This window comes from Argiope bruennichi, chromosome 3 (genome assembly GCF_947563725.1).
Source record: "Argiope bruennichi chromosome 3, qqArgBrue1.1, whole genome shotgun sequence".
NCBI classification, from domain to species: Eukaryota; Metazoa; Arthropoda; class Arachnida; order Araneae; family Araneidae; genus Argiope; species Argiope bruennichi.
In genome coordinates this window covers 93808850-93880938 of record NC_079153.1, presented here as the reverse complement: position 1 = coordinate 93880938, position 72089 = coordinate 93808850, and the positions used below count along the sequence as shown (strand labels likewise).

The window sequence follows — 72089 nt, the reverse complement described above, 5'->3', positions numbered from 1 at the left end:
TGGGATTTCACAAATGCAACTCTATCACTAACAGAAAGTTTTTGAAATTCCTGACATTTAAATATTGAGTGGTTGTTCTGGCACATAACGCATTTAGAATTAGTATTCGATAAGAACACTTTAGAAACATTTCTATTACGATTCTCAAAATTTCCTTTACCGAAATTCCTTTGCTCATTTCTATTCGTAACGAATGCGCGGGAAAACGAACCGCACTCAGTTTTGGTTTTGGTTTTAGAAGCCACGAATAAATCACATTCTCTACTTAATTCCTGCACATTAAAAACAGATTCTCCTTGTTTAATACTGATATGACTTTTTAAATCTTGAGGAAGAGTGCTAAAAATCTGATCAGAAACCATTAACTCACACAATTTAGAAAAATCATTCACATTACGAAGTTGAATGTAATACTCAAAAACAGATCTAACTCTTGAAGCAAATTGCACATAATTTTCTGTTGGCAATTTTACTGCACTTTTAAATTGTTTTAGACATTCTTGATAAGTTGGTTGAAATTGTTTTAAGACAATAGATTTAATTTTTTCATAGTCACTCAACTCTTCTTCTTTGATATAAACCATTAAATTGCCAATTCTATCCCCTAAAAGATTTAATAGAATTTCCGCTTTAAATTTATCACTAACTGCTTTTGTTTTGAAAGCTTTTTCGAGCGAATTGAAAAAGAGATTAAAACATTCAGCATTTTTGGGAACAGGAATCGTCAAAACTTTGATACTCTTAATTAAATTCTCTAAACTAAAACTCTGTTCATTATCGCTAAGCTCACACGATGAGGATTTGAGCTTTAAAAGCTCTATTTCTTTCTCTACACGCAAAAGCGAAAGCCTTTCAATCTCCAATTTTTGTTCTAATGAACGCCTTTCGTTTTCGGCTTGATCCGAATTTTTACTTCTTTCGTCTGAAATCTCTTTAATTAAATTTTTCACAACCTCAATTTTTTGCTTATAAATGTCACTATTCTCAATTATACTTATCAAATCTACAACTTTAGCGGAAGATGCAAATTCAATATTTAATTCCGTACACAAACTCTTTAATTCGTCTTTCTTCATACTAGACAAAGACATAATGAAAATTTAAGTAATTGAACACTTACCCACAATAATTATCCTTGAGAACTGGGACGAGAGAATACGCGAAAACACAGAGAACAGAAACAAAAAACACCACTCAAGCACAAGTTTCGTTTCCTAAGCCTACGCTAATCCACTTCGCATATTTTCACACACAAAAAAAAACGTAATCCATTGCTGAACGCTATTTCCACTCCTCCGAGACGGACCATATGATTACACAAGCACTAAATTTACGTCGATAGCTCTCGCATTATTAAAAAATCACAACACAAGAATAAATTTGGACTCTTTTTCCTTTATTCTGGCCATCATTGCGTAGCAGGCGCAGCCTTGCTACCGCACACACACTTGCTCACGCTACACAATACACTGAAGTGTTTTCCCTTTTGCCGCAAGAGGGCAGCACAGTGACAGGTCGGAACAGTAAAATTTGGCTCTCAGTTCCGTACTGTGCCTCTGGATAATATATTCGAAAAATAGAATTGAGCATCATTTAGCACATAGTTCAAAAGAATAAATTATCTCTGCATTAGGAAATGAAGTCCTTAACAAAATTAAAGATGATATCAAAACAGCCATGTACTATAGTATTCAAAGGGATTGTACTCCTGATATTTCCCATAAGGAACAAACTTCAATCATTATTAGGTATGTAAAATTTGAAGAGAAAAGGTTAACTATAAACGAGTCATTTATAGGGTTTATTGAAGTAACTGATGTGATTGGAGATGGACTAACAAAAACTCTATTAAAAAGATTTACTGAGCTTGATTTAGATATGAATTGTAGAGGGCAAGCATATGACAACGGTAGTAACATGAAAGGGAAATATAATGGAGTGCAATCTAGAATGCAATTTGTTTCTTGTCTATCACATTCCTTTAATTTATTAATTTGTGATGCCACTTCCAGTAGTATATATAGTAAAAAAAACTTTTTGGGATATTACACGTTTATATTGATTATTTTCTGCAATGGGAAAAAGATAGAAAATTCTGCAAAGCATTTAAACATTACTCTAAAACCATTATATGACACTCGTTGGGAAGCCAAAATAGATTAGGTGAAAGCAGTGTATACACAGTTTGAAGGAACTTGTAGAATCCTAGAAGAATTTATTGATGTTTAAATGATGTAACGATAATACAGCGGTATCCGAAGCTACTAAGTGCAAGAAATGCCATTTATTTTATGTTTAATAGTATTGTTTGCAATATTTCCCAAAATTAACACTATCAATAAACTATTTCAAGTAGAAACAATTGTTCTTGACTCGACTTTCAATTTAGTCAATAAAATTAAAACTGAAATCCAAAATTTAAGAACAAACTTTAATACATTTTTCGACGAAGCAAAAGTGCTAGCACATAATTTGAACACTTTCCTGAAAAACGCAGGGCCGCCGCGTGGGGATGGCAAAATTGTTCACCGCACAAGGGCGCCTGGACCAGGGGGCGCCAAAATTTATAGTACTTATAGTTTTTTTTTTTTTTTTAATTTAATGTTACTTAAACAAAAGTTGTTAATTATACGCTTGCAATTTTGCATGTTTTATATTTTCTAAGCAATGAAATGAGATTTTATTTTATTTTAATTTTGTTTCCGTTTCTACGGGTTGTTATCATTTGTGTCAAACAAAATTTGATTGCCGATACGAACAATAAAAACACGTTCTGCGTGGAGTTCGCGCTACCACACGGAGCGAGTTAAAAATCTAAGAATTTATAACATGTAGCAACAGGAAATGGGAATGTTTTGTATCTGCATATATTTATTCTTTATGAGCTGTAACGGTTCAACGTCGTCGTTTAGTTTGATTTTTTTTTTTTTTTTTTTTTGGAATGATGGTTACGGCGCCACCGTGCTTGTGTGCCCTTGAATTAACAGGGAAATACCCTTATTTTTAATCATATACGTACTAATCGCTGCTCATAAAGTGACGTACATTCTGTGAATTGCTCCGCAAGCAAACTACTGTGATTAAATGTTTTCAAATCGTTTTTTTTGTTTATAATTGCTCCAAAAAATAGGATTATTATTTAGAGGTAAGTGAACAATTTAAATATATTATTAGTATTATTTTCATAGCAGTAAATATTCATAAAAAAAACAATTCCTTATGAAAAATTTTTATTTTTCAAATTAACAAAATAATTCAAAAAACAACTTTTTATTTATCTCTATAGAACTTAGATAAATCTTACCCTTAATTGGGCAGAATTTGATTTGTCTATTTCTGATATACAATTACAATTTCCAAATAATCTAAAAAAAATTACTAATTATTATAGCCCTTCTTCATTAAAAGTTTATAATTATTATGTATCTGAGATGTTTTCAATATTTCAATTGCTTATAACAAATGCTTTTTAGTAATTTGTATTAATGTTGGTTTAATTTACTTAAAAATTTTAATCAGCAGAAAGAAAAAAAAATTCACACTGAATTTTCAGAAATAAATTTTCCGAAAAAAAAAATTGTTTCTAAATTTTCATTTAAATTAGTTTCTTTATCTGAATCTTTATTTAGTAGCAAATGACATAAATGGACTTTCGATTTTCAAATAGTTTATTGAGAGAAAATCATATGATGCATTCTTTATCTGAATCTTTATTTAATAGAAAATGACATAAATGGACTTTCGATTTTCAAATAGTTTATTGAGAGAAAATCATATGATGCATTCTTTATCTGAATCTTTATTTAATAGAAAATGACATAAATGGACTTTCGATTTTCAAATAGTTTATTGAGAGAAAATCATATGATGCATTTTGTATATGGAATGATTTTTTTTTTTTTTTTTTTTTTTATTTAGCGCAATAAATATTTTTTTTAGAAACATGTTCTCAAAAAAAGAAAAAAAGTCTGGAGCACAAAATAGAAAAAGGAAATTGCAACGAGGGGAAGCTAATCAGAAACTGGCGGGATCTCTAAATAAATATCTCAGAAACACAATAGGGTTAGACGGACAAGCAAATGAACCATGACCATCAACATCAACATCTGGTTTGAAATCTCATAATGAAAATTTATAATGTAAATTCATCAGAACATGATCAAGAAGAAACCACGATTGTACCAATAGAAAACTTAGATGTTGACGTAGAAAATTCGCCTGTAATAACGTAATATCTCAAAACGAAGATTTTGACTTTGAATTAACCGATCCAGCTACCTGGCCTGATACAATTTCTATAAAAATTAGAGATTATTTAATTGAAAATGGCCCTCACCGCTTGATAACCAAACATTTTCCGAGAGATAATTCTGGCAGAAAGTTTTCAGAATCGTTCTATTATAGAACATTACCAAATGGAGAAAAAGTATTTAGAAATTATTTAGTATATTCAAATTCTCGAAAAGCAGTTTTTTGCTTCCCATGTAAACTATTCAGTGAGAAGCATTCACAGCTTATTAAGGATGGATGTAATGATTGGGCACATTTAACCCACATTTTGAAAACACATGAAAGCAGTGCATCTCACCTCAAACATAGTTCAAAATGCAGTGAAACTCAAAATGTCTTTGCGTAATTTATGTACCATGGATGCAGCTCAACAAAGACTTTATGATGCAGAAAAGATTTATTGGCAATCGGTTATTGAACGTCTTATTTATTTTATTCAATATTTAGCCCGGCAATGCCTTGCATTTAGAGGTTCTTCGAAAGAGTTGTATCAGAGTGATAATGGAAATTTTTTGAAGTTGGTTGAAACCATAGCAAAATTTGATCCAATAATCGCTGAACATCTCCACAAAATTCAAACATCTCAAAAGAGGAACATTGCTCATTACTTAGGTGATCAAATTCAGAATGAAATTATAAGCATTATTTCAGAAGGATTTAAAAAGCATTTATTACATATGATTAAATCGTCAAAATATTACTCACTAATTCTGGATACTGCACCTGATGTCAGTCATACCGAACAGTTGACTGTGGTAATTCGATTTGTTTATAAGAATGAGGAAATCAATAAAGCCCAAATTGAAGAACATTTTTTAGGATTTCAATCTGTCGACGACACTTAACTTAACTTAACACTTAACACCTCTCCATGCCCCTGCGACTATAATCTTAACGATTATTTAAACAGTTGGGTGGACATGGAGAGTGAGAGTTGCAGATGGCTAAGCTAATGATGTGGAGGTAATGGTGATTGGGCTGATGATGTGAAGCTGATGTTGGCAGAGTTGTAGTTGGCTGGGTTAAAGATTTTTAAGCTGCAGTGGGTTACATTGGAGTAGGTGAGCTGAATTCGGTTAGACTGGTGAGGAGCTGACTTGGCTGGGTTAGAGCAGGAATGGTTGGTTTTAGGTTGGGTTGGAGCAGGGATGTCATGGGCTATGCAGGACTGAATGGAGTTGTCTGAGCTTGAGGATGCGCTGCGTTGGTTGTTGGAGTTTCCGGGCCTGGTGGAAGTCTTGTCGTGCAGGTGGTGAGATGGGTTTTCCGATGTTATAGGAGTGGTGGTCAGTATCTGAACAGCTGTGACTCTTCATGCAGGAATTGAACCATTTTTCTGATCTTGGCCCTGCTGAGAGAGTTATCTGCTACCCCCTGGAGAACCAGACCTGTTGAAGGTTAGCTGATGGTTTCGTTAGGTGATAAGATGTAGTTAAAATGCATTCTGTTGCGTAGTGGAGTGGTGACCCCACTTCGCCGCAGGTGCAGTAAGGTTCGTCTGCTAAATTGAACCTTTTTAAGTAGGTGGGAAATGGGCCATGGCCTGTGAAGAAGAGAATTTCTTCCCTTCTCCAGGGCGTAAGTTGTTGAGTGGCTTTTGGAAGAAGCTGGTAGATGAGTCTTCCAGTTTCGCCATTGTCCCATTCCGTTTGCCACTTTTCCAACATGTTTCGCCTTAGACTGGACTTTATGAATGAAATTGGGTATGGTTCGGGCTGAATAGGGCTGTCTGAATCAGCAGCTTGTTTGGCAAGTCTATCCGCTTTCTCATTACCTGCATATCCGGCGTGGGCTTTAATCCAGGATATCTTTATGTTTGCATTTGTAGAAAGTATTGCAAAGATTTTCCTGGCACATTTGTTATTGGATTTTGGATTTTTTGCTGCTAAGATGCTGGCCCTATTGTCGACGTAGATGGTAGATGTTGCTGATGTGGACTTCAGGAATTCTGCGGCCTTGTATAGGGTGTCGACGACACTACTGGTCAAGGTCTGTTTGAATTCATAAATGGACATTTAAAATCAGTAGAACTAAATTTATCAGATTTACGAGGCCAATCTTACGACAATGGTGCTAATATGAGAGGAAAGCACAAAGGATTGCAAAAAAAATTATTGAAAATAATTCGAGGGCACTATATATCCCCTGCTCTGCTCATTCTCTAAATTTAGTTGTAAATGATGCAGCTAAAATTTCCTTCGAAACAGTTAATTTCTTCGGAGTAGTGCAGGAACTTTACAACTACTTTTCTTCATCCGTTAAACGTTGGTCTATTTTGCATCAGTATGTTGAAAATCTAACTTTAAAACCACTCTCCAATACCAGATGGGAAAGTAGAATTCAAGCTTTAAGACCGTTGAAAAACTATTTGAAGGGAATTTTGAGAGAGTTAATAAATATTCAAGAAGATCAAGCAAGAGACATGGAATCAAGAACTGAAGCAAAAAATTTGATTCAGAAGGTTTCCTCGTTTAAATTCATTTGTTCCATTAACATTTGGCACGATATTTTAAATTTAGTAAATGTGGTAAATAAAATAATGCAAAATTCTAAATGTGATATACAAATCGTGATTGACAATTTACAAAATCTTATATCAAAACTAAATAATCGTAGATCAGATGAAGCGTATGAACATGCAATTGCCAATGCAAGTATCGTTGCTGATGATTTGGGGGTGGATACTGATTTTCCACAAAGTCGAAACAGGTTTAAAAAGAAACTATTTCAAGAGGAACAAACTGACGAACCAATCAACAATCCAAGACAAAAATTTACAATATATTATTAAACATATTGTAAATTTGTTTCACAATATGTCTACAATATAATATTAGACACTGCTATTTCTTCAATTACTGAAAGATTCAATCAATTAAAAGAACATTACAATTACTTCAAGGTAGTACACTATATACCTAATTTAAAAAACTGGAGCGACAAGGAAATTTTAAGACAATGTAAAGAATTAGAATAAAAATTAACGGATACTAAAAATGTTAATGAAAAGGACATTGATGGATTAAATTTGTTCGAAGAAATAAAATCGTTGCGATGTTTTACCAAAGAGGATATGTCACCTATTGATGTTTTAAATTATATTTATGAAAACAATCTTACCGATACATTTCCAAATATTGCAATAGCTTTAAGGATTTCTTTAACCCTGTCAGTTTCGGTGGCAACTGGAGAACGAAGTTTTTCAAAACTTAAAATTATAAAAAACTATATGCGATCTACCATGGCACAGGAGAGATTATCGGACTTGTCAATTATATCCATAGAGAGCGAAATTTTGGATAAATTAAATATAAAGGAATTGATACGAGCATTTGTAGCTGCTAAAGCTAGGAGAATCAATATTTGAATATATTTTCTAATTTTTATATTTTACTTAAAAAATGTTTTATAATTGTTTTGTTCTTAAAATTTATGAAATAATAAAAAACAATAAGACAAATCTGTTTTAATATTATAATTTTAAAGCTTTTCAGTTCGAAAGTCAAATTTTGAATACTATAAAAGAGTATTTCACATATAATTTGTAGCACTTTAAAAGAGTACAACAGAACCCCATAAAGGGGCGCCAAATTTCAATTTGAACAAGGGCGCCTAATACCGACGCGGCGACCCTGGGAAAACGAATTCGAAAAAGAAAAAGATTATGTTTCGAAGTTATTAAAAAAAAAAAAAAAAAAAAAAAAACGGTATTGGAATTTAGATGTTATTTTTTTAACACTGTAATTGGTTCTGTTATTGTACAAATAGAAGATGGGTTTAAAAATATACCAAATAGTATTTCTGCTTTCAAATTAATCGCTAATATAACAACTTTAGAAAAATATGAATTAGTGTAATGTTCCCAAAATTTTGTAAAGCTCTATAACACAGATGTAGATGTAAACCAAATCCAAGAAATTTGTTTGTTACGGGATTTGATTTTGAATGAAAGAGATGTAAGTAATGCAAAAACATATTTCAATGTATACTTAATAATAATTATCATGAGTTATTTCTAAATGTATTAACTGCGTTAAAACTTTTCTTTACATTGCCAGTTACTACAGCAAGTGCTGGGCGCTCTTTCAACGAATTGTTGTTGTTGTTTCTTATGGCACTTGTCATGGACAAGGCCGCTGTTATGAAGACGGTGATTTTAAGCCGGGGGAGGGGGGCGTTTCTTATTTTTTAGGCCCAAGAGTACGACTTTGCTACTCACGCATCACTCATTCGCTTGCACAACCCCTTTTTACAGGAGGGCACATTCACACATCACACAGATAGAACAACCATGCCCAAACCGGGACTCGAACCCAGGACGCCCAGATCACGGGGAAGACACGCTACCCCTATGCCAGGACGCTAACCTTGCCGTGAATTAAAATTAATAAAGAATTATCTTCGGTCAGGCATGTGTTCAGAACACTTAAATGTACTTGCTCTTATTAAGCATAGAAAAAGAAATTGCAAAAAAATTATATTTTTTCTAAAGTAATTGATGTAGTAGCAAAAAAAAATAAAAAAAATATGCATTAATAATATATGTTCATTTTTTTTTTTTTTTACAAATAATTAGAGCCCGCAATGACTTCTTGCACCCAGGCCCTTTGAAGAGAAGGCCAACCCTGACCATAACGCCTTTAATCTACTTTTTCATAACCGGCTATAAATATATGGCGACGAATTATGTTATGAATTTGTAAATTTTTGTCACTATAATTTTTCAAATTCAAGTCATTATAAGATTCCTCTATCAGATTTATGATTGTCAACGCTACTTATTTTCTGCATGTGTGAATTCTACAACAATTTTTTTGTCAAATACATATTTTAAATTTTAAAAATATATATATAATTCTTACGTATATCTAAAAAACATTGCAGTTGTTGCTACCATAAATACACGTTCTGCATGTTCTGAATTTGATGCTTGTAATGAAATTTTGGGGCATTAAAACGCAAAATCAAAAATTAGGTGTGTAGTTTTGTTAAACTAAATAAAAAGTTTATTTGTTTCATATTTGAGTAGCCTCTTAGCCGATGCAATTCCAAAGAACTGCACCTTTGTCCAGGAAACACCACGTGGAGGTGGGCTACTTTTGTTCCCCGCCCACCCACCCTCCATCGCTGCATCCGAAGACAGTTCTGATCTGAAAACTGCATCGGGCAGCCGACGACAGTATCGATGTTAAACTGCGTCCTTCTGCGATCGGTATCTCACTGGAATGTCCAAGGCTAAGCAGAACTGGTAGATCACAAAGGATTCTACAATTGCCACTCCGACAGGAGCCATACGTGCAGGCAAACCCAGAGCAGAACACAGCTTGTAGACCGTATAGGATTCTACAACAGGGATATCAGACTTCTGGATTGCAGATGGAGCTAGTTTCGCTGGAAGTTCTAAAGCCTGGCAAATCCTAAATATCATGTAGGAGCGAACCACTGGGACGGATTCTACTCTAGTCGCAGGTGGATCAGATGGTGTATCAACATCTTGATCCAAATCGGGATCGAAAAACAGATCTCCGATTGAGGGTAAGTGAGGGAACATGTAATATTTCAACAGTTCCAATATCGTCCATAGGACGATCCATCCAACGAGGGCTGTAGCCTCATTGAAATGTTCACAAAACGCACTAAGCATAGCTCAGCAAAAAAAAAGTCACACAACGATCAGTTGAAAAAAGATAAATGATTCTTAACAGAGCAGCAGAAGGTGGATTCATTGTTTCATCTATTATATTGTTTGTATTTTATGCGTTTGTTTAACATTAAACAGTAATATTTCTGCTAACAACAATAATAAGAGTTATTGTTGAAACCTTCTGCATCCATAAAACATCTGAAATAGAACCACTGATTATTACTAAGTTAACAATGGAATAAGTCTAATAATCAAACATAGAATACTAGAGGAGGGGGCAAAGAGGGGATTTAATATTTAATTAAATTATGTGGGTTTTAATTTATATATATTTTCAAATATTAACTAGATTTTTCATGAGGGATTTAAAACAAATACTATCGATTGAAATTGATTAAAATTTGTAAAAAATGTGTTGAGTAAAATTTGAGAACAAATTTCCTTTTTACTTAATATGTTAAGAAATAAGTTTCTACCCTGTGCTGTATTTGAGGTAAATTGCCATCTCATATTAGTATAGTAAAAGAAAAAGAGGTGAAATGCGCAAAAATATGCTGAAAAGATAAAATTCACGCGAAATTAATGCAGAAAAAACATTAATTCATGAAACACCAATTTTCAAAATTCCTTACATGAGCGTTTAGTGCTTCGTAGAATAATAAAGAATAGCGAATATGCATTTGAACGCTCATTTGTCAACCAAATGTCCTCGAATTTCCAAACCAAACTATTTTAATGATAAGATCAATTATCAAATTAAGTAGCTGTTACTCCGTTTACACGCGACAGTGTTTGTGAATGAACAGATCGACAGACGGTCAATCCAAATTTGAAATACTTTAGTTGTTAAATCGCCGACATCCTGGCCTAGGAGTAGCGCGTCTTCCCCGTGATCTGTGCGTCCCGAGTTCGAGCAGGCTTGCTCTTCCCCTTGTGTTCTATCTGTGAGGTGTGTGAAACAGTCCTCCTGTAAAAAAGGATTGTGCAAGCGAGTGTGTGAATACCATCTTCATATGAGCTGAAAGTCAGACTTTTGTCCTCGGATGTTCAGGGGTTTTTACCCTCAGAAGTTACTGGATCCCTCTTTCCGTTGTAACGCGGACATGACATCATCAGATGTTAAATCTGTACATCAAATATTACTCATTTAGCGTTCTTCGTTTTGTTGCTATCTGTTAAATTACTTTTGGACCACCGAATTGACGAATTTCCTCTGAACGCACTTCGTTCAAAATTTGATAGAAATTTAAAAATCTGAAGTAGAGATCATATACAAAATTTCATCCATCAAGCTGAAAACGCTTTTGAATAACTGTGTTCATTCATAGGCGTGATTTTATTTAAAGAAATAAGTTTCTCAGATTCTGGGAGATCTAAAACGTGCTGATTTATTTTTAAAAAATTTATTTTTTTTTTTCGAATTTTTAAAAAAATTATTATAAATGCAAACTATAAAACTATACTTGAACTATTATATATAAACTATAAATTATATTTTTTAACTATTATAAGTCCTGGCTAGGCACATCGTCAACCCATTCTTATTTGATTGACTGTTGACAAGTTTTCAGAAAGTTGGCACGATTATGCAATGTTTTGCAAATAACTGGACATTAATCTTAAGTCTTACCGAACCTTTAATTACTGTGTCTTATTATAAAAAGTATCCAGAAGTTGGAACCTTAAGTGACACAAATAATGCTCAAAACCTGGAAAGTGAAATGCAATAATTCATTTTGTTAAAATTTAAAAATATGGAATGTGTTAAATATAATTAGTATTTTGTAGCTTTTTTCATTTTCTGGTAAACTCAACTTTAATTAGAAATCTGTTTTATACATCAAAAAACTTAATATTTTGAAAAATGATATCTTAAAATTTTAAATAAAACAACATTTTGATATATACCTTCTTCCTACATTTATTCTTCAAGCTTTATACATGATTTCAGTCTTAAACCCTTAGAAACTACAAAGACGCCAAAAAAATTGAAATTTATTCTAAGTGAGAGATTAAGAACTGAAGGTGTTTGAGTAGCTGTCATCAGGTTTTGTCACAAGACACAAAATATGAATTAGAGAAATGTTTCAAAAACTTTGTAAAAGTTTATAACACAGATGTAGATGAAAACCTAATCCAAGAAATTTATTTTTTACGAGATTTGATTTTGAATGAAAGAGATGGGAATAACGCCAAGACATATTGCAATGCATACTCATAATAATTATAATGAGTTATTTCTAAATGTATTAACTGTGTTAAAATTTTTCTTTACATTGCCAGTTACTACAGAAAGTGCTGAACGCTCTTTCAGCAAATTAAAATTAATAAAGAATTATCTTCGGTCAGGCATGTGTTCAGAACGCTTAAATGCACTTGCTGTATTAAGCATTAAAAAATTGTAATTTTTCTGAAGTAATTGATGTATTAGCAAAAAAAAAAAAAAAAAAAAAATCATGCATTCATAATCTATGTTCAGATTTGTATCTTTTTTTTCTTTGTTTTACAAAAAATAATTAGGGCCCGAAATGACTTCTTGCACCTACGCCCCTTTGAAGAAAAGGCCGGCTCTGCTATTAATTAACCAAAGGAAGTGGTTCTCCCAAAACTTTCTCGCATACTCTGTTAAACATGTCATGCCAGAGAATATCGTGCATGGCACTGGCGTACAATAATTACGAAATATTAACTTTTGGCGAGATGTTAGCATTTTTGCTGAATCTGTCGTTGTGATCTTTGGCGATTAATCTCTGTTATGCGGTTTATAGTATCCGAAAATCAAAGTTATGCTTTCGACACATTTTTCTCAGCTGACTGAAACAGGAACAAAAACTGCACATTTATTCACAAATTCCGATACCTAATTTCATATATTTAAGTCATTGCGTTTTTGGATTACCGCGCATACATGTTTCGGAAAGTACAGAATGACATACAGTCAATCCTTTGTTGATTGCCTCACAATTTTACAGGTTTCTACATATAGATGTTAAATCTGTGTACTGAATCTAATCTATCTAGCTCTTTTCATTTTGTAGTTTCCGTGTTAACTTATATTCGAACAGCCGGACATCCTCTGAACAGATTTTACTCGAAATTTGACAGAAATCTTCAAATTTGATGTAAAGACCTTGTACCAAATTTCAACTATCTAGCTGAAATTGTTCGTCTTTGACAAAGATAACTCAAAAACATTTTCCAAAAATGTGTTTTCCAAACTCAGGAAGGTCTAAAATGTGGAGATTCGGCAAAATGTCGAGTTCGAATTTTTTGACGATTACTATACTTTTTCTATACTACGCATTACGAAAAAGTAAGAATACATATAAAACACGGTTTCTGCTTAAACCTGACTTAAGCTTGGTTTTATTGAAGATAAAATTTGGCCGTTCGAAATTAGTTATATTCTTATTCACTTTTATTACAATATTTAGTACTACAGTACTCGGTTATCCCTAGGAGAATTACTGTACAAACCCTGTTCGCTTAGCCCTCTACAATGAAGAGAGTGTGTGTTCTAGCACAATTATTGTAAAATAATCAAATAATAAATAACCGAGCCTAACTGATTTGCTTTTGATGTTTTCACTTGAACTCAATGCGGAACAAAATTTATTAGAATTGGAAAAGCTATTTTTTTTTTAATTTTATTTTGTAAGCATTTAGAAGACAAATTCAAAATTCAAATTAAACTAAGAAAGAAAATTCGCAAAAATGTAAAAAATAATTGATAAAAATAAACTGAGGAGGTACAAAAAGAATCCTATTAATAAATATTACATTTTCTTTTTAATTTCAATGAAATGATCTACATAAATACATGCACGTGGAATATCTTTAAATAATAATTTTTCCTTCTTCCTTCATGTCTTTAGAACTTTTTCATTTGATTCATTTTCACGTTGAATCCATTTATTTCCATTGCTACGATTACATTTTAAAGCACGCGTGATATTCATGTTTAATTCTTTGTAAAGAAGGCTCAAACCCAATTGCACGCTTTTGTTAAGTTTGGAAAATGAATTTAAATGATCATCAAATTGTTATAGGCATTGCAAATCCAATAGATAAATAATTTTAGGTGTGTGGGGGGGGGCACCTCAAAAAGATAATATTTTTTACATATAGTTGCATTTTATTATAATGTTAAAGTTTTATTTGTGAACTGAATAATTAAAAATACTTTATTCTTTTATTGTAAACATTCCATCCAAGATGCATTTATTCTGAAATTGGAAATGGTTTTTATAAATATACAAATATAAATTTTTTTTAAAATTCTTAAAGAGATTGAGAACTTTTGCCAGTATACTTTAATCCTTAATATCTTTCCCACAAAAAAAAAAAAAAAAAGTAGATTGCGGTGATGAAACATTATTTGTATTCTAAATATAGTATCTAAGAAGCTAAATAATTATCGCTTCCTTTTTTATTTGTTTTGTCTCATTTTTAAGGTCAAAATAGTGGCTTTAGCAATTATCGATGAATTTGTTTGGTGGGGTATGCCTATATAAATAAACATTAATGTAGGGCAGATTTAAAATTAAAATTATATCTGGAACATTGCACATTGTTGAAAAATGGCGCTTCAATCTAACATAACATATGATTTATTTACAAAATAAGTTGCACAAAACCTAAAAACCAAGTAAAATATTAAATAACATGAACAAATTTTACAGTCCATCCATACTTGGAAGACAGATAATACAAATCTCTTTACAAATGGAAATACACGTTCAAAGACATATGGATACAAATGCTGCACGTTTCCTCAAGAAACATGGCTTTGTACAAGAAGTTGACAGGAAAAAAAATCTGCATATTCATTTCTTGTCTGACAAATTAGAGTGATTTTGAGCAATATTGTTCAATTTTCTTTTCCTCTTTATGGTTAAAAGAGAAACGCATTACAATGTAGATAGCAAATAGGAGTACTGCCGAATACACTGATAATGCCGTCGATATTTGTACCGGATTATCGAATTCTTTTCCACACACAGTGTATTGGTTCACTCTGTTCTTGATGCCAAATTGTAGAGCCACAGGATCCACACAGTGGAAGTCGAAATTGTGATTTCCATCTTCCGGACAAATGTACTGACGCCTCTTTATGTCCTGTAAGAAAGAAAAAAAAGTTTTTAGTAAGAAAGAATTTTAATAAAAAATTTTAGAAAACGTAGAAAAAAAATCAAATCTTTGTCTACCCTAATTATATCATTAATAATCAAAAAGAATCACTGTTAAACATCCAGAGGTAGATTAAGATCTGTTCTCTTAGAGAAAAGAAGATATGGGTCCTCTCTTTCCCTACCTCAACCTCTAAAATCTCTTATCTTTATTAATTTTAATTATCATGTGAGAACATGATGTTTTGGTTAGGGGGTTTTGAAGCTCGAAATCAGGTAGGCAATGAATAAAGCATAAATGGCAATTTTCATCATCATCTTTTAATCACATATATTTTTTTTACCTGCTTTCACCAGTAATGCATTATTGTACGCTTCTCTGAAAGCGGATGCGTCTTTGAAAAATTGACCTGCTTTTACCAGTATTGTTTTATTATTACGTATGCTTCTTTGACAGTAGATGCATTTTTAAAAAGTTGACCCCTGCTTTTACCAGTGTAATGATTCAGCTTCTTCTCTGCTTGACTATGGCGACGTTTCTTTTCCCACGCTCCATAATTAGCATCCAGGCAGCAGTATCAGCAATGGCGACGCCCTACCGCAGTGTAAATGCTTCCAGAAGTGCCAGGTGGTCAGCCCCTTTAAAGTAAGGACATCTGGGCAATTAGTGCGAGTCCAGATAAGGGACCCCACCTGCATTGTATTTGAAACAGATGTAAACCTGCAATCTTTATATTGTGGAGGGTGGCTCCCCAACGGATTCCCACGGTCGACGGTAGACCGGTGAAGTTGTTGCTGAACGACTATTGGATAACCGGGGAAATGGTCCGATGTGAATGAGGGAACAGGATAAAAGTGCGACGAGACTGGAAGAGAAGAAGAATTGTGGACACTGAGGCAGAAGCGGAGTGTCCGACGAGAATTCCACCCGAGAAGATTCCGTGGATCCCTGGAGCTACGGCCTGTTTGCGAGAACGCTAAAGAGTCGGCTAGCTGTTCCTAGAGAGGTTTCTCCGAAAGAATTCGAGGAACTATCCTTGTTGCGTCGAATAAGAATCATTTAACCTAGAACTCATTTAACCTAGATGATGAACTGTAAATTTATGTAATAAAGCTGTAAATAAAGAATTTGATCATAACGCTACCTTTTATTGGATCGAGACTTTACACCAGTATTGCTTTATTATTACGTATGTTTCTTTGACAGTAGATGCGTTTTTAAACGGTTGGTGTAGAACTATGACATCATAGCTGTTATTTCTTCTCAAAATCGGTCGAGCTCCAAAACTTTATTTGCCAGTTCGAAAAATTGAAAATGAAAGTTAAAAAAAATTATTAAATATATAGAGAGAGGGAGGGGGGATAGAGACCAATAGAGAAGTCTCGTGATTGTTTCAAACTGGTTTAAACTGGTTAATGACTTAAATTAATTAAGACAAATAATGACTTAAAAATAATAATGTTCTCACATAATTTTGCGATCGTAGACTTCATTTAAATTTTTTTTATCTTGATTTTCGTCACAATTTTTAAGTATTAAATGATATGATAAACATACATAACAAAACTTTTAATTACAGATCATTTTCTAGCGAACTGGGTTTCAGCGTCTCGCACGTAAAAAGCATGTTAAAAGTAACTGCAAACAAAACATTTTTTAAAATACAATCTATTTACTCCAATACAAAGTTTGCAAGAGTTGTTGAGTTGCAAATGAGTTGGCCAATTACAAAAATAGGAACACACCATAAGTAAATTCGAAAACATGAGAGAAAAAAAATCCTAAGAAAAATGCTCTGAAATTTAAACGATATTTGTTTTAATTGAAATAATTCCATAATTATTATAATTAATATCCCGTTTTGAAACAATATAAAGGCTTCTTTGGGACGGACATCGTTCCATCCTTTATCTGAAAACATTTCCGGATTCAAATTTAGAGACTAGTTTTGAAGTGTCAACTCAACAATTTAAGTCAATAAAATTGGTTATGTATTTCTTCAAGAAAAAAGTATAATTAGACTGGATTATTAAAAATTATGATACTTACTAATGGAGAAGTATTTGACACTTCATGAATAGCATGACAGGGCCCCAGTTCCAGTTTGGCACTTGAGGATTTCAAATCTCTGACCTTCAACCACAGGGGTAGGGTTGAGGAAAAAAGCATTAAAGCCGCAGCACCCCAGAATACCTTACTCTTCAGTGGTTGAAACGCCCCTAATGAAGATAAAATAATAATGAATTCACGTGCACTTTGTATGAATAGGGGAAATACTGTCACGTAGGTTCTTTAGTGTGGAACTCGATGACACACACAAGAAGTAGAGCTAAACCAACTTATTAACTCAACTCTGAACTGAGAACACAGTGACTGACAGATCTTCTGTTTTTATACTAGCAGGAAAAGTTCCAGAATACTTTTCTGGAGACAGTAAAAAAAGTCCAGAACATTTGTCTGGTAAACTAAAGAAATGTCCAGAATCTTCTGGAACATGAAATAAAGGAAAACATAAAATCAATGAATTAAGTATTTACACAGACTGCATCGCATTGTCTCTAGCGGGATTAGAACTTACGATCTCGTGATTAAGAGACCAGCGCTATGACCATTCGGCAATGGAGAGTCGACTGCATCTTTTCAATGCGGCAATATACTTTCTTTAAATTTTTCGCGATGATACTAGGGAATTTGGAAATCATGTACTTGGACAAAAATGCCACAGGAAATCATCGAATGCTTATTAACATTTATAGGTTTATATAATATCTGTAAATTACAACAGGCTTGATAAAAAAAAAATTCAAATCCTCTATAAATTGGTTCATTTAAGTCATTCTCAAAGCCTCATAACAAAATTAAACCTGAGAACAATAAAATTATAATTCTTCTAATTACCTGCAATGGTGAAAGATTTGTCTTTCAATGCTTTCACTTCCTCCTTGGCAATTGAAAAAGTTATTGCTAAAGCCACCAGAAAACCTACTGCGATGTTCAATCCCAAGGTCAGGTCAAATATCAGGTATAACAGGTATTGTTCAATAATGGTGTAAAACCCAGAGACGAGTCCAGATACGAGGGAACACCATAAGTAACTAAAATAAAAGTTAATAGAATTATTAGAATGTTGAGATTTTTAAAATTATATTGTCTATGATTACACTATTAGACATATCCTTAATTATTATTAATAATTAGAAATATAGACTGGGATGAAAGACTTAATCAGTTCATTCGCAATATATGTATATTTTAAGTAATATTTTAAAAAATGCCATTGTGACTGTCATAAGACTTATTACTTCTCATAAATTTATTAGACTGAGTTTTAGAGTCATTGGTGAATCATGATTTCCTTCAAGGCGCTTTATATAAAACTACAAGTACCTTTTACAAAATACTAATAAGTTTTTGTACAGCTTAAATAGAAAATAAACCATTTTATATTATATGAAACTTCATTGTAGAAATTTAGACAAATATAATAATTAAAAGGATGAATAAGCCTTTTGATGAGAAAACATTTTTTTTAAACCGCCGGATTAAAGTGCATTCAACTACTTTTACGGCAGAAACTACTGGAAGCCCAGCTTCTCACAAATAAGAAATAACAAATGGGATTAAAATTTTATGCTCTTTAGCACGTAAGAATGTATATTTATCTATATATATGAGCAACTGTATATAATGAATAACCAAAAATCGGTTAATTCCATGCTGATAAATTTTATTTTAATGAATTGTTATAAGATACCTCAATTTTTGAAACAAAAGCGGGAACAAAAATTGATGATCCTAAACCATACTTTTCTTTATAGAAATCAAGACTGTACTTTAGATGGAATCAAATTTACCTTTAATCTTTTGACTGATTATGAAAATTTAGATTTCAGAACAAATCCTATCAATTTCTAAATCTATGAAGTCAAATATCTGAAAACCATTATTCGATTTAAAAATCACGTGGAATCCATCAAAATCCCATTTGCTTTTGATTAAATCAGAATGGCAACACATTCTCAAAATAGAATATACCATCCGAATAGATAAAAAAATTGATATTTCAAGAAACATTTGAAAAAATTATAACAATGCATCAAACAAATAATTTAGATATACATCACAAGTAAATAAAATAGTTCGATATATTAAAAGCGCTGCAGTCTGTTATGGAATATTTATTTTCTCAGTATCTAAATTTTATTTTTCCATAATATCACCGTGCATATGTATATAAATAGAATGACATTTCTACATAATCTTTATCTTACTTGTTAGAATTTCTTTCTTGTGGCTCCAATGCTTCAAAATTCTCCAACGATAGCTGCGTAGTATGGAAGAAGAGAAGAAACAGAACAAGCATCTGCATGTAAGGTACGTCCAGCAGTCTGGTTCTGAAAATTGGATCATCAAAATGGACCAGTGAGAGCAAGGCCCGGGGTGCCAGCCAGACGTAGGGCAGATACATAAGCAAGCCAGCTACAGCAGATATGAAGGCTCTTGTGTAGGTCGGAAGATTGCTTTTCTTTGTGAGATTATGGGCCACATAGTGGACAATGGCAACTGTAAAGATATTTATTCTACATTATTAAACTGATGCAATTTATTTTTTTTAAGTTTCATGATTAAGTGTTGTATAAGCTATTGAGTGATGTTTAGTTCCTAGTATTATGACACAGGAAATTATGCACTAAAGCCCTATCCTGGAAATTTCATACTTGAATCTGATTTAAAATTAATAGATCTTCTATTTGAGACAGAAAATCAGACTTTGAGTTTTCAAGTACAGTAGACTCCCGATTATCCGCGCCTGCCGCAGAAAGTTTTTTTTTTTTTTTTTTTTTTTTTTTTTTTTTGACTGATTTCAAAAAGGTGCAGTTTTACAGTTATGCTTTTGTAATTACATAATACATTACAGTATTAAAACAGTACATATGTATTAATTTTTCTGTGTATCCTTGACGCCTCTCGTAAGTACAAAGCACTTTTCTGTTTTCATTAACAAAATGCATTTTAGGTTAGTTTTGAGTGATATACTAAAATATTAAGCGTTAGTTAAACATTTCCTGCTGTTTATTTTACGTTTTATTGTACATAAAACGATTTTTCAAAGTTGGAATGACTTTTTCTTTTTTGATATACCCGTTTTTAGCTTTTTTCGGATTATCCGCGATTTTTGTTATCCGCGGCGGCCGCGCCACCCAATTCCGCAGATAATCGGGAGTGTACTGTACAAAACAAACCATTTTAAGTGAAATTTAAGTTTTTAAATGAAATCTGCGCAATAGGATCGTACAGAAATGATAAATGCGAACCATCTTACGTCATAATCCAGCACTCCAGCGAAATGTCGAACAGTAGATATTAGTGACGATGAGCTACACAGAATATACAAATGCCATTACTAAATAACGAATTATTAGGGGACACGGTTGTTTTCCCCTTGGATGTTAGCATAGATAGCAAAAATGGAAAGGCGATTACTTCAATTAGCAAAAATGGATTAACCCAGTCAACAGAAATGGAATGTGGTTACACTATATGGATTCTGTACTAGATTCATAGTATGGATTTTGTGGTGATTGCAGGAATAATATCTAGCGTCTATGATGTTAATGAATGAGGAGCATCATTAAAGTTGTGGTTACCACATTCATTTGTTGACAGAAAACAGCAGCTAAAGATGTTAGAAAAAGATAAATTTAACATTGCGTGATATAAAAAATGGCGACGACGTGCCGAGTTTGATTATGGTAAAAGGGCACATAACATTTGATATGCAGTAAAATGAAACAGGGTTTGCTCGATAGATATTGTAGTTAATTGTTCAGAAATCCGATGCTTGAAAAAGTGCGCAAGCAATGCACTGACACCTCACAAAAAATAAATAAATGCGCCTCAGCATTTGCAGAGACTCACTTGCATTGTATGGTGAAGAGCAATGGTGCATTGTACGTGGAAAGAACGCCGGGCGAGGTCAATGACTGCAGTGTGATAGGGAATTGCACATATTAGCCGTAGAAGAAACAATAACATACCTAACGAAATGATTCATTACAGCTATCAGGAAGTTCCCAGCCAACTGGCAGAAGTTAATATTTTTTTAATAGGGAATATATCGAATTAATCGAATATTTATTTTTTAAAAATAAAATATTTTCCACCATACCACTAGATAATGGAAAATTATTTATTAGTCTAGTTTAAATCTAGTAGTATGGTCCACCATACTACTAGATGGTGGACCATCTAGTAGTATGGTGGGCCATGCTACTAGATAGTCCGTTAAAATCTAGTAGTATGGTGGACCATTCCATCTAGTAGTATGGTCCACCATTTTGGAATAAAAAAGCAGATTTGCAGTTTTATCGATCTGCCAACGACTTAACATATACTTAACGATATACGACCATACGACAACCATATGACCATATGACTTACATATATAGTTTCGAGAAATATATATTATAACATCTTATTGAAGGATATATGTTGAGAAATACTACAATATACATCCTATTAACATCTAGGATTTTTTTCACCGCTATAAGTACAGGCAATTTTAAATGTCTTTAGTTTTATTCTTTATCCATCATTTAGAAATGAAATTTGAATACGACGGATTACTGAAATTAACAGCAATTCTGAACCATGACAGAAGGAGACGATGTTATTTTAATCGGAAGCCCAACATTAAAGCGAAATCTCCAATATATATGTACTAATAAATCCAGAATGTACTAAACTATTTTGGTTGGACTCCAACCTGCGACTCTCCAATTACAAACATGAGATGCTTCAAATGAAGCAGCATTCTACTTTCATGGACTTTGATTAAATATAAAACAATATTAATTTCTAATAATAATCAGATTTATTGTCAATAGTACATTTTCTCTGTTATTACACGAAATTAACACGAAGTGAAATAGACAAAAATTTTAGTAAACTTGTGAATAAAAAATGATTTTAAAAAAATTTAAAGTGTTACGACAACAGCGAAAAAAAAAATCAGCGTTGGAAATGTATACAAGTTACTACTAAAAGTCACTAAATGGAATTTTAAAATGTATAAAATCAATAATAATGTATTTCAATCGATATTACAGCTATAGAGAGAGCAAATGGATACCAACTCATCCAGCAAAAAACACGGATGCTAGTAGGATTTGCTGCTAACATTATCCGCTCACTTTTCAATGACGTTATTAATGTGATGAAATTTATTATTACTTGGTTCCACTTTATTTTTTAAAAAACAGTTTAAGTTTAACCGTTTGCACAGGGAAAAGTAATTTGATGCATTAATATTCAGTAAATATATGAACTTGTTTATTACTCCAAAAAATAAATACATACAATTGTTTTAAGTTGAGTTTCTTTGAAATATGAATCTACATCTTTTTATCATTCTGTAGGTATTTTTAACTATTAAACTTAAATAAAATGTCAAAATGAGGTATCATCTTGAATGGTGACTGAGAGACACCATTCGAGTATTTATGGTGTCGAATGGTGTCTCTCGGTTTTAATACGATCGCAAACGATTTTCCATTCTGTGATTCAAAATCAAAATAGCTACTTACATGAAGTGATTATGTAGGATGGCACTCTCTGGTTCAGTACGTTGATAATTCCATGATGATACCACCACAGTTTGTATCCTTCCTCAGGGTATAGGGGGAGGATTTCAAAGGTGCAGACAGAAATCATTGCCGCTATGGTCACATAAAAGGATTCGCATCCTTTCCTTTTGGCTAAAAAATTAGAACCCATGAATCACAAGTGTTCCTTAGCTTAAAAAACTCTGAACAGAATATTTATACATTATGAAATAAATTATAATAACAATGTATGAATCATTAAACACATGTCAATGAATGCCCTTCATTCATTTCAATGTTCCAGTTCTAAATTATATGAGGATTATTGTGATTGGACTTTGTATGTGTTGATCATAGTTGACAAGGAAGGGCCTGATATAGTGCTTTACCAAGTTAAAGAAGATTCATTACTATAGTTTTCAATTTCTTGTGCAATTTTAAAGATCAATGGCATATTTATCATATGTGTGCTCCAAGACCACTATGATACAGCAGAGTTTTGGTGACATCCAGTCTCGAATCCAAGACCTTTCTAGCATGGAGCCTGAACTGGTTATCACCGACCTCTGGTGAATTGGCAATTGAGCAATAACGATATTTATAATGTCAGAAAGAAGCAAAAATTTGACAAACAAAAAATATACAATGCATCTTATTTACATTATTTATTACAATGTACATTTAAACTCCATGAATTCTTGAAAAAGTAGGCAATTTTGGCTGATTTAAAACTAGGTCACCAGCTTCTATGACTGTCTAAAATATTGGTAATGCTAACTATTCAAACACTTAGCAAATGATAATAGTGATACATTTAGCACCATTTTTAATGATACACTTAGCATAATATTGACAATATCATCTAAAATATTATCAAAAAACATTCCTATTAATAATAAGATGTGTGTGTGTGTGTGTGTGTGTGTGTGTGTGTGTGTGTGTGTGTGTGTGTGTGTGTGTGTGTGTGTTCTACAGGCTTGCCCCACAACTACCAAATTTGGCACATTTATACATTAAAGGGTACAAATATATGTTCCGGAGCAATTTATCGAAATTTTATTTACAATTTTAAGTAAAAATTAAGCGGAATTTTGACGTTTCTCTGCTATAACTTTAACAAAAAAATTAATTTTACACCGTTACAAAATCTTAAAAATCATCATTTCAATTTTATCAATTTTAATAGTTGTGCAAATTTTTTCTCAATTATGGCAATCATTATATATATATATATATATATATATATATATATTGCGTAATTTCTAACAGATTACATTGTCCTAAAATTCAAATCATTACCACTGTTCCATCAAATATTTAATTGCACGCTGTTTTCCCTTGTTGGAATCTAAAGATTCGTATTTTTGTTTAATATCTGTATAGTTTACAAGATAAAAATGAAATTACAATACTGCGAAGTTTAGAAGGCATATGAACCGAGCAAATATGTTTGTAATAGCACTTTGATGCTATGAGATCAGTCTCAATTAGAAAGTTTCATATATACAACTCTGTTCGATGCAGTTATATCAAAGTTTCATTTTTAAAGCAACGCTAGGGCTATTTTGGGACGGACCCTGTAATTTTGCACCTCGGTCAAATGACTAGGAGGACACCTGATCTGGCATTTCTCTCCAAACCTCCACACCACATCAGCGAGAGGACATTTGGCCTCGAAGGATTTAACGTACACCAGACCCGCTTATACGACGATTCTTCAGTGGAATCGGGTACCGAGCCCGAAACCCTCCGGTTTCGAAGCCGAGACCTTACCAACAGGCAACTGTGGCCCTTCTTAAACACAATAACAGAAAAGTAAAATAAAAGAACACGGCTTTAATGCCTAATAATTTGTCGGAGTCAAGGACAAGTAGTTATATATGAACGATTTGTATGAAATTAAATGTAACCAATATCTCCGGTGAACCTGCTGATTGCCAGAAGCGACTGGTTTAAAATAAAATTTAAAAATTACAATTTTTCTAATATTTTGTGAAAAGTTTAATTAATTTTTTAGTTATGTTTAAAAGAAAACATTCACACTTAAATCATTAGTATTAAAACGAGGGGAAAAAATTGAACAATATTTTTTAAGTGAAAGAAAAATCTCTTCAACGAGTTGAGTTAAAAACATATTCTACAAAATATATAACATCCAGTACAGGAAAGTGAAGGTTTACTTTGAAGGTCAATATATCAAAAAAAAAAAAAAAAAATCGCAATTTTAAAAACCGCAAAAATAATAAATAGGATTAGAGGATTTCATGAAACAGTGCTATTCCTTTAAATATCACGACAATAATTAAAATTATTGTTAAACACATTAAAAAATACATTTAAAAAATTTCAATGAATAAGTTGATATCATTAACAAGATAATTTTTTAAACTTTAAAATGGTATAAAATTATTTTTATACGATCATGCTTTTAACATTATTGGTAAAGATAATAATTTTCATTAAAATTTGAAAAATCGATCTAAGGTAAAAATTTCCGTGATTCAAAAAAAATATATTTGTGTCAAATTTGGTAAATGTAGGCCAACGGTCTGCCTTGTAGAGAGTTAACAGACAGAGCGTCGACTTGATTTCAAAAGTTTTTAAATCCGAAATCTATGAAAATGTAATTTACATAATTCTAACAGAAAAAAAAACTGTTTTAAAACCCTTGTAAGTCAAGTACATAGAATTTCATCGAATTAACTAATAATTTCATTATTAATCTTTTAGGCTTCTTAGAGATTATGGAAAGACTATTTTGAATACATCAATGTCAGATTGTGTAAGGTTTTAAATGCATACAGTGTTATTTCGCAATTTAATCAATCACTTTTTAAAGTCATTTTTAAATTTCAAAATCCATTGAATACGTTAATTTTTTTTTTCTATACTATAAAAATAACATTGAAAGAAATAAGAAAGTTTTTATTAAAAAATTACCTTTTTACTTAAAACCATCGCTAAAAAATATTTTTTAATTATAAAAATATCAATTAAAAATAAACGCTCTACTCATTCTTCTTAAAGGGGGGAAAAAAATCAAAAGTTTTCAAAGGCGTGTACTTTATGTAAGTTGAGAATTTAATCTTTAAATCTGACGACTTCCATCACACTTCTGTATATTCAACAGCTTACGGACTTCCCTACCTTTCAAAATTAACCGCAATTTTTTTCGGGGGGGGGGGAGGAGAGGAGAGGATCTCATAGTGGGAATTCCTTGTATTATACATTTATATTCAGTTTTCCCCATAGTGAAATTATGAATTGTAACATGTATTTTATTTCCGAAATTTCCCAACAGAATAGAGTTGTGAATACTTCGCGTGAATGAAGGAATATCGATTCTACCCAATATTAATTTTTTGTTGTTGGAAACCACACATTTCTTTAATATTTCTTATGTTACTTCGGGGGAAATATTTTTTCTTATCACAATATATTAACATCGCAAAGGTTCTCGAATTGACCTTTGTGGTTTATTTTGGAGTTTTTCATTATTCTCAGTGGCTTTTCCCTCAGAAGAGAATCTTCATGCAGTCTTTCAAATATTATAATTATTTTCATAAAGGATATAGAATTAGTTTGTGGTTCCGTCTATAGTTGAAACCAGTCTATACCAGTGTCAAGCATATCAGAGAAGATACATCCGTGAGGCACTTTTCAATACCAAAAAGAAAACATTAATATTGCCGAGAGGAAATTCCTATTTCTTTTTCTTTGCCCATGTTGCTTGCTAGGGATCAACATGAGAACCTTTTTGTCTTTTTAAAATCTATAGGTTTTTATTCCTTGATTTGAACTTACCATTATGGCTTCGTTTTGACTTTTTGTAATTTATCATCATTTTACCAATGTTCTTTATATCACTTTTATAGAGACTGTTTTTATTCAACTTTGAATTAGAAATAATCTTGTTTGGCGCAGTATAACCTACATATTGGTTCTTGTGCCATAAAACCTCAAACCAAACCAAACCTATTTCTTTTTCCTTTTTTTAATTCCTCACAGCAAAGCATTTGGGATTTTCTGAGGACTAAATGATTTTCTTTTCTCAAATAATTGACTGCAGAAAGAATTGTTTTTTAATTAATAAAAATACCGCATGAAATTTTCTCTTGAAAAACTTATTCGCATTTTTACTGGAAACCGGTCTTTACTCCGCGACTCTGCCAGCAGGTCATCGTGGCAGTGATGTATTTAGGTAATACAAAATAAGGAATTCCTTTTTTAAACTGGTCAGTGTGGTTTCACTAATATATTTTTAACTGATTGTCCTGCTAAATGATATATTTTTAGTAAATTAAATATTTGGGTAATTGAGAAAATGTATACATTGATTTATTGATTATGTTTCATGAGTTCTCAGCATCATATAGGATTGAATTATTATATAGCTTCTTAATCCCGAAAATTTTTTGTGGCATTTTTAGAGAAATATGAATTACATAAAAGAATAAGTTTTAAAAGGTTATGATATTGAACAAATTACTATCAATTTAAATTTTGAAATGTTATTTAAACAATGTCCTAATTAATTGTCTTTTATTAGTTTTAGAATTATAAAATAACATATATATATATATGCTTTATAATTCAAAAAAGTGCCCCATCCTATAATTAAATATTTATATTCTACTAAAATATTTGTCATTTTTTATCATGCCATTTTTTTATCATTTTTATATTTGTCCTTTTATTATTATGAAGTTATGGAAAATGAGTCCTGCATTCTTAACATATCCACCCCTAGAAGGCTAGATAGGCCCTGCATCCATGTTGTTACACATTACTTAAATAGATCATAGGTTTTATGAGCAAAGTACTAGCATTATTTTAAAATTTTATAATCTATAGAATTTATATTTTTCCACAAAATAATCTATTTAGCATTTAAACCCACATCTTTTTAATAGACTTGTCTGCGACTCCTCCCCCTCAGCTCAGCTGCACTAAGGCAGCTACATAGTTTGTTTGCTTTATCGGAAATTTTCCCATTACAATAAATTCGTTACGACCTTTTACATGCTTTCGCACGATGAAAATCGGTTTCAATGCCAATTTTAACATCCTATCAAAAAAAAAATTCGTTAGCTTAAACAAAAAAATAAATTAAACATTTGAATACACTGTTCGATTTTCTCGTACCGATTCATACAAACCCCGGTTAATAAAGGATTTGATAATCGAGATTTAACCGCATCTTATATCAATTTAAAGCTGAAATGATCGATTCAGTTTCGTAGTACAGATATTTTTTTTTAACTTGATCCTATTTCACAAATTCATAATCCTATTTCACAAATTGATCCTATTTCACAAATTGCAGAAACATACCCGTATTCTTTTCTAAATAGGCAATGCATATAAAAGAATGATTTCATATTGATATAAATAACAAGATGATTTTCATTTATATCGCCAATCACTCTTTCACACCCACACATGATCACCGGTCACACTTCTTTTTTTCGGAAGCATCCTTTTTGCATCAGTGTTTTATCTTACCATTCCTCAGTAAAAGAAATACGATTGCTGCGTTTAAGACTTCGAGACTCAAGGCAAACCAGTGTTCTTGCCAAAGAACTCGAGGATCTTTGAAGGATACGAGCCATTCTGTTGAGAACGGGCGAACCTAAAAGGTGAAAGAAAGAATACAGAATCAACCAAATGTGTCATCACAGGGAAAATAGTTAGCAACTGGTTTTATACTTTAAGAATGGGTTTACAAATTCCATATAAATGAAGGTTCATAAGAAAATGATTTCAATCGTATAATGCAGAAATATACAAGTAAGAAAAAGTTCTAATGAGAAAATATATGGATATGCAAATATAATTATAAGAAAAGGATAACATGGTTTCAATTCATAAAATGTTGCAGCAAGAAATTATGAATTGATATTTTGATACTCACTTTTTAATGTTCTGAAGGTTAGTAATTTTTTTTTTTTTTTTTTGGAAATGACTATCTTACAAATTATGCAAAATAGGCAGTATGGTTAGAGTCTACAATTAATTTATGTTAGATGCTGAATTGTAAGAATTTTCGATGTACTTTGAAATGGATGCATTTTGCAGAATTTGAAAGTTATAGCCTTTATACATATACATACGTAAAATTTTTCAAATACTATAAAATAAATTAATTTTTTTGCTTTTTTTGAAATTAATAACGCATTTTTTTTAATCTCCAATCAATTCCGGAGTCATTTGCATTTTCAGAAGCTGATTAAATTCCAAATAAAATATATATTCAATAAGGATTTACTAACCATACTACCATTATTTCATTAGCTTTATTAAACTTCTGAAAAATCTTCTTTAACAAACACAATATATATGTATATAGCTGTAATTTTAACATTTTCAACTGTAAAATATAATGAACATAAAGATGTAACTATATTTTACTGGATATTTATCGATTTATGACGAATTTATATAAAATTCTGCTAAAATTTTCAATTTCGAGTTTTTCTTTGCAGTTTGTTCTTTGGATGTATATATTCAACAAAGATAAAAGTAATTATAGTATACAGTTTGCTATTTTAATTCGAGCAGAACTATCGCAATGCCAAAAGAACATTTTAAGAAAAATTCAAAATTTTCAAAGAAAAATATTGGGTTATAAAAGAACTAAAATATTTAAATTATGGAAATGCATATGTAAAAAACTGGGATCAAAATAAAGCTGTTCTTGAATGTTTGGGCATGAGAATTTAAATCCTAATGAGAAAATTGAATTCAAACCAGAGATTTGTTTTTTATTGAAATATGCATGTCATAACAAGTAATTTTGGCTTCCCCCCCCTCAAATTTATATACTTGCAATGCAATAAAAAAAGATCGAAACTTTAACAAAAGATAGACACATTTTAAGCTCAATAGTATCTCAAAACATTGCGAGTAAATCATAACATTATCGTTACAAATGTAAAAGAAATGGAAATAATAGAAGGCTTTTTATTATTTCAAATATTACATTAATCAAAACTAAACATCTGATAAACTTAAATAATCACTACATTAAATTTATAATCCACATGGTAAAGAAATTAAAAACTGACCCAATATCGGTTATGAATACAAAAATTATTAATATCAACAATCGTTTCGTTTCGTTTCGTTCAACCCATCATAACCCAGGCAACACGGATATCAGTAAAGATATTTTTATTCAACTCGTAATTTCTTCGCTAAAATTATTAAGTCAAAAACTTGCTTTGACGCCATTAATTTCAGAGAGGATAACTTCAATTTTAAACAAAATAAAACTTACCATTGGTGCTGTCTTAATCAACTATCCGATAAATCACAGCAATAGCAATTTCCGTCGCTTATTCTGTAGTGGTCGATTCAACAGGAGGTCCGAAGTAAAAATAAAGCTAAGTTTAAATTCTAAACTGTGGTGGATTATCCAATAAAACCTTCATACTCAACACAACAATCATTTGACGAAAGGGCACATGTCACGAAGAAAACAATCCAATGGGCTAAGCGAAGGTCAACATTTCTGGTCTTTTAATTCATGATCCAATTAGTTGGTTATCTGTAATCGTCACGCTCTACTCGCAACCGCAAAGTATTTCCATTCATAATGGTCCCTGTTTAGTGATTACACCATAGGCAACTTTCTTCTTTGGAAGTTCCCGTCGATAACACCACTACGATAACGGCCTATGAACCACAAATTTCTAAGTACAACTCAACGATTCCTATCAAGGTAAATACCGTTGTCCAGAATGACCTTGGTTCTGAACAGTTCATTGCATTCTTTTTTTTTTCTCTCTCCCTCTCTTCCCAGCAGGATGCATTATTCTTGTAGCTCCATGACAACTGATGATTGACTGATTTGGTTTATATTCTTTTGATTGATTGATAAAGAATCATTTGAATTAAAAATGCACCATGGAGTGCTAGTGATGGACTTTATACAGTTTTGAATCCAGGTTAGATGCCAAGGACAGCTCATCAACAAAGAGATTAAAATTTGTAATGGCACATCACATGCGGTATGTTTTTAAAGAAGAGAAGTTTTTCAAAACAAAACTGACTTTTTAATTAAATATTTTAAAAGCTTTTTGATTCTTTATACTTAAAGAAGTAATCAAAACTTTCGAAAGAGATTTATGTATTCAAAGAGTAATTCTTCTTCTTCTAAAAGAATATCGGAGAGGAATTGAAAGCTGTTTGTCACTGAATTGATTCTTCTTTATTTCAGAAAATTTCTGGACAGTAAAAAATACATTAACAATTTTTGTCTTTTAACACTTTCAACGCTACCGACGAAATATCTCGTCTTTCAGATACTTCCAATTACAGCTTTTTGTGGGCTAAAATTTGTCTCTTATGCCAGTTTGGATAGGTTGAACTTTCTAATACATATCTGAAGAATACTTTTAAGACCTTTACCTGGCATAAGAGATAAATTTTAGCCCACAAAAATCTGTAATTGGAAGTATCTGAAAGACGAGATATTTCGTCGGTTATATGAATTTATTCATAGTTGATAATTGGATGAGGCATTCTTCTTTTGGTTGATTGTTCCAATTATTTTATTGTATTGTTCCGAAACGAATCTAAATATGAAATATTTGTTTTTCTTGAAAATTTTATATGCTATAATACAATTTTTTTAGGTAACCTCCTAATCATCAAACAATTATCTACAAAAATATCAAAAGATTCTCTATATACACATTTCGTTTCGAAATAACTTAAAATAGCAATAAACTTGCATTAATAAAAAGAAAAGGATTTGATTAAAACTAACCTAGTTCATCACTTGTATATGAAATTTTATCACTTGAAAATAGGCTAAATGGCGCGATTAATAAAATTTTGCACATATGCTATTCAATAATTTATGGAAAATAAATCATTTGATAAATATTTATTCATTAAAATTATTTGTCTGATGCAATAATGATTGATGATTTGATTTGATTGATGACAATTTGATTGATGCAATAATGTTCAGCAATCACGATTTGACGTCATTGCAGGATGAAAGAAATTCCTATCAGAAAGCAATATAAATTCAATTACAGTACCATCATACAGAAATGACGCTGAAAAAAAGATCACCGAAGAAAAGATATACATTTTTTCTCTTCTTTTTATCGCAACTGCTGCTATTATTCCAATGACGTTAATTCAGTTGCTTCAACTTTCACAAAAGTTAAATGAAATAGAGAAAAAAAGAAGCTTAAAGAAAATCCCAGCCTATATGTAGTCTGAGACATAGCAAGAATAGTAATGAATTGAAAAAAAAAAAAAAAAAAAAAAAAAAACTTAATTATAGCAAAGATAACGTGAACACACAAAAAAGGCATATAATGTCGACGCAATAGGCGTGCATATAAACAATATAGCTAAGGCAACGAAAAATATTGTTAAATATATATCAAAAGGTTCCTAAAAATTGTTAACATAAAAGAAAAATTCTAAGGAAACTAAATTATCAATGAAAAGTTTATTTTATAAAATTGGGAGGGGTATTAAAAATTCTTTGGGTGGTTATGCTTCTAAATTATTGAGGAAAAGCATCAAAATTTTGAGTAATTTTACATTAAACTTTTGAGCTCTTCCATAGAGAGTGTTTATATTCAATATGCAATTTCCTACCAAGATTGCAAAAGATTACGTTCGACAATTTATTTTGAAGAGCGTTTATCTCGATTTTTAATCATGCATGCCACATGATGCATTTTACAGTTGGTATGTGAGCCTATAAACATTATCGTATTAAAAATGGTGAGGGGATATTGCTTTAACTATAGCACTCGCATGGAAATATGCACAATAAATGTATTTTCCGAAGACTTCCATACTTGTTAATATCCGTTATGAATAAAACTTATTTCTATTTAACAACTGTAAATATGCATCTTTAGGAAACAATCAATTCTTTTATTATTAACATATGTTGGTGTTTTTGTATAAATTGTATAAAATAATTTTTTTCCTTTTTTTTAGACGTCAATAACCAAAACAAAAATGGTGATTCGGACATTTGTACATTGAAAGATAATCTTTTTTTCTCAAACAATTCAAGATGGCATGAATAGAGATTCTCGTTTTGATGATTAGAGGGACTAAGAATTTTGAATACAATTTCACGGTTATAGTAAATTATATTAACGGTTTTAGTACAATTATATTAACGCCCAGTTTGAAAGCAACACTATTTTGGGACGGACCTTCACAATTTTGAATACTAGTCAGAGGACGAAGACGTCATTGGAGCTGGCACCTCTTCACCTACTTTCTGTCCCACACTAATGGAAAAACGTTCGGTCCACGACGTAAGATTTAACATGCATCAAGTCCGCAAATTCTAAGTATTTTTATTGGAATCGGGTTTCAAACTTCGAACTCTGGATCGAGATCTTGCCACTTAACCATTGTGGCTCGCGATATCATGGTAGATGATCAAGTTGGAATCAAGATAATTTGAAATAAGGCAGACAAAGGCAGCGCTCAGACATCTCAAATAACTTTCTTCTCTTAATCATCATTACCATGTATCTATGGTGTAGGTGTAGAGGCTGCCGTGGTCAACTGGTCTTGGTTTCGAAACAAGAGAGTTTCAGGTTCGAAATTCGATTCCAATAAAGATCCGCTCACATGTGGCTCTGGTACTTATTCAAAATCAACATCAATAAAGCAAGCCTATTCAGATGTCGTCCTTATCGAAATAGTTTTACTTAACTTTTTTAACGATAGGAAACCATTTTTAATTTCTTATTTCTAAAGTGCAAAATACATCAGTTCTTTCCATAATATTTCATTCTAATTTGCTCTGATTTTATCTTTTCAAATCCATGCTCTTATTAGAGATGACGAATATTTTAAGAGCGATTATTACGTAACCAATATCAAAAAGTCACAAATACAAGTGATAAATACTTTTCAAAGAGGGGTGTGATTCAAATCCTTGATACGATCTTACTGATGATATTTCGATTACAGGTTTTGGATCACGATAGAAAGTAACAATCGATACGATATCACCGAAATTTGCCGGAGCGGTGACTTCACTGGGAAGTAGCAATCGGTACGATCTGTCCAATGGAAGCTCTCGAAAGAAATCGGTGATTGGATTGAAAAGTGAGCGGACCGGTTATTGGAATTATCGTATCGTATCATTGAATTGCATATCACTGAAATTTATCGGAGCGGTCATTTCACCGGAAAGTGCGAGGCTTCACTGGAAAGTGCGAAGTCACCGCTCCACTTTACGGGAGTGACCGATATTCGTATTTGATGATGCACTATTCCATACAGATCATTTTTAATTGCTCGTGACATGATTGACTTTGATTACTTGTACTCTGTTTACTGCTGGCGCCATCTATTGGTAGAATATACGACTAAAGTAAACATTTTAAAGAAATTACATATATTTTTAACACATCTTTTCCAGAAAATGGTTCACTCTAATAAATAAATTAAATAAATAGTTTTGAGAAAAAAATAAAATTTAAGAAGTAAGCTGGAACAGATAAATTAATTCAATCACACGTTAATTAAATTAGTAAATTAAGTATTAATTACAATTAATAAATTTTATATTTAATATTAAGTAATAAATTTTGTATTTAATATTAAGTAATAATTTTTAATTAATAATATGATTGAAATAACAGATATTTGGAACGCATATTTAAAAATAACAATAGCAATATTATTTGTTATTCAAAAAATCGTGAATTATGCATCTCTAGTTCTTATAGCATTGCTAGAGATGAGTCCTCTTGCATCTTGTACTTAGATTTTCAATATCAATACATTCTGGCATTTAATTCTAACACATAACCTTAGTTTTCGGTGCAGCTTATACTATTCGAGGCTCTTGTGACAGAAAAATCAAACCACCATAAGTATAGCCTTCATTATCAGACAACGATTCAAAATTTACACATCCTATCCTAATATTGTTTCAAAAGGGGATGTTAATGTAACTAAACTCTATAGGTCATTATTAATAAATGCTCAATTCGAATCCAATGTTTAAAGATCACAATGATTATGCTACCTGAGGAGGCTTTCGTCATTCTATTACAGCTTACAAATACGAGATCCGAACTCGCAAATTTTCTTGTAGCTTACAAAACGGGACAATGGTTTATAGAAATCAAATATAATCTTAAAGTACTTTTTGTCATTCTCAATTTGCTAATTTTTTCATAATTATGTGCCTGCAAATAAAAGTTTTGTTTTTCTTCTTTGTAGAAGGCCAAAACGATAATTTATCAGACGTTTTAAAAATGTAAACGTTTTCAATTTGCCTCAATGTACCGTCGTTTCTCCATGGCCACGCCAGCAGACAGGCGAAGAATAAACTAACGAAAGGTTCCATTCACGCGACCCAAACAAATGGTGCACCAAATGAGATACCTATCGTCAAGGTTAGGAGTGAAATCGTTCAGCTTCTTGCCACTTTCCGTGGCCTTCAACCAGAAATATCAGAGCATGAGGTCAAGCAAAGATGACCACAGGGTTTTATTTTTAATGACCGCAGTTTGAAACTGAGCGACCTTTAAAATACCTGTCTTGTTGACTTATTAGAGAGAGAGAGAGAGAGACAAAACACGAAGTCTTTTGTTTTGGTATCTTTCAAGAGTTGATTTAATCTTAATTCTTGAAAGTGTTTCTTACTATCAATTATTTTTTGATAAGCAGCAATTATTTCACATTAGCCAAGAGACAATGTGATATAATGTTCAGAATTTTTAATTTTCAGTCCATGAATGAATGCATTTACAGACAATAGCTTTCTATGAATATTTTTCGTATTATCATAAAAAAACAATTATCTGAAGGATTTTAGATAGTTGTTTTGTTTCTTGAGGTAAAAAAAAAAAAAAAGATTAATAGAAAAATCTTTATTTTGGACAGTTATGAGGTAAAACAAAATCATATTGATTATAGAAATTTTCCATCAAAATTTCTATTTTGTTTTTCCAGTTTACCTGAAATAGATGCGTATTTATTTTGGCACCTTGTTAAATTGTACTTAGGGATTTAAAAATCAAAAATGGGTCCCATTTCAAGATTGGCTCTATCTCAGATGTCCTTTAAGAATGCACTTGTGTTTTGTATTTTTATATTGAAGACAGCAGACAAGTTTTTAAGGATTAAAAAAAAAAAAACTCCGTTATTCTATCATAGGGTTTGTTATTTATTGATTGTTTTTTTTTATTTCTCAATCGATGCATTTTTTACTCTTGTTTATAGAATTTAATATCGTTTATAGAATACTTTATATAATGAATTATCGAATAATATATTAAAAAACTTGTTTGAAAAAGCACAACCAAAATTATAATTTTAAAATATATTTAAAGCATTAATTTTGCTATCCAAGGTTTTATCTTTATTTATTGCATGTTGAGAACTTCCGCTGCTTATTGCAAGAACGATCAGTTTTGAATCGTTACCCTTATGACAAAAACAGATATCTAGTAGTAATAATAATAGCAAAATTATTTAGTAATAATATAACTTAATATTTAACATTTGTGTAACTCGCATACAGAAATTAATATCAAATTTGAAAAATTGGCATAATTTTTGCATATATTTGGCAGTTTGTTTAAATATACATTTTTGTAATTATATCTTTCTATGTTCTGGTTTTATTGTATGTTATAATTGATTTTTATAGCCTTTTCATATATTCCTTGCAAATAGGAAATACTCTCATCTACGCTCAAGACATTCGAAACCAAAGGCCTTGAAAAGAAGTTATATTTCATTTACGTCAACCGTGACTGAACTTGTTTCATGTCAGATGACGATTTCAAGAATTTTTATTTGACGCAGCAACAAATTCTTATGACCATTTATCCTTTTCTAGTCTTTTTTTTTTTTTTTTTACTCTGAAAATATCATAGTTTTTGCATGCTTTCTAGAAAACTACCCGTTTTCTTAAGCTTCAAACTATAGCTTGCTGAGCATCTTAAATTCTTAAAACTAAAATAATACTCCAAGCAATTTAGAATTCCATCGGCTTGTTTATTCTTTCAACATAACAACGTATCTTACAAACATTGCCAGATTCCAGAAGGTTTACAATTGATCATCAGCTATTATACAAAAAAATAAACGAAATAATATTAACAAAATATGTTTATCAAAGAAAAAATCGTTTGCTTTTACTTTTTAATAATATTTTAACAAAATAAAAATGGTAGCAGTTACAAAATGTCTGAATAGGAATCGTCTGCTAAATGTCTATTAACAGATTTAGATTATGATATTTACCGAACAATAGTCGTGTGAAAAGACAATAATGAATTATTTTTTAAAAAAATATCTAGTTCGATGTAAATTATTCATTGATAATTACAGGCGATGAAATTTGACATTCCATGATATATGTTCCCAGATATTTTTCGAATGAAAAGATGAAATCTTAAATCAAAAAGATTCGAAAAAAATACTATGATTTTGCATTTGCCATCATAATACAGCTACGAAAGGTCAGTGAAAGGTGGCTTTCACACGTTTTAAACCTAAGACATCGCAATAAATAGTAATCTTCCGAGTCATGTTCTAGAAGTGCCTGAGGACTATGAAATAAAACTGCACTTGATTTTTCTCGAAACACATTATAAAGAAATGCTTTGCGTGAAAAAATAGTTTGCGTAGAGTATTTGGCATCACGTGGATTCTGCACGTGATGATGGCAACAGGCAGCGAATTTCTCGCCGAGGAAAACTTGTCGTGAAAACAAAATGAAGCTCGTCGACAATAACGTTGTTCTTTTTCGGCGTCACAAAATCAATGTCAGTATTTTTCAGGTTAGAGAAGGTAGAATTAAATTAATATAAAAATAGCTAAAGGGGGAAAATTATAAAAGGATGAGACATGTTATTTCTTTTGTTGCAAAAACTAGTTTGAAAGGAAGACTCGGGGTATATAGGTGAAATTTTCCAGCACTTTCTTTTTCTGGGCGCCCTTGACGAGAAGACTACCTTCTTGCCTTGAAGACTGCTCACACAAATATAGATTTATTTACTTGTTTGTTATGAACCTCGCCTCTTGGCTTCTGGAAGTGAAAGTCACGAATTTGATTACGAACGGAATCTTGACTTAATCAAATAATTATCACTCATTCGTATGAATTTATTATTTATGCATAGATAGAGATGAATTTTTTAAATTTATTTTTTCTTGTTTATCTACATTTTATATTAATATGATTAATATGCGAGATATAAAAACTCTACAAACTTTTTTTCGTTACCAGAAAAAAAATATTTACATGAATAATGACTACTCAAGATAAGGAGAGGGAAGGGGACACTAAAAGATCTTGCTGAATATAATAATAAGTTTCTGAAATTGAACTTTGTAAAAAAAAAATTAGATACCTAAGTATTTTTTATTTCTCGTATACGATGTATAGTAAAAGAAAACTCAATAATCGTTAAAGAAAATCATCTAATGATTTGAAAAAAAAGTTTCAGTATTTAGATTTCCAGGAGTTGGAAAAAAATTTTTAGGCACTATGTTTGTCTATCTGTGAACACGATAATTATAACTAGATAAAATTTGGTTTGTTAGGGAGTCAAAAAAAGTAGAGCTGCATCAAATTTAAGACGAAATTTGTATAAAAAAGAATCCTTCTGTCTGCCTGTTTACGTGCAGGTGGAAATAGATGTAAAGTAGCTTGATGGCTGGAATTCGGCAATCTATTTATCAATTTAATTGCAGATTTGTATTAAAATTAGGGATATATTATCTTCACATGCTATCAATTTTTTAAAGATTTTTTTTTTTTGTTGTTGTTGTTGTGATCATGACATTGACACTTCACGTTATATAGAGTCTTGTTTTAAGAGAATAAACAACGTTAAGAATGTTGGTGCTTCATTTTTTCTTTAGTCATCGCTCCAGAGTTCATTGATCACTTCAAAACGACATGCTGAAGAATTTTATTTCGAAGTGTGAAAAACTTCTTCTTTGAATTGCACGCGATATATTGCGATAAGTCAATTTTTTATTGAAATTTCATATCATTTGAATATTTTATTATGTTTATATTTCAAACAAAACAAATAAATTTTGGAATTCCAACTTTTTAAATAATTTAACAACACGAACTGATAATTACAAAACTTTTGTTACAATATTTTATTTTTTTTTGGAGAAGTCATATATATTTCTTTTTTCTTCATTAAACATGGCAGAACATAATAACAAAATACAATTCTTATTATTGGATACATTGCGATATTTTATATATTCTTTTTATTCTTTTTACAATAGATAGAAATTTAAGTAAACATCTTTTTTTTTTTTTTTTTTTTTTTAGTTTGAAGAAAATTGCTTTGGCTTCAATTTTCTTTCGAAAAAAGTTCTATTAAATTCGTTATTCGTTTCACTTTGTATTCTAAATAAATCACTATGAATGGTTTAATATCTTTAAAAATATTTTCTCTTATAATTTACAGTGATGTTGTCGTGAATATTAGCTTTATTATTACTTAATATCGAAATATATTGGAATATATCAGATTCAGACAGAACGATACATTAGCATTGAGATTTCGCCATAATTAAAAAAGATACAAAAAAAAAAATCAGGAGAAAATAAAAAATGAAAATGAAATGTACGATCGCAAATTTCAAGTTATCGTGTGAGAACAATATTATTTTTAAGTCATTATTTGTCTCAATTAATTTAAGTTATTAACCAGTTTAAACCGGTTTGAAACAATCACGGGACTTCTCTATCGGTCTCTATCCCCCTCTCTCTATATATATATAATGATAAATTTTTTAAACTTTCATTTTCAATTTTTCTAGCTGACAAACAAAGTTTTGGAGCTCGACCGATTTTGAGATGAAATAACAGTTATGATGTCATAGTTCTATGTAAACCTTTTAAAAGCTCACCTGCTGTCAAAGAAGCATGCGTAATAAGAAAGCAATACAGGTAAAAGCAGGTCAACCTTTTAAAAACGCATCTACTTTCAAAGAAACATACATAATAATAATGCAATACTGGTAAAAGCAGGTAAAAAAACATATGCGATTAAAAGATGATGATGAAAACTGCCATTTATGCTTAATTCATTGCCTACGCGATTTCGAGCTTCAAAACCCCCTAAACAAAATAACATCATATTCTCACATGATAATACAAAAAAAATTACATTCGATATTAATATATGATTTTATACAAAAACTTACATGATGAAACAACTAATGCGCTTTACCATAACAATTTGTTGGTGAAAAATAACTATTTCATTTATATACATATATGTCCATATTATTGTCTAAACCACTTCATTTTTCTCTTAGTAGATCGGCTGTAATATAAAATGTGGAATGATTTTTTTTTTCCTCTCTGAAGTTCTTGACAAAAAAGAACTGATAAACGAAATCTAGAGACTATTTGTTTCGGTGCGTTAGCGTCAATCAGAATTATTTCTCTAGATTTAAAATTGAACTTTCTTTGCGATGCATACTAGTTTCTTCTTCCTTTTTTATTCTTTATTTATTTTCTATTTTGCCTTATTTACACTTTTACTTTATTTATTTATTTCCTTTTTTATAACTTTACATTTATTTTATTCAAAATTTATAGTCTTGTGTAACATATGGTGGAAGTTATGCTGCTTGTGACCCGTTACCGATTTAAAAAAAAAAAAAAATCTTCTCTATCTTTATGTCTATCATATCAACACATATCTTTTATCTTTTAGGGAAGAAATGTTCCTTTACTTCTAAATTCCTAAATTTGTAATTATTGTTAATTAAACTTATTCCAGTGTAACTTCTGATATAATCAATAACTTTTATATGCCACTCAAATCCTTTTAACGTTGATAAATACTTCGATTTTATATCAGTAGCTTTGGAATATTTTGTAAAGAACTGATGAAAAGCAATTTTTATTGGATTTTAAAATTTACTAAAAATATTCGCCAAGTCTAGAGAAATAAAAGCGACACTCGGGAGAATTTAAGGATTATTATTTTTTTCCTCATACATGTTTCATTTGAAAAGTTTTTTTATTTTTTTTTTATTTTGATTTGCAGCATGGAAGGTACAGTAAAAAATAAATTTGCTTAATTTTCACAAATGAATGAATTCCACATGACCGTGGATTATTGTACAATATAATATTGTGAATGTTTTTTTTTTAAATATTATATAACACTTTTCAATATCTTTTCGCTCCAAGAGTAGGAATTTTAGTTTATATTTTTAAATTCAAGAACTTGAATAGATCTATATTCTTATACAAACTATGAAATTTTTAAAAATTTATTTTTATTATTTTTAAATTTATTATATTATTTATTATTATTGTTGTATTTTATATTAAATATTATTTTTAAATTTTTATTAAATTTATTGTTTAACTATTTTATTTTTAATATTTTAAATTATATGTATATTACTTGTTTATATTGAAAATTGAAACAACCTACAATAAATCTCTCACAAATGGAATTAAATGAACTAGCAAAAAGAAGAAATAGTCAGAAAACCGACAGACTAAATTGCAAATTTAGTCCTTGAATTGAGAAGAAATATTCAAAAAATCCAATTTATCTTTTAATGATGAGGAAATTCTCGAATATGTTACTTGAACGAGAGAAAACTGAGGACAATGTCCGCCAAACACGATTGGGTCAAAGGAAACTGAGAAGAGATTGCAATTTTCTTAAACTAATTATTATTATTTATCTTAACTCTATCTTAAAAGTTATGAATGATTATTAAATCATAATTCCAAAGAAAATAATTAAATGCAATTTTTATTCTCAGTACATTTCATAATAAGATCCAATTTCTTTTTCATCAAGATAAAAATTCAGAAGTATTGAGGGAAAAATTTTATATATTGCTTCAAATATATAGGTTTTTTTTTTTTTCCTACTTAAAAAATGTTTCTATGAATATATATATATCCCCACTAAAGTGCCTGACTTTATGAATGCTCTTAGTTTTTATTGACAATGAGAGTTGTTTATAGCAAGAAGTCTGTGTAATAATTAATAAGGTATTTATTAAAAAATGTTTCTTCTAAATTAATAGAATCTACACCTTCATCTATTTTAAATCTAAATCAATTTGTCAGTATGAAATTAATATTATTTGATGAGTATTGACTGTATATTTAGACAAGTATTGACAAAAAATGTTTACAAACTATGTTATAAGCCCGATAAATTTCGTATTTGAACAAAAAAAAAAAAAAAAAAAAAAAAAAAAATCTGCAATTTCTTGCTTGACAACTACCGATCTAACCTTCAGCAGTCGCAGTTTGGTTAAATAAATTATACAACAGCAAATTACCGTTTTCCTCAACAGTTAAGTGCGTTAAATTTGTCATTCAATCAGTGCTGCTGTCATCTACTTTTCCCTTATTCAGTGCCACATCTTCTTTGCATCTTTATCTTCAGAATAATTTTAAAAAATCGTATGAGTGGCAATAAAGCAATAAGTCGTCTAACGAATAAATAGCTGTCACGGATTATGAAGCAACTGGCAAGCGAATGACAAGTAGAATTGATTCTATTTGCTATTCTGGTTGCAATTTGACAACTGTTCCTTCTGGCTAAATGATCGCCTGTCTTTCTGCAAGACTGATAAAAGGCAGAAATCAAGGCCAATGTAAACAATACTCTTGAAACATAGGTAATGTGAAACTTTCTTCTTTGTATATGTTTTCCTTCTGGATAATATTTTAATTATTGCTATATATCTGATTTCTTGATCTTTTCCTACTTGTATGTCGTAATTAATACTGCCGTTCTGAAGCCATATATGCTTCGCATGATATACATGAAGCTGAGTTGCTGTGTTAAGAAAAATTTGCCTTTCGTTAAATAACTGTTGTATATTTTATGTCCTTTTCATTTATTTAGCTCTGTGGAAAAGTTTTTTAACAGTATCTCCCCCCCCCCCCTCTTTTCATTTCTGACCCCATGTTTAATATTAAAAATAATTTGTTTCTGTATGTTTACCTAACTTTAAAAGATATAAAGGGATTTTCGGAACCCTTATAGTCTCTAAACAGCTTCTTATATACTTAAGGGTTATTTTAATGTAAAATAAAGGCATCAAGGTAGTAAAATGCGAAAATTTTAAGTCTAAATGTATAAATCATATTTAATCATGAATATATAAATAAATATAGTTATGTTAAATATTTTTAATATAATATCTATATATTAAAATTATGTATATAAAATGTGTATAACTTATATATATAACTTAAATATTAAAAATGACAATACATTTATATTTGATTGTATGCTATTAATAATAATCATGTTGCACTTTTAATCAAATTAATATTTGTCATTAATATTTCTTTTTTTATACATCTACTTCGACTGAATTTTCCTTGATTTAATTACTTTGTTTACACACCTGAGTACATTTGAATGACTATCTTGACAAATTGCTCATTTTTAGCAGACCTAAGGGTAAAGTGAGTGAAAAACAAAACATCTATGATAGATGTTTTACTAAAGAGTTTCAAATGATACGTACTTTAGCCCTAGACTTGTATCTGTAAGTCTAAAGCTCAAATAGTTTTCTTTCACTAGCTATATGTTTAAAATGAAATGAAACAAACCAAAAAACAAATAAATCTACGATTCCACGTGTCCTCGAAACGTCTTTTCATAATCCTGAATGTGAAAATAAAATAGAACCGCAAAACTTTACTAAGAGAAAAAATAATAATAATTTGATTTCAATATTCATTTGGAAAATTTGTTTAACCTTTTTCTATCAAATTTCTAAATAAAGAATGGCAACTTGACAAACAACTAGGTAGGATGCAAAGGCTGAGCTGACAGAAACATTGACCTGAATTTTGCTTTTCATATATTTAATTTCTTGAATTTAAAGTGAAAAAAAAACTTGGGTTGGTTTCGATTTTTTTAGGGGCAAGAGTCAAGAAGTTAACCATGTTGCGCCAAGCAAATCAAAATATGCATTTTCTATTTGAATGTTTTCTGCGATTACTAATTGTTTCTCCTCTAAATGATCCAATATCTCTAGAAGTTAAACTGACAGTTTCTAATTCTCACTGTAGATAAAGTATAACGCTTATCTCATTGTACCTAATCTAATCAGATTTAAACTACTTTATTTACCAAAGACAACCTAAAGTACTATCTCTTTGTTATTCCAAACAATGTAGATATTAACATTGTAGTATAGAAATGTAAGACTGAAATACTGCTCTTGATTTTGCTGTTATATATATATATATATATATATATATACATTATTTGTTGTGAAGCATGCAGTTTGAAGACAGTGAAGATACTTTCAATTTCGTGACGTCGTTTTATTTCATTTTTAAGAAGCCGGCATATGTACAAGCGATGAGCACACAGAACGACACAGAAAAGGAATGAGGTAAAAAAACCCTTGGACATTTTATCCCTGGTCTTATATAACCTATGATTTTGATAGGTAAAATATTTCTTTACAGTGCTAATGTATTATGAGATTTCCATAGGGATTTTCGTTATACGTGTGGACAAGGTAGGGGAAACACAGGGAGATTTTAAAAAAGAATTTGCCTCTTCACGCGCAGTGTGGGAAAGTGAGATTTTAGCTGATTCAACAATTTAACAAAGCTTCTCTTGAATTAATTAAGTAGAGACAGTGGAATTAGATCACGAAATAAGAGAATATTTTAGAATAAAGTTACTATAGGCTAAATTAGGATAAAATCTTGAAAATTAATTGAATTGAAATTAGAGTTAATATATATATATATATATATATATATATATATATATATATATATATATATATATATATATATATATATATATATTCCAAACAATACTGTAAATGTCCTTAGATGTGGATGAATCAATGACTTTAAAATCCTATTTTAGATATAATGATGTTAATCTTAATCTGTTCGAATTTAATCTAATCAAGTACAAACTATTTCGTTTTACAAAGGCGACTGAAACTATCTATGTAATCGTCTAAGTATGCATCAACTGACTATGTAGATTACAATCATGAAAACAATTGAAATTGTAGAAATTTCTACCCGTTTCAAAGTCTTCATTGCATTTAGAATAGTCGAGTCTTATTGTATTCTTTTTTTCACGTACATTCTTATTGCGTCTCTTTTGTTTTCTGTTATCAGCATAAGAATAAACAAGTTAGAACATATCAAATTTGATTAATCGAACTACAGCTGGAATTTTATCTTCTTTTCAGTTTGAAGAATTAAGTATTCTCTTAGTACTATAATTAATCTGATTTGACAGGAACTTCTTATCTGTAAGAATAATTTGTCTTTTAAATATTCCCAAAAAAAACTGTATAATTTTATCAGTCAATTTCCATGATTATATTATAACATGGAATTTAATATGATCGAATATAATAAAATTAAAAGTTGTAAAATATATAAAAAGCTCTATAGGCAAAATTTATGTGATCGTTTCACATTTCTGGAATCAGAACGCCATATTTCTTTAGATTCATCATTGTGGTGATTCTCAAAACACGGAATTCGAACTCCTTCCAGAAAGTCATTAACCTTTTCATCATCAAACAAATTACAATCATTAAACCTTTCTCTCGTTTCCTCCTCTTTCTTGGCTGTTATGTACCAGCGGTTAATGGGCAATAATATTTTTCTATCGAATGAGTTACGAAATAATTTTGCTGTAGGTTTAAAAAAAGTGAGAAAATTGCCAGTTTTCTATAGTTTGCTTTGCACCTTATATAAATAATGAGAATCTAATTGCATATACCTCGAAACGGTATAAAATAAAATTTTCAGCAATTTGAGTTTGTAAATGAATAAAAACACTCATTATTGAATTGAGAAATGAAGATTCACAATGTGAATTTTTTTATTTTAAATATACCTTAAGAAAATTGTTGGTAAATATTTATTTTCATTTATTGAATTTTTAATCTCAAAAAAACTATCCCTTTATTGATTTTATGAATTATCATTACATATTATACAATACTAAATATTTCATAATATTCTAAGGAATACTTTGTTGAATTGTATTTGTTATAATTTTATATCACAGAAAAGTTTAACAAAGTCTAAATAGCATGAAAATTTAGTTTTGCAACTTAACTTAATGCTGTAATATTAGTCATAAAGTGACAAATCATATTCGGATGATCTTAAAAATCGTCTACTAATGATAGTCTAGCATAAAAAAGGAAATTATTGCACTTCAGTTATAATAGTTATGGTAAGCATGGTTAAACAAGTAATTGTAACATGGAAAAACGTAACCTTGGCCTTTTGTTAAGGAATTAAGTAAAGGAAATGAAGCATTAAATAAAATGAGTAACATAGGTTTAATTGAATACAAGTTGAAAATAAAACAGGGATATATTTGCCTGAACCATTACAAATCTTACACAAAGTGATTGTTACATTGGCTAATAACAATTTTTTGTTGTATTTTTCACTTAATTCACTGACAAGTTTAGTCACTGATCACTAACAAAAGAAGATCTTTTGCTTTTATATAAGATTTTTATTCTCCTTAATCAAGATTTAAACGTTGCAATCGTGAACACTAAATTTTTAAAATAAATATTGACACCAATAAAAGACATACTAAATTTTGAGTCAGAAAGCTCTGATAAAATAGTCATTAAATTAATAAAAAATAACTACGAATAGTCATTAAATTAATAAAAAAGATAACTATGAAAATCCTCTGTACTTTGGTAACTTTTATTTAAATTTTTAAACAGGTGCATCATTTTGGAACAATAATGAATGTTTTATATTATTTTAATTTTCTATTATTTACATAGAGATGTGGAGTCATTGAAACATCTTTCCAACGTAAATAAAGACATAGTAGCTATTTTCGTCTCGAAGTAACGTCGTCAAAAAGAAGAAGATTTGATAAATCTTATCTTGATACATTTTCACAGCATATTTACTACATTACACAAATTTGCATCGAAATTTCCAATGTAATTATTTCCTTTTAAAGGAAGAAAAAAAGAAAAAGAAGAAAAACGTAGAAAAATAAAATTAAAGGAGATTCGAATCTCTATGCCTAAACAATGTAATATGATGATGATGATCTTAAAGATCTATTCTTTATTTTGTTTTTAAAACATTCTTAGTTATGCATCATTGATAACGTGCATGCTAGAAGTGTATTTAATAATGTTGCAAAATGTTTATTAATACAGTTGTCAAAGCGAAAAAAAAATTATTATTGTGAAATATACTTAAAATATTTTGGAAAAAATTTATCTGTGAAAAATATTACAGAAGTAAAACTGAGAACATAGAAAAGTTAATTTTTGTGTTTTAAAGTGGAGAAAAAAAATGGTTTATTGGGCAGTCAGATGTTCAAAGTTATTCAGAAAAAAATATTAAAATTTTGATTAATTTTGAATTAATATTTAACTAAAATCTTGAGTAATACACAAAAAGTAACTATCTTCAACATTTCAAAACTTTAGGTCCAACGATCTATTTTACAGAACATTTTGCAAGATTTATTTAACTATGAACTTTGCCTTAAGCATTTTATAGATTAGTAAACAACTAGTGTGTAAATATTATCCTGTTAAAAGGAAATTTTAAAGCAGCATTAAGGATAAAAGAATGTGAAGATTATTGGCAATCATCTTTTAGCATCTGTCATACATTTCTCTATCTTATTCTTATCGATTCCATTATAGATTTTGCCTAGCATTTTAATTTCAAACAATTTTTTTTACTAAAATCTTTGTTAAATGCGATATAAAAAAGTAGAAAGATGACATTGAAATGAAATGACATTGATATTTTAAATCGCGTTTTATTCTTATTATTTGATATCAAGTTTCACAGAATTTTCAATTACCTCAAAATAATAAGTAATAATAATAACAATTCCTGGAAAATAATTGTTTCAACAAGAGTTTTAACACTGTTTAGCGTAAAGCGGAAATGAGGATTGAATCTGAATATTATAAATGCTTTGCACGTGCTTGAACTGTTCTATTTTAGCATTCATGCATGAAAATTACAGTAAATATGAAATGCTCACTTTCTTTCTCAAGAATTGGTACATAAAAAATCTGATTTGTTTAGTTCGAGTGCTCCATTTTATTATTTCTAGTTTGAATAATTAAAATAGCGTTCGAATTAAAATTTTTACAAATTAAATTATTTTGTTAATTTTTCTAAAAAATATAAATGATCAGTAAAGTATTGTATAGCTTCAGATTATACAAAATATAAAAATTAATCACATATTAATTTTTATAACTATTTGTGCGGAACTATTTCAGTAAAGAAAGAAAAATAAAATCGCAATTATAGACTTCACAAACATAAATAGATTATATTATTCCCATCTGTTTTTGAAAATGAAAACATTAAAAAAAAAATCTTTATCTATAAAATATTTTCATAACATTTTTTTTTTTATTTTTATTCCAAAATTATTCTCAAAAATGATATCGTAACTGCTAAGTTTAATTGTTCAATGAATTCTATTTAAATATTTTGAAAATGATTGCCATTTTTAAATATGAAATAAACTATACATATCAAATTATTCTACACTGCTATAAGAAAATGTAACATTTGAAATAATTCTAATTACTTTCTATAAATAACAATCACATTAAAATAAAAGTGTCGTACACTTTTTGAAATGTATCATTAAATTTTCAGAGTCAAGAAATTATTTAAAAATATAAATAAAAAAAAAATCTTTTTTCTTTAATATAAACCAATAAGCCTTAGTGACATTGGAAAACAGCAACAACATAAATATTGAGTTGAAAAATATTAATATCAATATTGTTAAAAAAAAAATATATATATATATATATAACAATTCGGTGCATGCAAATGATAGTTTCAAATCAATTTAAATATAATTACTAATAGATTTAATAATATAGTATTACATTCATTTAAATTATTAAGTATTTAAAAAATATTTTAATTTACCTCCGAAGTTCCGTTTCTAACATCGTTGTTCAGCATAATTGATTCCATTTTCCTTCCGCCTGAGATAAACCTCTCGGGGCTCCAGTTCCGCTAAGACGACTTTCTTGGTTACGGAATGAATTGACAGAGTGAAATTCCCGCCTTTAAAAATAGAACTCTGCCCACCGATGACGTCGGTTCGAAGATTTCCCCTATCGCTCGCCAAAGGTTAGCCAAGGCTTAGCCGAGAGAGTGTCTGGTCTGGTCATTGACAGCTGCATTTTTTCTAACATTTGTACCTTCGGGTGAAACAACAAACCGGCTGAAGAAAATGAAAGCACGTGGAATAAAGAATCTAGCAGATGACAATGAATTTTATTTTTCGTATCTACTTCGCGTTGGGGAAAAATCCTTATTTTCGCGCTCTATGTGATTAAATTGTTTGGTAAAATCTAAGCCTATCAAAAACAGAAAAATTGGCGGGTTTAAAAATGTGAGTGTATGTGCTAACATTTTATTTATTCTTTACTAATTCAAAGTCCTGTATAGTATTTTTATAGTAAATTGCTTTTAATCTAAATATCAAAATATACAGAATCCTTTTCCAAATATACAGAATTATAGCTTTATTTAATCTATACATTCTATAGCTTTATTTTAAAAAAAAAAACACTAAAACGGAAATATTGTTGGATCAAACGATTTTTAAATGTCAAAAAGGATACATATATTATTATAATTATATCAAACTATTTTTAAAAACAGCCGAATGCTAATTTTTTTCATTATAAATTGTTAATAACTTTTAAGGAATTAAAGAAAATTTAATTAAACATTGGAAGTAGAATTTCGAGGTAAATAAATAAAAATATTTAACATATTTGTAATATTCTTTTTCAGTACAAAGAACAAGAATTAAGGAAAAGCAATGTTTTCCATTTTTGGAAACATAGTTGAACTGTTATTTTTTTTTATTAATAATGCTCATTTCTTTTTATTCATATCACTTTCACTAAAATCTTTCTTATGCTTCATAGTATTTATGAGCTAAAGTAGTAGAAAAATTATTTAGTAGTTTGATTTCTATATTGTACAAATTATCGATGCATTTGACTTTTGTTTATGTAGATATATAAAGATAATAAATTTTTTAAAGACATACGTAAATTGAATTCTTTTTTTAAATAAATTCATATTTTCAGTTTTTCATCTTATCGGTTAAAAAAAAATTTAACTGATTGTCTACATTGGAATTGAAAGTTAAAGAAGAAATTCGGAAACTGTGAAATCTACCAGAGCGTTTTTAAATCACGGCTATTAAATTTATGCTTATGTGTCTTTTCATTATTATTTCCAAAAAACGTAAGTACTTATGCCGTATTCTACTATATTTATTCTAGCATTTTTTATTTCGATTTTTTAAACAATTGTTATTTTGCAACCTTTTATTTAATAAAAAAAGATTATTATTATTCCAAGATAATTTTATACTGTTGCTAAATTATTTTTGTAAAATTAATCATTATTCAACCCTTTATTTTATATTGTATTCTGTTATACTGATGAGTCATAATTCTATTTCTTTTATTTTCAAAAATTATGATTCAACTTTGGATTTCTATTTAAAGGTTCATTTATATTTTAAACAAATTATGAAATATGAACAAAGTTCATGAATTTAATATGGTTCTTCTATGAAATAATGATGGTATTTATGCAGTAAAATTTTGTCGTTGCTTTCAATTTCTTAGATATAATTTATACAACCTAAACCTCTAAGTGGACTCCAAAATTTTAGCGACTCTTCTACAATGAAAATTTAAAATATGTTTAATTTAATTTATACTCTTATAAAAACTTGGCAAAATGAATTAGAATATCTAATTTCTTCTTATTATTTTTTTAAAAATTCACTTATAATATAAGGATAATTGTTTATATTATTGTTACTGGAAAGCAATTTATTTCTTATCTTCAAGTAAATTATTTGTAACCATATGTTTCCCATGTATTTGGCCTTAATATCATTTCTAATGATTGTAAAGAAAACCATCAGTGCATATTCAATAAGAGCACTCAGTTATTATTCTAAAATATTTTTTTTAACTTCTGATAAAATTTAATGAATTTTGAGATATTAAAAAAATAGCCACATTCTCACAAAAATTATATCTAAAATTCTTGTATTTGATATTTAATTCCATATCCTTAAAAATGTATGAGGTAATTGCTCGAACTTTCTCTGGAATATAACATAATAACGATTAAAGTATCTTTTTTCATCGATTTTAATTAATTGTTTTCCTGGAGAATTCAATGATTTTCTGTTCTTTTCCGCGGAGGAAATTCTTACTTCTTCTCTGTTTTGGCAAAGAGTGAATTTAGAATATCAAGATCCCAGGAAAATTATCAAGAAATAATTTAAATTCTATCAGCTTACCATCTAATTCTTCTCTCTCACTTTTAAACATATTTTTGGATTTTTATCGTCTGTCACTTGGTGATATGATTGTTGCAAAGAATATTAAACATGCACAATCAATATTTTTTTCTTTGCTTTGTTTTTATAACTTTATTTTATGTTATTGTAAATTTAATTTCGCTGGCACTTATCATGTCACGAGCAACATCGTATATGTCTGCCAATATTTCATATGCATAAACTAATTTTTTAAATTTATTTGAAGTCTTAAATAAAAATTATTTTATTTCATTTATTAAAATTATATATAACATAAACTAGCACACAGTATTTCAAAGCGATACTATAAAAAAACCTGATTTATGCAATATTGTTTATATTGAGTTATTATGAAGCCGATGTTATTCCTGTAATGCCAACAACTACGGCAAAATACAGTCCAGATTCTCTTTTTATACCATTCATTGACTGAGCGATCTATTCTCCTCGCATGAATTAATTTTTTGCATGGATTATTACAGAAATTGCACACATTTAAACGTTTTCACTATTTCATTGACTAAAGTTAGCAGAAAAATAATCAGTGACCGATTTGAAGCTCTTGATGCCCTAGATAAGTAAGCAAATAGTAAATCTCTCAAACAATAATTTCTTATTTTAAAAAAAGGCAGTCTAAAAGAAAACTTTTTAAAAACACGTTTTTATTTATATACAAAAAATAGTAAATAACGTTTTGATAAAAGAAAAATATTTTCTAATAATATTTCTACCATTTTTTATCTTTATAATTATCTAATTTTAGCCTTTTATATATTTCATTATTAAATATTATGAACTATTTTAATTAATTTGACGTATATAAAAATCGTTAGATAATTATTAGCTCAAAAAAAAATTTTTGGAGATATTATTGTGCATTCCACTACACATATTAAAGAATATTTTACTGATTTATTTTTCCAATTATAAAAAAAAACTAAAAAAAAAAAAAAAAAAAATTATGAAAAATTTCAAAGCTTCGGGCAGAACAAACCATATATATTATTTTATTCTACAAATAAGGTTTATTTTCTTTAAATAAATCTTAAAATTTATTATAATAGGAATAATGAACTTAGACTAGTAACGGTTTTTTTTTTCTTTGCTTTCAAAAATAGAAACTTTCCTTAGAGAATAATCCCTTTGTAAGGCCTATTTTACTTGGAACCATGGGTGACTTTTTTAGAAGAATTTTATTATAACTGCTCAATCGTATTTAAAGTTTAAAACAAGAAAACACACGAATTGTTGTCAGTATTACGTGATGTGAAGCAAATACGAATAATAATAATTACGACTTCGAATTATATTTTCTTATAGAAATATAATTGCCAGTATTTTCAAATTTTTGGAAATATTATCAATTAATCATCTTTAGCTACCAATTTGCATGTTGGTTGTGTTTAATTTAGGTATATAATAAATAACTAGATATTAATGATTCCATGAACAAAATATTTCTAAGAATCAATTGGTTAAAGACATTAAATTATTACATTAAAGTCGTATTATTATTTATTATTAGCTTTACACTTATTATGTTTATTGTATACATGAATCCTCTTAATGGAATCAAATCTCATGACATAACAGTGCTATTAAAAATCCAAGTATTAGGATTTTAATAGCACTGCCTTTCAAATTGCACATTGCCTTTTGCGGGAATGTAATTTCACATTCTGATTCCTCATGGTAATCGCGCAGATGATGCCCAGAATCATTCTTCCTTAGCTTTGAAGAATGGAAGAAAATCACGCATGTCATAAAACAGAGAAGGCACTTTCGAATTTTAAACTTCTTTTTATTCCATCCCGGGAGACATAATTTATGTAAAAGAAGCGCGGACAGAACACATCCGTTCACAGCACGGCACAAAAGCAGAAGAGAGCGAAGAAGCGGAGAAAATATTATTCCCGACTTATTTATACCATGAGATTCTGATAAGGATTTCTTTACACGTGTCGATTTAGGTAAGGGAATTATAGGGATCTTTTAAAAGAATGTCTTAAATCGACAAATTTTTATCCCTTTCTGAGTGTGGGAACTTGTCGATCTCAGCAATTTTACAGCGCTTTTGTTGCATTGAATAAAAAAAAGGCAGAATTGGATCAGGAGAGAAGAGAACATTTTAGAATGAAGTTAATACGAGCAGAATTAAGATAAAACTTTGGAAATTAATTAATAATAAATTAAATTTTAAAACATTATTACATATATATATGATATAAAATTGTCTAGATTAAAGAAAAATCGCGCGAAAAAACTGGTATCATTAAAGTATATAGTTAATGATTATAAAGAATTAAAAACGGTGGGAAAATCAAATTTATGCAATAAGATTTTCGGCAGTTATCTCGGTTAAATAACAAACTCTTGCTTAATGTTTAATTTAAATTTCGTAACAAATTGCTCCGATATGTATGTTTCCAATCTTCAAATGTGACAAATTTGGCAGCTCTAGATCAAACGATCATTTATTTGGAGCGATAGCACTTGCATTACTAGTAGAGATTAGTTGGATAAAATAAATGCACTAAGACATTTATGACCTTAATATAGATTGTTCATACTTGATACTTACTGTTCTCGATTCTGTAATAGTACTTTTCTTCTAGTTACATTAGTCTGTTCGTGACAGATATTTCAGTGTTTAATCTGATAAAAGCGAACAAGTCCTTATCAGTATCGTAATCATTTTGTTTTGGTAGGTTAACAGTCTGGCACGTAATCTGCGTGTCTTGTCTATTTGGGGTGGACAGTTAAGTGGTGAATCCAAGTAGAACACCCTATAGTATTCTGTATGACTGTCGATACTGCTACGTTCAGTGGTGGCGGAGTGCACGCAAGCATTCTGTATGAGTAATAAGATAAAAATTGACTCACGTGCAACATTTTATGTTTATTTTAGTTCTTTTCTACCTTTCTTCCGTTTAAAATCTTCAATAATAAGATATGACTGTTCTTCAAAAAGAAATTTCATATCCTAAACATTACTTAATAATAAACTTTAAATGGAAATGATTGTATATGATTAAATCAGTACTATCGAGGGATTTAAGAACCCCGTTTATTTCATAAACATCAAAAAAAAAATGTTATTTTCAGTAATAATAAATAAATAAATTTTAAAAAATCATCTGTAGTGGCAATCCCTTCAATCTTTATACTTAAAAACTCCCTTATAAAGGTATTATATCCCCCTTTCCCCCAAATAAAATTGTGGATTTTAGGCAAAGCCATGAGCGCCACGAGTGTTCGGATTTCTTTATTCGGTGCGCCGCACATGAGCATTTTGTGCTTATGTGTAAAGAAAACTGAATATCCGTTTTGGATATCTTTTTATTGTCCGAATGAAAACAATATTTGGTGCAGAGTTACAGCTTTTAATTAAAAAAATCATATATACAATTTCATTTCTTTAGGCAGTTGTGCCTTTGAGGTGTAATGTTCTTATGCATAAGAAAATACATCCCAAGAGACTACCAACACTTTGATTCAAAATTTGTTACAACTTTATATTTTAGATATTAAATTTGTATACTAATTTTATTTATTTAGCTCTTTATTCTGTAGTTATCGATTCACTTGTACTCGAATAGCTGGAAATCTGAAATAGATTTCGTTCAAAATTTGATAGAAATCTGAAGATTAAGTGTGAGGATCACATACCAAATTTCATCCCTCTAGTTTAAGTCGTTTTGAGTTATTGCACTCAGAGATAGACAGACAGGACATATTTCCGAAAATGTATTTTTCAGACTTGGAAATACTTCAAAATCATAATTCATATTCTTTTTAAATCTATAATTATTTCTCTTTGTATAATTTGCGTACAAGAAAGTTAAAAAAAAAAGACTTTCATACTTTAATTTATTTACAATTAACCGCTTTGGGTGAGCAGCTGATATTCTAGGAATGTTTGTTGTATTTACTATCTATCAAATCTCTTCCGCATAATTTGATTATCATAAATCCTTCAATAAAGTCCTTTCAAATATCAAGTTGTTATAGACTTTAAAACCATGTCTTTTAACAAAATGTCATTCAAGTCGTAACTATTCGGGTTATCCATCATCTAAGTGCATGTTATCTATCGCGGTATTAGCAAGTATCTTTATGATTCCTTATGCAAATTTCGCTGTTAATAAACATAATTGTTATTTCTTTAGCTTTTAATAATGGGAGAAAATCACGCGACGAAATTTTCTCATGAAACAATGCAACTGGTTTGAATTTCTTTTTAATCATGAAACTTATTGTTGAAATTTATGCAAAAAATATTTTTAAAAATTGCCAAAATTAAGGAAAATTTTTCATGATATTTAAATTGATATTATTGAAAAATAATGTTTGTGCTTTAAGTCAGTGTAAAATCACTTTTGTGTAGTAATAATATTGGAAGTTCTCGAGAAAAAAAAAAACTAAAATAATGCTTGATTTTTGATTCATTAAGATATAAAAAAAAAATCGCCTCTAGATATATGTTTTCACCTTCCAAAGTATCAAATTCGATATTTCTGGGTTAAACGGTCAGGCCTGTAAAGCGTCAACATACAAATACACACGCATAGATATTACTCCCAAGAGATAAAAAAAATCACTTCTGCAAGATGTAGATAAAAAAAAATATTTTATGTAAAGTCAGTTTTTATGGCAAGGAAAAAAATCTCACTTTTTTTGCACACATTAGTAAAATGACGAAATGGAGATAACAATTTGGAAATTATATCTTCGAAAAAAGACTATTAAGCTATTAAGTATCAATTTACCCGAAGGAATACAAAGGCAGCATATATTTATTTATAGTGACATCCAATGTTGCATTAAACTGATTACACCAACTTTCCTTTGTAGAGGAAACATCCAGAAAGATAGAAGTGTGTTGAAAATAAAAACAAATCTCTTAAATGTAAGAAATTTTTGGTTTAAGTGGAATATAAATACAATTTGCTAATTCAGAATTTCCTCAGTGGCTCTTGATAAAGTCTAATATAATAGAGTTTTGCTTGTCACAAACACATTAAGAAAAACAAAGAGGATTTATAAAAATTTCAAACTCATCTGTGAGAAAAAAAATGAGCACACACATACACATATCAATTACGTTTTTTTTTTTTTTTTTTTTTTTCAAATTTTGCGCAGAGTGATTTCTTTCGAAGTTGTTCATTCATAAGTAGATGAAATTTCATGCAGATAGTGAATAAATAAATTTGAATAATATATATTAAAATATATCGTAAACTAAGCCTCCTCTTTCTAAGCTTTATGAAGCTACACCTAGAATTAAAACTTTTTTATTTTGAATATTTTTATTTCGCTCCAGTACTTATCTTTTTAATATATTGACCAAATCTAAAAAAGAAGTTTCATCTGAATTCTATGGGTTAAAATTCTTTGAGAGTAATTTTATGGCCCTGAAACTTTACGTCAGTTTGAACTACTCTTATTACATATAGGAAAATCAGCCCTTTTTCCTATTTTTCACTATTTTTTGAAGAATTAGCTTACAAATGAATGCTTTAACTGATTACATATTTTTGTAAAATTCCGATATTTTCCTTGTAGCTTTAAATTGAAATAGAATAAATGATTTGTTTTGTCTCTATAAAGCAACAAAAATGAAGTAAATAGATTTTCTTCTTCGCTGAAAGTGAAGTTTTCCTGTTAGAGGTACTAATCAGCGCAAGGAAAATGACGCAATAGATATTAATATGATATAATGATAGGCGCTTATTTTTTTCAAAAAAAAAAAAAAAAAGAGGAGGAATCGTTTGTTACAAATAAATAATGGTTGAATTAATTATAGTAAACAAAGGTTTAAAATAGAATTCCTCTTATTACTTTTTGTTTAAAAATTTAACAATTAAGATATGAAATAACTTACTTACATTTCCAAATTTGTAATGCTTCTTGTACTTTATGATGCATTCAATTCTCAAATACGGAAATAAAAACAAAAATATTTGCGATTCTTTATTACTTTATATCCTTGAGCTAATTGCTTCACTTTGCTTCCCAATTCATGCTGCTTAATTGACATTTCGTTTGAATTTGTCTATCCTATAATCGTAGCTGATACCTTAATTATGGTAGTTCAAGTAAAGTAAATATACCTCACTATACGCAATTAGAGGTAAATTGTTTTTCTAAATCATAACCTTCAGAAGTTAGACCACAAGTTGGAGTTCTTTGAACCAGAACGGAAACCGAACTGAATGATGTAATATGTTATAAAGCAGATTAATTCGCCGACTATAGTATAGATATACTAGCCATAACAGTGAAACATTGTTATTGAAATACTGTTGCATTGTGATATAATAATCTCTATATATATGAAACGCTAATGTACGCACGTTAAATGTAAAGGAAACATTATACGAATTTCAAACTGTTTCATTCATTGAACAATTTTATAGCTGTATTGAATCAAACGCTTCGCTTGGCTAATTATTAGAGCTGCAAAATATTATTAAATGTCACCAAAAATGCCAACAAAGAAAACATTCAGTCACAGGAAAAAAGATATAAAAGAAATAGTCTTCAAACAAAAATTCGAATAAAAAAAATTATATTTTCGAAATACAAAAATAGGCTTAGTCGTTACTAGATAAGTAATCTTGGTAAGACTTCTCGCCAAGCGCATCAAAATCGTGCCAATCATCCAAAGACTGTCTAAAAGTTTGCAATCCTGGGGAAAAAAAACCAGAAATGCTAACAACCGGTTTTTAAAATTGCAATAAAAAATTGTCACGATCTTATTTTGTGAGAAATCGCTCGGAAATTTTACAATTTTGGCGCCCGTATATTAATCTCATGTCCAGCCATTATTGTTATGACTTGTCTTTGGAAATCGATACTCATTTCTTTCATAATTATTTCCTTATAAAAATAATTGTGATAGAAATGATATGATAGAAATTGTGATAATTGTGATAGAAATTAATGATAGAAATTTCATTTCCGTGCTTTCCCTTAACTTTAATAATATTTTAATTTAATTTGATACACTACCTGAAACAATGTTTCCAAAGGCTATGATGAGATTCAAACTCTTCATCAAAACATTCAACCACGTGTTTTTTCCAATGCATTAAATCCGTTGTAGGATTTTCACATCCGCTTTTATTTCGTAATATTATACACTTTGTAATTTGCAGTAAACTGTTTTAAATGAATTCATATGTTTTAATTGTATCAAATTACAAAATGTAATGCATTTTTTTTAAAAAAAAAAAGCACCCTATATTAATAATTTAACATTCTAAAAAGTCAATAACCTGGGCGAACAAATTGGTCGCCAAAGGCAGCTAGTTTTATATATATTTTAAAATAAAAATATTTATCATCATCTCTTTTCATCGAATCCAATTTTACTCAATAATCTTCCACAAAGTAATGGGGTTCATATCTATCTACAATTTTGCAACAAAGTTATGAGTTCAGCATAAGCGGATAGTGATAGAACAATAGCGAGGATAATTTGAAATCGGTAATCGAAATTTGTTTTGCTATTACTAGACTGTTTAGATGATGAGCTGATCTCTGTTAACCAACAACTATTTATACTTCAAACCATATGAAAACATTATGAATGAAAAAAAAAAAAAAACTACTGTGGATCTTAATACGAATCGGAATTAAACTGGAAGAAGCCATGTTTAAAGATTTAAGGGATTTAAAGACAAGATTTATAACACCATATATTTGAATGTATCGAGATGTATAGATGATGTAACAGACTGGAAATGTCTATAGGAACATATTAGAATAGACTCTCATGCAATAAGATTTACCGATTACTTTATTGTTCTAAATTAACCTTCAAAATGAAATAAGAATCTTTGTAGTACGAATCGCAAGAATAGTTGACTAATTGAAAGATGCTAGTTCATTTTCTACCTTCCTAGCTGGTATTGTCTACTATACATGGAGTTCCAAAAAAGTGGAACAGGCGATTTATTTCTTTAATTTTCGCAATTGCAATATCGAATAGGATTGCAATCGAACCAAAAGTTCAATACGGGTAGTCGGTATTTTTTAGATCTTAATACCGGGATACCGGTTTCAATACCGGAAGTTGAAATTTTTAAAAAAGAAAGAAATCACAGGTGTTTCTTTGTTTTATTAGAGAGTGTAAGTCCTATATTCCAAATTTTTTTCCTGAATGAATATTTATATTTAAATAGCGTCTATTTCTTTACTTGACCATTCATCAAAAGTAAGACTAAAATTTTCACCATTTATTTTTAATTGTATTAGCTTGTGTTTCAAAAAATTGCGAACACCGTTACTGTAGTTTATAACAGTTCTTCTTATAGTGTTAATCGATGTTGGTAGATTTTTAAAACCTCTGGCGGATAGTGATTTTCTTAATTCAGTAGAAGTGAAAAACACTCGTAATGTCAAGCCATCTAATGCTGTCATTTTACTTATAATTTCATCCAAATTATCTTTTTTTTTCAAAATAATATAAAATCCCTGATGGCTTAGCACAGTTTCTAAAACTGTGCTTAAATTTGTATCTTCATCGCAATTAGATTCTTTCCTCTTTAACAAATTTGTATCATGTTTCGTTTTTAAATGTGTATGGAGTCCACTTGTACTTCCTCTACTCACTTTAATAACTCTTGAACGTTATTTGCATTGTGCCACCATATTCTTTTCATCATGTAAATAATGAAACCAAACCGAAGTATTATCAACTGATTTTTTGTATTCTTTAAAGTTATTCATTATTATGGGTTATTATTTATGAATATATATATATATATATATATATATATATATATATATGTAGTGACGAGCGCCATCTGCTGGTTGTTAGACGGAGTTGACGCTGATCAGACGGAGAGCAGATCAGACGGATCTGGACGAGAGAAAAGACGTGGCAGATCAGACGGATCTGGACGAGAGTAAAGACGTGTCAGATCAGACGGATCTGGACGAGAGTAAAGACGAGACGTATTCGACGAAATCTACTAAATGTTCAATTCTTTTATGTTAATGTATATATATCCTAAATGTAATTAAATGTGCGTTCTAAAATAGTAGTGATTTCTGAGTCCTACAAAATATGGGGGTTCGGCCGAGATATTAATGAAGACCGGCACATAGACGAAAGAAGAGCCAAACAGGAGTGAAATTTGACGTGCTACAACAAACCTTTTGGATATCAGCTACTTGTGGATTGACGCAGTGTGGATCGACGTTGAAGAAATTGTGAGTACAATTTTGATTTATTCTCAAGTATGGCATTTCTTACACGAGCACGAAAGAGCGACTTACTAACTTTAGTAGACGAATTAGAACTAACGGCACCACAGGATGCCAAAGTGCGACAGTTAGTTACAATGATAACAGAGTCGAAAGACTATGACGAAGAGTTCGTAAAAAACTTACTTTTAACTATCACTCAGGAGCGCGAAAGGTTAGATGCTGAAAAAGCCGAAGCCGAAAAGATAGAGCGTGATTATACTTTTAAAAAGTTAGAACTTGAGTTAAAAAGTAGAGAAAATACTTTAACTGCATCAGATATGCCTAAGACTGATATATTAAAATTGCTAAAGAATTATGATAATAGCGGAGACATAAGTGTTTACCTTTCGTTATTTGAGAAACAAATAAGTAGGGCTAACATTGCAAAAGAAAACTGGATTTCTTATTTACTCGGGTTATTACCATTGGATATAGTCAATTTAATTGCTCGCGAACCTGATCCATCAGCTAATGACTATGATTACATAAAAAAACTGTTGCTTAAAAGATTTAAATTAACTTCCGAACAACTCAGGCAGAAGTTCTTTACTCACAAACGAGATTCTTCTTCATCATGGCGGGATTTCGGTTTTGAACTGAATAACTTTTTTGAGGAATGGATAAATTGTTTAGAAATAACCGATTTTGAAGATTTAAAGCAGCTAATGGTCGTTGACCAGTTAAAGAGTAAAATACCAAATGACGTACGCGATCATTTTCTCGACGATTTGCCCAAAATAAAGAAAGTAGAAGATTTGGTTAATAAACTGGACGAATATGAAGCTGCACGAAGTCACCTTAAAAAGGAAACAAACAGAAATTGGCGTGTTTCCGAAAACAGAAGTAAATTTGATATCGCAAAAGAAGCTAAAAATTCACCATTGCCGTTCGTTCGTGCTCAAAAGAATTATGTTGATGATAATTACTATAACAAGAGTAATAATAAATGTTTTAATTGTAATGAGACTGGCCATAAATCAATTAATTGCAAGTTTAAAAACAAAGGATTGAAATGTTTTCAATGTGGTAACTTTGGCCACAAAGCCAGTAACTGCCCGCAAAGAGATTTTAAAGTGTCTCTCTCTAATAAAGTATATACTCGTAACTCTCCAAAAACTGTAAATAAGCTTAGTAAAAATGTCGAAATAAATGGTGTAAATTGTGATGCATTAATTGATACTGGAAGTGATATTACTATGATTAATTATGATTTTTATTTGAAAACTGGTAAACCTAATTTAATGACTGATAATGTGAAATTAGCTGGTATAAGTGGAGATAGCATTACTCCTCTAGGTTTTTTTTATTGTGATATATTAATTGATGAATATGTAATATCAACTAATGTGTATGTGTTAGAAATAATGCCGAACGAAATAATCATTGGCATGGACGTATTAAATAACCTAAGCTTTTCATTCCAAGAAAATCAAATTATCATTCATGAAAAAAGAGCCCAAATAAATTACACCCGGCTGGTGAGAAACGAGGTCAAGGTCGTATCACTACATTCCTCGGAGCTGAAAAGAGACAGTCAGGCACCTATTTTTGCTGAGACTGGCAATAAAATAAATACACATCCTCTCCCATACTTCATTCATTTAACGGATTCGATAAACTATGATGAAATCGACATGAGTCATGTAAAAAAACCGTTGAGACAGGAAATAAATCGTCTTTTAAATAAGTATTCGCCAAACAAAACAAAAAGTACGGATTTGCAAATGAAAATAATATTGAGCGATGATATTCCGATTAGTCATAACCCTCGAAGGCTGCCTTTTAAAGAACAAAAATTTGTTGAAACTCAGATTGATAAATGGTTACAGGAAGGGATAATAAAACCCAGTAGTTCAAATTTTTCTTCACCCGTGGTTTTGTGCAAGAAGAAGGATGATAGTTATAGGTTATGCATTGATTATCGTAAGCTAAATAAAAAGATGATTAAAGATCGGTACCCTTTACCCCTCATAGAAGATTTGCTAGACAAACTTGAGCAATCAAAAATATTTACTACTTTGGACTTGAAAAACGGATTTTTTCATGTAGACGTAGAGAAAGATAGCACAAAATTTACGTCTTTTGTAACACATCATGGCCAGTGGGAATTTCTTAAAGTACCATTTGGACTTTCCAATAGTCCGAGTGTATTTCAGCGTTACATTAATGTGATATTCAGGAATTTGATGCTAGATGGAACTGTACTGCTTTATATGGATGACATTATTATTCCATCCAAAACCGAGGAAGAAGGGCTAGAAAAATTACAACGTGTTCTAAAGGTTGCATCAGAGTACGGTTTGGAGTTTAATTTTAAGAAGTGTCAGTTTTTAAAACCACAAATAGAATTTTTAGGCTATAGAATCCAAAACGGAACTATACAGCCCTCTGTATCTAAAACGGTAGCTGTACAAAAATTTCCACAACCACAAACTGTTAAACAAGTACAAAGCTTTTTAGGCCTTACTAGCTATTTTCGGAAATTCATACCCCACTATTCAAAAATCGCAAAACCGCTTAGTGATCTACTAAGAAAAGACGTTGCATTTAAGTTTGAATCTGAACAAAAGGAAGCTTTTCAAAAACTTAAAGATATTTTAACTCAGGAGCCAGTTTTGCATCTCTATCAACAGGGATCAGTTTTAGAACTCCATACAGATGCTAGCAGTCAGGGATTCGGAGCAGTGCTGCTGCAACAGAGAACCGACAATAAGTTTTATCCTATTCATTATTTTAGTCGAAAAACATCTCCACAACAAGAAAAATATAGTAGCTATGAATTAGAAGTTTTGGCTGTGATCGAAGCATTGAAAAAATTTAGACATTATTTACTGGGTTCTAAATTTAAAATTGTGACTGATTGTTCCGCTTTTCAACAAACTATGAGTAAAAGAGATCTTACACCAAAAGTTGCAAGATGGGCTTTACAGTTAGAGGAATTTGATTACCAAATTGTTCACAGATCAGGAAAACAAATGACACACGTAGATTCTCTTAGTCGAAACGCAGTACTTGTTGTTACTCGTTCATATAGTGAAGTGACCACTAAAATAGCCAATGCTCAAAATCAGGACGAATTCCTTAAGAAATTGAAAGCTTTGATAGATAAGCAAGAAGACGGTGAACACATTGTGAGAAATGGAGTTTTATACAAATACGATAATGGTAGAGAATTGCTCATAGTCCCAGAAGCATTACAAAGAGAAATTATTCGAGAAATTCACAATAAAGGACATTACGCTGTGGCTAAGACGGAAGAAATTTTAAAGCAAGAATTTTACATACCAAAGTTGAGGTCAAAAATAGAAAGTGTGATTGCCAATTGCGTGGAGTGTATTCTTTGTAATAAGAAACGTGGGAAAGGTGAAGGTTTCCTTAATCCCATCCCAAAAGAAAATTTGCCTTTAAGTACATATCACATAGAAACGAAGAAAAGTGGCGCGCATCTACAAACTTGGTGAATTAGTGGCCATACAACGGACGCAGTTTGGAACTGGACTCAAACTACCAAAGTTTCATGGACCATATCGGATTGTTAAGGTTAAACCTAAGGATCGGTATGACGTGAAAAAAGTTGGATGTCATGACGGACCAAATACAACTTCCACAGCAGCCGATTTCATGAAAGCATGGTCTTCAGACTAAAAAAAAAAATGTTTATTGTTTTATCCAGATACTGTTTTCTTTTTTTTATTCTTTCAGATTTTTCTACTATAACTTTCGAGGACGAAAGAGACGTCAGGATCGCCGAATGTAGTGACGAGCGCCATCTGCTGGTTGTTAGACGGAGTTGACGCTGATCAGACGGAGAGCAGATCAGACGGATCTGGACGAGAGAAAAGACGTGGCAGATCAGACGGATCTGGACGAGAGTAAAGACGTGTCAGATCAGACGGATCTGGACGAGAGTAAAGACGTGTCAGATCAGACGGATCTGGACGAAAGTAAAGACGAGACGTATTCGACGAAATCTACTAAATGTTCAATTCTTTTATGTTAATGTATATATATCCTAAATGTAATTAAATGTGCGTTCTAAAATAGTAGTGATTTCTGAGTCCTACATATATATATATATATATATATATATATATATATATATATATATATATATATATATACAGGGTGTTGCCGAATTCGACCGACAAACTCAGAGGGGTGATAGTAGGCATCAAGAGGATAAAGAATCACCATACAACATAGGGTCCCAAACGACGTTTAGGGGGTGAAAATCGCAAAAATATAGGGAGTCGGTTAACTGTTGGAAACTGTAAAAAATTAATTAAAAAAATAACAAATGGTGTTTCAAATATGAATTTTTAAAAGTGAAAGCTGTTTCACTTTAAGGCTGTTTCTTAAAGGCTGTTTTTCATGTAAGTAACATGCAGATTTGATGAACCAGGGGTCGTAAATTATTGAAAACGAAAAAGTAGTTTAGAACCCTTATCTTCAAAAATATTTAAACTTTAAGAAAAATAAAAATTTGAAAATATGAAGTATTGTATATTCTTTAATTTGATATAAGTCTGTAGTGTGAAAACTGAGGATGTTTTAAGATATTCAAGAAAAGCTAAAATGTTTGCCGGGAAACATCGCTGCAATATCAGCACCGTTGTTTACAGAGGGTGTTGCCAAATTCGAAAGGTAAATTTAGAGAAGTGATAGTAGGCATTAAGGAGATGAAACATAGGGTCGCAGGAGACGTTTATTTTTTGAAACTCTCTAAAACAGAAAATAGAAGAGAGTCTGGCAAAGAGAATGGCCCCATAAATGCGAGGATTTCGAACAAGGTAGTCGAGAAGAAGAAGCTTTCTCGTATGTAAATTTTCCAAGCTTTCAAGGAATATAAAAGCAGCTAGCATTGCAGATTTTATGGTTCGAGGAATATAAAAGCAGCTTGTATTCATTAAAGAGCAGTGCAGATTTGATAGTCTATAAGTTTCATTCGCAAACAACATGTCAGATTTCACGAATGACGAATATGCGGATATGCATTTAATTTACAACCCAGCAGATGGTAATAGATGGCTAGCACAAAAAATATACCAATAGCAATATCCAAGTAGGCGCTGTTCACACCACAGCACCTTTGCAAATATTAATCGAAGGTTGCGGGGACAGGATCCTTCAAAATAACGAGGCAAAATGGAGGGGAAGAACGCAGTGAGCGCACACCTGAAACAGAAAACTGAATTTTGCAGCGCTTTGTCGCTACCCCATCGACAAGCACGCGATCAGTAGCAGCTAAATTGTGTATTGGGCACAAAATGGTGTGAAAAGTCATGCGTGCTGAAAACATGTGCCCCTTCCTCTAGCCGAAAGTCCAACTCCTATGCGATGACGATTTCCCACGTCGGATGGAGTTCGTACGCTGGAACTTGGTGCCACACAGGAAGATACACTCTTTCCTGCAAGAATTTCTTCTCAGATGAAGCCTGCTTTATTATAGAAGGTGATTTCAGCACGCACAATACACATATTTGGTCATCCGAAAATCCCCATATCACTCTCTTGTCGAAAGTGCAACACAAATTTTAGTATTAACATCTGGGCAGGAATTCTCGGAGATTATCTGTTGGGACCGTATCTTATGTCCGAACGCCTCAGTGGTGCAAAGTACCTTGCTTTCTTGCAACACGTCCTTCCGGATTTAAAGCAGGGGATACCGGCCATTGCACGCCAGAATATATGGTTAATGCATGATGCCACACAAGCGCATTTTTCGAATTCTGTGCGTAACTACCTAGATGATACATATACTGGAAAGTGGATTGAACGCGGCAGACCTGTTGATTGGCCTCCATGTTCCACGGACCTCATTCCCTTGGATATCTTCTTCTGGGGCAAGATGAAATCTTTTGTTTATCAGACACTTTTAGGTACAGTGGAAGATCCCGTCATCACTGCTGGAGAAATCGCAAGCACACCTGGCATGTTTGAGCGCGTTCGTCGGTTCTTTAAACGTCTCCTTTCTTATGTTAAAATGTCTGTGCTGTAAATGTATGCTGTAACAACATCTGTAATGTATGTTTTGAAACTTTATATTTATTTGGAAATTCTTATCGCCTTGATGCCTACTATCACTCCTCAGAATTTTTCGGTAGAATTTTGCAATACCTTCTGTAAGCATCGGTGCAGCTGTTTCAGTGATGCTTCCCGGCAAACATTTTAGTTTTTCTTGAATATCTTAAAACCTCCTTAGTTTTAACACTACAGACATATCAAATTAAAGAGAATAAAATTCCTTATGTTTTCAAGCTTTTATTTTTCCTAAAGTTTTAATATTTTTGCAGATAAGGGTTCTAAACTACTTTTTCGTTTTCAATAATTTACGACCCCCTGGTTCATCAAAGCGGCATGTTACTTACATGAAAAATAGCCTTTAAGAATGTGCTTTCATTAAAAAAAAACATAGTTGAAACACCATTTGTTATTTTTTAATTAATTTTGTACAGTTTCCAACAGTTCTCCAACTCCCTATATTTTTGTGATACACCCCCTAAACGTCGTTTGGGACTCCCATGTTGTATGATGATTCCTTATTCTCTTGATGCCTACTATCACCTGTCTGAATTTATCTGTCGAATTCGGCAACACACTATATATATATATATATATATATATATATATATATATATATATATATATATATATATATATATAAAATTTAATACATTTTCTGAATTGAAAACATTATTTCCATAATAATATTAGAGTTACAATAATACTTACAAATTTAATAGATGAATTTAATTGTTGCTTTGAGCAATAATGTTTAAATGCTGTGTGTTGCTTATTTCAATAAAACTCAACAATAGCTGAATAATATTCTACTATTGTAACAATACTGCAAAGATGCAACAACGCTAATGACGATACGTTGAATTCATTATTTGCTTACGTTTCTTGAGATACGGTGAGCTTTATTTCAATTATAAATCGACGTTTGAATTTTCAAAGTATTTGTGTTTAAAAAACTGTAATTCAAAATGACGAAGGAGATAATAATTACTGTTTGTGTTTTGCTATCCTGGTTGTGGAGCTTGTTTGAAATATTCTGCAATTTTAACTTTTGGTACTGTCTCCACCTTTTTCCATATGTGGCTTTTCTCATGATTTTGAGCAACTTGGACTCTGAACGCAAAAAGAGTCAAGATGTAGCTTTGCAAACAGGAACTGAATTTATTGAGATTATTGAGGTGAAGGATGTGTCGACTACAACAACTGATGAAACGAAACCTATATCTGAACTTGTATTGCTTCTTGCCAAAAATTTTGCAAAAAAATATTTACTCAATTTGAACATCGATAATGAAATGATTATGATGATTTTCCGGCAAATACATGTGTCATACTTGCGCTATATGTATCAAATGAACTGAAACAAAACAGCTTTCTGGACAAATAGCACAAACACCTCTGCATTTTCTTCCTCCTTTCAGCTGAACGGCAAGAGCAAGATAAACTTTTTGGAACATTTTATATTTGAAACTCCATTATAAAGAGACAATTACAATTAAAACCACCGAAAAATATCTGGGAACAAACTGTAACAATTTCTGCTCACTTCGTGCAATAGTTATGTCAAGAATTCTCCGAATATTGAGATCTCTTCAGTACTGAAAAAAAAAAAGAAGCCAATGGAAAATCATCCTCAAATCAATCTCGTCGTTTTTTGAGTGTTTTGTAAATACTCCTGTAAATATTGTATATAGTTTTTATTTTTATTATTTTGTTTGTACATATATTATTACTGCGGACACTATTTTTATTATTTTGCTTATATGATCACTGCGGACTTTATTTTTATATGAAGATAATTAATTTCTTCTGATACTGTGAAGATACTTTTCCAACTGTGACTGTATAAAGCCTTATGAAGGCACCACGGACTATGACATTTAAGCCTGCACTTAAAGGCCTAACCGATTTTGACTTCTGCCTCTGTGAGGTATCCCGGACATTGACTATTTAGTAGAACTTCTGGTGGACATCGAATTTGAAGATGGAATGGATGTCCAAGACCAGCATCTGACATCTGTATTTTTGAATGAACTGACATCGTGGATTGTGGCGACATAGCTCTGGCACTTGCTTCTGGTTAAATATTTAGTGGTTTGTAAGAACATATCAGACTGAACTTATTTCTCTGCATCTTCTGACTTGGCGACGGCATCTCTGGTACTTGCTTCTTAGAACATCAAAGAAAATACTCTGCATAATTACTCTTTGTTTTAAAAAAATATATAATTTTTTCTTACAATAGTCAAAATTTGCAATAGCTGGTTCCATCAAAAAATAAAATTTCGGCTTCACCCACATACATGCGTATTTGTTTTCTTTATTTTATAAATTTCTCACATTATCTCTATTTACTGCCTCCAGAAAACACATGCTTAATCCTTACAATTAGTAGCATGAACTAAATATTGTTAACCAACTGTAAAACTTACAAATTATTTCGTTTTTGATAGCAAATAAATAAATAATTTTTTTAAAATTAAAAATAAAGAGAGAATTAAATATGTATTTTAATATTTTATCTGAATTTCTATATAGTAACAGAGTGGAAAGGTGCCAAATGTTATGCATTTAATGATTTATATCATTTACACTCCTTTTATATTAAAGCTGCTAAAATATTCTGCAGAATGAATCGATTCAGCATGTAAAATCTAATGAGTTATCTATTGAAAATATTATACATTAATTGAAGTGCTTAAAAACTTGTTCAAAACACTTTCGAAACCTGTACAAAATTGCATTCTTTTAACAATATTCGCTCATATGCAATTGAGTTCATGTGACATTAAGACTTTGAATTCGTCGGCAAAAATCTACAGAGCGTATACTGAGAAAGCCAATTCATCCATTAGTCCACACTTAATACTAATCGATACTAACTGAAAGTATCCGCCACCAATCAGCATACTGTTGTACAAAATGGAGCCAACCAAAGTGTTTCTAAAAATAATTTATCCCATTTTGGTAGAAAATTGCCATTGATGATGAAACTCTAGTATTAAGAATGGATTGTTACCGTTCCAAAAATGATAGTTTGATGGTTAATATTTCTATCTCGATTAAATTTCATTCGTCTGTAAAAATTGTATTTCTCAGAAAAGGAGGATTTGATTTATTTAATAACTAGCCGCCTTTGGCGACCAGCCGGTTCGCCAATCTTAATGTTCGTTAAAATTTTAATAATTAAATATTTTATACAATTTCTACTTTAATAGCTTCTTCATCAAAATATTTTAAAACTTCAAATTTTGATTGTCATATAATTTATTCATAATATTATAAAGGCCTTCAGTCATAACGTAATATGTATTTCTCATTTTCTGTTAGCACCCGTAGAATTTATGCTTTAAATTAAAGTGGAAAGAATTAATCTTCAATTAATATAATAATATTTTTTACTGAAACAAAGCATTTTTTTATAATCTGATTACTGAAAATAGAGTCACTCAGCGTTTAAACTTTATGGGCACTAAAGAATATCTTTTTTTAATTTATGTAATATCTCAAGAGTTTGTCAACAAAATTTTCTTAGATTCATTATGAGCAGATCGATTCATTAACAATGTTTAAATTTAAATGCATCAAACACTAAGAAAGTAAAACGAATCGTTTAAAATAAACGGTTGAAAACAGGTTTTAAAAAAACTACTTAAAAAACGATGTACTTAAAACTATAAGCATATACAAAAAATATATAACTAACATAAATACAATTTACTTACAAAAGCATGCAACTAACTCAAAAATAATTTAAATCATCCATTGATAACGGTTGTCATGGCAACAATCAGAACAGAATGAGCATGCGTGAATTTTCTTCCCCAGTTACGTAACGCAAATACGTGATTTTTTCTACGCCAGTTGGGGTAACGCTATGCGGATTAGAAATTTTTAATTTCCTTTATTCTGTTTTATTTTAATTCAAAAGTACTTCAGAAGGAATCTGAAAGATCGATTCATTAACAATGTTTAATTTTAAATGCATCAAACATTAAGAAAATAAACAGAATCGATTGAAATAATCCGCCGAAAAATTTTAACCCTAGCCTCATTACTGTTGGGAGAAAAAAAAAATTGAAGCCTTTCTCATTTGGCGGTGGGGAAAATGGAAGATTTTTTTGGCGAGAAGGTTAGTTTTTAATTAATAATTAAAATTCTAATTAAAAATTCGAAAAAAGAAACCCCAGGTGCACATTCCCGACCTCCAAGGTATACATGTACCAAATTTGGTAGCTGTAGGTCAAACGGTCTGGCCTGTAGAGCGCCAACACACACACACACATTGAGCTTTATTATAAGTATATATAGATGATAAACTTTGATTGTTAGATGTATACTATATGGATGCCAATTATAACGTTGAAATATTCTCTTCGCTGCCGATTTAGAATGTTGAATTTTGGACTGACTAATCCCAAACTAGCATGGAGGTATGTAGAAAAATAAAGCAAAATGCTAATTACTGCATCACATATATAGCATCTTATCCTCGCCGTTTCTCATCGGAAAAGTAAGGACTCAGAAATTTATAATCACTAAATTGTTCTACAAATATACTTCCTGGAAGAATAGGAATTAGGAAAACTGTGTTTATATTCTTTTACAATAAGCTGGCATTACGATTACATAGAATATAAATCTTCAGCATATACAAATGTTCTCTGATACTGAAATATATCATTCTTTTAGAAAGCACCCTATTATGAGAAATGAACTTTATTTATTCATTTTCTCATTTTTTTTTTCATTTATTCATTTTTTTTTGTTCGACATTCCAATAATTCCTCGATATATCTTAAGATTTCAGTTTTTCATGTTCCTCTTCCTTTCTTTTACTAAGCCGATGTTTCAATTGTTGATCAATGAAAGTGAATCACCTTGTGAGTGATAAGAAAATTACTTTGAAATCATAATGATTGTTTGATCTACAAGTAGACAAGAATTTACACATGGCAATTTTTCTTTACTGAATAAATTTGCATTTCTGAAATAAGTATTCTCGTCTAAATTTTTGTTTAGTGTCTTTAAATTTAAAACTATGAATATCTTTTCAAATTTTATAGATTAGAATTATGAAATTTTGTTTGTGCATAGATAAACGTAAGAGAAACATTTTACTAATTGACAATTTTACATTAAGGGGCGTATAAAAATTTAATTTTGTTAAATTTTTTTTACTACTAATCACCAGAAGCCAAAGTGTTTTTATACAACTACCTATCTTATTTAGTGAAATTTGTTACGGAGCAATCTTTCTTTCTTCTTTTCTAATATTTGTAATCTCCCGTTCCAGAAATTCCTCATCCTTAAAACTTTAACGCTAACCGAACCGAACTATAAAATAGACAGACAACTGCTTAAAAGTCTCACTACTTTAGGATTCCTGAAATGTTTCTTTTGTAGTGGTTTTTTTTTCTTTTTTTTTCTAAATTTATTTTGTATCATGTTTTGTTTAGAAACATACATAAAATATTCAGATTTTAGATTTTCTACGATTTTCCAAAAAAAGGACGGCGTTAAAATCAAAGAGGCTTTCATAAATTTATATAAAATTATTCTTAGAATATTGAAGTTTATTTTATAGACGAAATGGTGTATTCAAAATACTTCGAGCTATTCGAAGCTCTATAAATTCATTTCACAACTATAAAAGGCCAATACTGTAAGACATAGTACTCGTACGTTGTAGAAATGAATTTGTTTCTATTGCATTATTTCGAATATTTC

The 72089-nt window shown here is 30.4% G+C and overlaps 1 protein-coding gene across 2 annotated transcripts; it reads right to left on the bottom strand.

The window, feature by feature from the left end:
* Nucleotides 1-14526: 14526 nt before the first annotated feature.
* Nucleotides 14527-48797, bottom strand: LOC129962748 (uncharacterized). Of its 2 annotated transcripts, none has more exons than XM_056076731.1 (7): nt 48641-48797; nt 28174-28300; nt 22651-22821; nt 19336-19627; nt 17963-18159; nt 17114-17283; nt 14527-15052 (listed from the first exon to the last, which is right to left on the bottom strand). In XM_056076731.1, the coding sequence occupies exons 1-7, from the start codon at nt 48686-48688 to the stop codon at nt 14780-14782; spliced, it is 1278 nt and encodes a 425-aa protein (XP_055932706.1). In that variant the 5' UTR covers nt 48689-48797; the 3' UTR covers nt 14527-14779. The 2 variants fall into 2 exon arrangements, with proteins under 2 accessions (XP_055932706.1, XP_055932707.1); XM_056076732.1 differs by lacking the exon at nt 48641-48797 and adding an exon at nt 29948-30474.
* Between the last annotated feature and the right edge of the window lie 23292 nt (nt 48798-72089).

Bases quoted from the DNA above. Each gene is read 5' to 3' on its own strand.
- LOC129962748 (XM_056076731.1), bottom strand. From the start codon at position 48,688: ATGGAATCAATTATGCTGAACAACGATGTTAGAAACGGAACTTCGGAG. The intron at 19,628-22,650 runs GTAAGTAGCTAT...ATATCTTTACAG, and splicing joins ATCCTACATAATCACTTCAT to TTGCCATTGTCCACTATGTG. The intron at 17,284-17,962 runs GTAATTAGAAGA...TATCTTCATTAG, and splicing joins CAAATCTTTCACCATTGCAG to GGGCGTTTCAACCACTGAAG.